The 59,090-nt window shown below is 40.9% G+C and overlaps 2 protein-coding genes across 2 annotated transcripts in view; both read left to right on the top strand.

Moving 5' to 3' along the window:
• LOC125438466 (autoimmune regulator-like) overlaps positions 1–11,026 on the top strand; it is a 19,396-nt gene extending 8,370 nt beyond the window's left edge. The window contains exons 5-11 of the mRNA XM_048506905.1: positions 1–104; positions 1,476–1,567; positions 4,922–5,012; positions 5,393–5,554; positions 6,229–6,350; positions 10,207–10,288; positions 10,967–11,026. The exon at positions 1–104 is cut by the window's left edge and continues 24 nt beyond it. Coding sequence (XP_048362862.1) covers positions 1–104; positions 1,476–1,567; positions 4,922–5,012; positions 5,393–5,554; positions 6,229–6,350; positions 10,207–10,288; positions 10,967–11,026 — 713 coding nt within the window. The remainder of the gene's footprint in view (positions 105–1,475; positions 1,568–4,921; positions 5,013–5,392; positions 5,555–6,228; positions 6,351–10,206; positions 10,289–10,966) is intronic.
• A 14,266-nt stretch (positions 11,027–25,292) lies between these two features.
• On the top strand, positions 25,293–58,637 carry EFHD1 (EF-hand domain family member D1). Its single transcript, XM_048506437.1, has 5 exons — positions 25,293–25,782; positions 47,710–47,857; positions 54,572–54,706; positions 56,995–57,384; positions 57,445–58,637. Exons 1-4 carry the CDS (start codon positions 25,442–25,444, stop codon positions 57,127–57,129), a joined length of 759 nt encoding a protein of 252 aa, XP_048362394.1. The 5' UTR covers positions 25,293–25,441; the 3' UTR covers positions 57,130–57,384; positions 57,445–58,637.
• The last annotated feature ends 453 nt before the right edge of the window (positions 58,638–59,090 follow it).

The following is a 59,090-nucleotide window of genomic DNA, read 5'->3' as shown; positions in this document are numbered from 1 at the left end:
TTGGTGGTGAGTTTTACAGCAAACTGGAGGAGCCTGGAGAGAGGAACAGAGCTCAAGAACAAAAGCCCAGTGTGAAAGCCAAGGAATCCCAAGCCCCTGAACATGTATGTACTATACTATGTTGCTACCTCCTTCAGACTTTCTCAAGTCAGTGGAGGCAGGTTTGGGTGCTGCAGTGGCTGGCCACCAAAGTAAGTCCCTCTGTGCCAGAAGCCATGCCACTTTGCACAGTGCTGGTGGCGCAAGCACTGGCGCAACCTTTCCCTCACTTCCAATGCAGCTTTGACCTCCTGTCCTTTGAATTGCTCATTAATGTCAGCTGGGCATGCTATTGGAGAAACAGGGCTAGCATTATTGTCTAATGTGAGTCTTTTTGGCTATATCAACTTACTGGGGCCAGAAGCATCTGCTATACACACCTATATTTCCCTAATATCTTTAATGTTATTTCTTTGTTGGAATCAAACTGTTGTAAGTTGCTTAGGCCAAAACGTGGGATATAAATATGATTAAAATATATCTGCCATGAGTAGGTGCTGCTGTTTATCGTCATGTGTATATCACCTGTTTAACTTTGCAGTTAGTTCCTCATGCCAGTGTTTCATGCCTTGAAACCCACAAAACACGCAAACAGAGTTGTCAGAAAGAGCTGTTTCCACAAGTCCAGAAGTTGTGTGCATCAGCCTTTAGGACTGCACTCAGTGGCCCTGAACCCTTTTCATTTGGCCTTCCGAGTTCACAACTCAACTTGGTTAATATCGGGGGGGGGGGGGGGCTAGGGTTTGCATACTTGTGCATTACTTTTTCTCATTCTTCCATAAAGAGTAACAATTAAAATTCTGTCACTGAACCTATAACCTTATTATCTGGATTTAATGTGCCTCTCACAAAGTCCTGGAGATGCCTGTTTCTTCCCCTATAATCAAAACTGCTGTTGAAAGACCAACAGAAAATACAATGTTAATTGAGGGTTTTCTTTTTTCAAATATTTTTATTAACATAAAATAATTTCATTTACATCAGATCAAAGAAAATATATTATTCCAAGAACATGCAAGTAAAGTACATCTCCTCATGAATTTATCTATAAACATACATCTTTCTATTGCTGTGCTGCAAGTTTACTTTGAAGAAACAATTTTCCTTCCTCCACCATTATGCCAGATGTTGGGAAAAGGGGGGGGAGGGTGAGCCTGGGAAGAGCAGTATGTTGATTTCTTTGTCAAGGTGCAAAAATATTGCAAGCCTGCATTGTGTCTTAAGTGGCCCATAGACAACATGCTCACTTGTACATCCTAACACTCAGGGCTGAAGCAAGGGGAAACTACGCCCGGGACAAGCGTGCGCCCTGCACCCCTGCCGCACCCTCGCCCGCTCCTGGAATGCCCCCGCACTGGTGCACGCCTGGTGCGTCGCCCCCTTCTCCCCCATTCCCTTGGCGCTACGCCATTGCTAACACTTCTCTTTGTCTTCAGAAGGAAGAACTGGAAGTAAGTTTACAGGGCAAGTGTCCGACCATCTCTTTCTATACTGTTGATCCAGCCTTCCAGCAGGTAATGGGCATACGGTAATAATTTTTTTTCTTCTACATTAGGATAATGTCTATTCCATCCCCTGTTTATGTTCTTCACATTTACTTTTGTTTTACCTCTTTACTGCTCTTTGTACAATTCATGTTCTTGTGAACACCTGAAGCTGACTTATACCAAGTCAGTCTGTTGGTCTTTTTGAAGCCAATACTGTCTACTCTGATTAACAGCAGCTCTGAAGAGCCTCAGGAAGAGGTGTTTTATATCCCCTATTCCTGATTTTAGCAGATGATGCTGCGGATTGAACCTGAGAACTTTAGTATGCAATGCAAGTGGTCTATATGTTCAATCTATCCAGGCCAGCCCATACAGGCTTTGCCCTCTTTGGACTGTGCAATATTCTAGCAGTCAATTGTTTTTAGTAATATAGGCAGTTAAAGAACTTTAAATACTTCCACTACTTTTTATTTTATCACTGTTATATCCAATCCTTTTTCCAAGGGGTTTTCTCATTTTATCTCATAACACTCCTGGTGAGGTAGGTTAGGATGAGATCATGCCTGAACCATCTGAAGCCAACATGGATGCCATAGAGAGTTTTTTGGTCTAAAAACTGCCTTTTCCCCATACAGTGGCTCAGAAGTCCACTGTGAAATTCTCCCATGAAGACCATAGCTTAGGGGCACATTTGAGAACCACTCCTGTGCTTACTGATATTTTGTCCAGCTCACGAACTTTCATTACTTCACCCAAGTCCACTATAAAGGTGAGGTTAGTTTGTTGTGCCCTGACAGTTCTACCTGACTTGGGAAGTCCCAGGTTTCCTGGGCTGTCCACCTGGATTTGTGCCAGAGTCTCTGAAGGGACTGGGTTTGGTCAGGATAAACATTTTTCCTTAGCAGATCTTGTCCTCCTTGTGCCAAGGTGGAATTCCCCAAAGATTTTAAAATTAAATCAACTGCATAGAACACCTTTGCTGTAGCTTACATCCAAGTCATTACCCACTGCCTTATCCAGCTCAGTTCTTTGTATTCATTTTCACTTCTGGCCAAATTAGTGATGCTTGCAAAGGCTCTGCTTCCAACCACTTTCTACACCACCTCAAAGTTGTCAGAGTCTATGCTGGTGAAGGAACTTCAGAGTAGAAGAAGTACCCGTTTCATATAGGAAATAGTACGTCATTATAGTGCTTAACTGTTGTTACAGAGATGATCAAAGTTCTTAAGGCAAAGAGTTTAAGAATTCCTATGTCTGTTATCAACATACCACCTTTGCTAGCACATTCAGAAAGATCCGTTCTTTGAAACTGGGATCGCTGTTTACATCAGCATTTCCAACCTATGTTGTCCACATATGCATGTCATGCTTTTGCCAACTCCCAGAAACTGAATAGGAAAGGGCACCTCAGAGGAGCAAAATGAAATAATCAAGACCCTCACATACAGGTGTGGACAGTCTCCCCTGTGAAAATTCCAGGTGTGGACCAATTACAGGCTATAGTATACGCTGGACTCAAGAGGAATTGATGCTTCTCATAAAGGTGTACACTGTGGCGGCATCCCAGTCTATCTTGAATCCTGCTGAATCTGGGCATTCAGATACATATCCATTGCCCCAGTCTTCAGCTAGCCACAGTACAGTTTCTCCTGAGCCCTCAGAACCATCTTCTATTTTTCAAGAAGCAAGACACTGATTAGACCAAGTTAAAATCAATCTTAGTAGACAGGGTGCTTCCTTGCAACATAGGCCTCACCTTTTTCCAAGTACTGCCCCATGTGAGAATTCTTGACTTAAGTATTGCTATGATTGGGCTCCATTAATGCACCAAGAAGGCTAGTGCTCCTGGAAAAACCCAAGACCTTCAACAACTGTCTGAACATTGCTGGTCAGTATCTTTCTTGCCTAGCTCTTTGATGCAAGTACACTGGACAGATTATTGGACAGCTCCCATTCTTTTTCCACAGTCTTGACTTAGAACTTTGCTTGAATGTTTTACTGCACTTTTTGGCATGCTGGACAGTTCCTCTGCCCTGTATGGAGGCCAGGAGCCTGATCATCGCAGCCTCAGTGTTGCTGGCAACAGGATACTGAGAAGCACACTGGTCCAGGCACTGACTTCAGCAGACTGGGCAGTCAGCATACAATTTTCTGAGCTGACTATAATGTTGATGCAGGGAGAAAAGTACTGGCTTTTCTCCATCTTGGAATTTAATTTCTTGGATGCTCTACACTGTGACTTTAGAAACCACTTTATCCTTTTGAATTTTCTCAGCATGGCATAGAGAGCAGGGAAATGGTTTTTCTTAGCTATAAGTGTCTTCTGAGTCATATTTTTATCACCATATTGGATCTTAATAATAAGTTCCAGGTACAGAAACACTTATACAGTGTCAGGGTGATGAAAAGTATCCATAGCAGTAGGATGGGCTTCGATATATGGCAGGATGACATAAAGTGCAACAGCCTGTATAGTGAAGAGTTTAAACTGTTCAACTAAGAATTTGGGTATAAGTTTCTACTCAGACATGAAGCTTAGAAGCTGACATCCAGTCACTTTCTCTTGGTCTAAACTACATCACAGGGTTATTGTGAGCACAAAACAGAAGAGGGAGGAACTGGGTTCACCACCCTGAGCTCTTTGGAGGAAGGGTGGGATAAAAATATGATAGATAAGGGGAAATGATGGTCTGGTTTGGTGGGTGAAAGCATTATGGGTACTATTACTGAGCTGTATGCAGAGGAACTAGCTGATAACAGTTTTCTCTTTGCCCTGATCCCGTTGTAACTTGTGGGGCTAGAAGAATGATGATGAATGTGCTGTCTGCAGAGATGGTGGGGAGCTGATTTGCTGTGATGGATGCCCCAAAGCCTTTCATCTGGCCTGCCTTCTGCCACCACTGACAGAAATTCCCAGGTAACCGCACTGAATATTTAAGCTACAGCAAACCTTTATGCATTCCCCTGGAATCAAGCACAGGTCTTCAGAGTGTGTTCTTTCCTTCTGGGAAAAGTATTTTTTGGGTAGTCACTACACTATTTCCTTAGCAGACTGCAGGAATTATATAATGTGTTCCTACTGACATCATTGATATGCCTAAAGCTATTGTTAGTGTAAAACCTAGTAAACATGGGATCTGCCTTCCCATTTTCCACCCAAAGTAAGTCTCCTATATCTCATATACAGCACTCTGGTGGTACTGCAGCCTTTGTGTTGCAAGTCCTTATTAAATATGTATCTACTAGCAGTTGCAACAGGTCTGAAACTGGTGGGAGATGCACAGAAATGCCATTTGCAAAAAGGGAAATTTCTGTTTACATTTATTTAACCTTTTCATTGTTTTCCTTGTGATTCATGATCACATTTCTGTCTTTTCACTTTGGGATACCGGCAGTGGAACATGGAGGTGTAACTCCTGCTGTCCAGGGAAGGTGAAACAGGACATGCACACTGAAGAAGACAGCAGCAGACAGCAACTCTCTCTGGTATAACTCTGATCCATAATTTTCCAGTTCCTGCCAACTCCATATCTCTTTATGCTGCTTTTCTGTGTAGAGCACTATTATACATGAAGCAGCCCTGATGGGTTGCCCTTATTTCCATGGCTTTTTGTAACCACAGGCAGTGCTCCTCATGCTCCTTTATCACAGCCCAGTTTGAATTTTTGTTCAATTATGCCCCAGACTTTTGAAACACAGTCATCCTCAACTTGAATGTAGTTGTACCATCCTTCTCAATTCATTTCAAGATTTATACAGGGTAGTGGGACAGTTGAAATTCGTACAAAATTCCCCACTGCCTTCCTATGGTTGCCTTTATTGCTATAGAATTATAGACTGACGTGATATTTTTCATTTGCGCATAGGATACTCTTATTCTGTATGGCCAGAAGACAACTGAAGATCGGAAGAGAGTTCTCTTGAAAGATCCTGCTGGGGGTCCCTACAGGCAGCCTCTGCCTCCTGCATCCTCAGTGTCTGTGGCAGTACTACCATCAGTACAGAGTGTGGGAGCAGAGACCCAGCTGGTCTGTAGCTCACTTTGTTGTGGAACTTTTCACTTGTTTCAATTATCTTTGACAATTTCCAATGCTTTGTGTAAGAACAAGAGACTGTCAAAGTATTTTGTTGCTGTAGTGGTACTTTCCTCCTTCTCTTTTCTAGAAGGCTTTTGTGACACATTAAAGATTAAAAGGGTTATGGCAGAGTTCTGGAAAAAACTGCGGAAAGGTTGTTTGAGATACGCAAAACATGTCTCATCTATCATTTAATGCACAATAACTCCACTGGTATCTCCAAGAACTTGGGCAATAAAATAGCTGGTTCTTGTTCACCTTGGTTTGCATTTAAATTGCAGTTTAGCTGTGCTGACTGTATTAAGCTTAATTTCCTGTTCAACTTCTGTAATAAGAATAGCAAGATTCAAGTCTTAGCAGCACCTTAAAGAACAAAATTCCCAGGGCATTAATTTTCAAAAATCAAAGTTACCTTTATAAGAATCTTCCTCTTCCACTACAAACCAATGTGGCTATTCACCTAAAGCTGTCCTGGTTAGAAATTACAGATATAGAGTTAGAAATTACAGATATAGAGTGGCAACAAAGCATCAAGTGAAAAAGACGATTCCCATGCAGCAGCCAGCTGGAAAGACAGTTGTGAAGAGAGATGCTACAAACTGACTCCTCATTTGTTTGTTTTGCAGAAACTGACCATTGGCGAAAAATGTGGGGTGTGCAGGAAAGGAGGCGACATGATCTGCTGCAGCAAATGCTTCAGGTCTTTCCACTGGCACTGCCATTTTCCAGCCCATGCAGATCAAATCAGGTGCAGATTACCTTCAACCGCAAACCTATTACTGCTTTTCTGAATCTCCTGGCTCCTAGTCCAGATATTATGCTGTAACTAGGTTGTGCTTCGATTCAAAACAGAGTTGCACCTTTCTGAGCCAACTGACTTCAGTGGACTTGCAAGGATGCAACTCTGCTTAGCATTCCACTGTTAGTGACTATAACGACCATCATCAGCCTTGCTTTACCTCAGATTCAGTTTCTTACACAGATGAAAATGGCACTTGACGTTTCTTGGGTAGATTTTATTTAAATAAGAAAATGAAAGATGAGGGAAAATCAGGATTTGGAAATTCTTGAGGTAAAATGATCCAGTACACGCATAGTACAGAGTTCAATAATACAAGCTCATGAAAAGTTTTGGAACTGTTGACAGAATTATTTAGGATAACTAAATTGTAAGGTTTTCAAACCTGCGTTTTTTTCCAAAATACTCTACTGTAAGTTCAGGAAGTGTTCCCTGACTCCCTCAGGTTTCACAAGAGGCTGGTACCCTCCTTTCAGTACTCTAACCCCTTGTCTAGGAACTCTCTTTCTAGTCCCTAGTTCTCAACTGACCTTTTAGAAACTTTAAAGGGCAGTACTTTAACTAAACCAGTCCAGGGACCTCCGTTCACATCAGAGTTCTATCCCTGCTAACTGGATAGCAACTGTTTCAACCAAAAGCCTTCAGTTCAGTTTAATTAAAAAACCTCTAGTTGATAGACTTTCCCTCTCAGCACTTCTGATATTAACCAGTTTCTTGCGTGGAGCAGCCTGTCACTCAAAGCTCTCTGTTGCTTAAGAAAAATTGCCCAAGCCCTGTCTGCACAGCCATCCAAACAGTACAGCCATCCAAACAGTGACTTATTGCTAAAGTGGAAATGACAAAAAAATATGGTGCCACATCATGCACTGCGAATGTATGATAAATGTCTGCTGCGGTACTTGCAGAAGAATATACAATAACAAGAAATAAGTATAGTTCAAAGCTTGCAATGTCTACAGAATATCAAACCACTCCAAATTGCAAAGGCGGGAATCCATATGTAGTCCTGTTTCAAGGGATTCTTCTTTATAGAAATAAGTCAACAGATATGTTTGTTTGACCTTTTATGAGGATGAATGTATTCATTATAATAACTAACAAAGGTCATTAAAGATAAAAATTGTTTCTGATTTTTTTCAAATAATGAAATCTCTACAGAGTTTTATTGAGCACAGCTGCAGTTTAAAGCATTTCTTTGTCATTTGCTAACTCTTTAATGTTAAAACAAAATGAAAAGTTCCTTGTTTACATGCAGGCTGAAGGGAGTTTCAAAAATTCACTAAACTGAAGTTTCAAAGAGCCTCACCTGTCTTTTATAGAGACAGGAGACAACAAATGTCACTGAAACATATTCTGGCATCTCTGAAGCATAGTGAAATGTATATTATGTTCTATAGTCACAATTAAAACTTATACTAAAACATTAACGTTCATTAAATGTTAAAACATAATACCTGCATAATACCCAGCATGGAAATTTCCATCAGTAGCTGGTAAAATAAGACTCTCACTTCACACTGGAAAGTGTAAAATGAATGAACAATAGACTTAAGTCTTACCCACTATCAAGCCTCAGTTTCAGTATGGATTTAAAATGTTTTTATGAACCATTTAAGTTAACTAGATTCCTAGATGAGAAATATAGCACAATACCAACTTTACAATAGTTTTTTCCCCTTATGCAACCTTGATTTTCTGTATGTATAATTTTGTCTGTATGCATTGATTGGTAGCAGCCCTTTTTTCTTTGAAAAAATACACACACAAACACACCTTTCAGTGGATTGGCCCCTGTGAATTAATATGTATCCCATTACAGTCTAATTCAGTAAGCCTATTTGCATAGTTTTGCATAGTTGCATAGTGGGTTATGTCAATTATTACATCTCCCAGTTTGTTATCATGTCTCATTCTCCCTTTATATTCTGTAACAAGAGGTGCTTTTACAGCTATGGTTTGAAGGAGAGGGCCATGTTCCTCTATGAGTTTTGACAGAGTGGATACTCAGATCCACATGTATTAAGCCACAGGGGCATATGCTAACTTATTGACATGTTCAGTATTACAATTAAAGAAGTGGTACAACCCAGACTTGCAGTGGTCCTCTCGATGTTTGCTACACTTTATCTCACAAGAAAGAGAAACAGACAGAACATCCTCCACATTAATCAGGACTTAAGCCCTGTTCTCTTTTTCTTGTCATATGATTGAGCTCAGAATGAATGAAAGCTTCCCTAAAATTTTTAATTCTCAGTTCAATAAAGGAGAAGTAATTACAGCCAGGTGTATGTTTAACCATATGCCAGTATTTATGTAGTATTCTTTGGCCAGAATAAGACAAATGTGAATATTGAAAAGCACAGGAAATGTGATTCGTAACCGGTTTAGTTTAATCTAGAAGAAATTTACAACTGGGTATTTGTTCAGCTGTAATATTAGTGTCCTGAACACTACATGGATAAATGCTATCTAACAGTTGTTTACCTAATCTCCTTGAGTGTGATAATCATGTAGTATTGAGGAATTCCTGTTAAGCCTCAGATACTGGGCCTATGGATGATTGTTGTGTAATCTAGCAGAGTGAAAAGAAGTCTAATGTAACAAAGAAGAGCATCCTTTTCATATTAACATATAAATTCAAATAGGGACAGGTACTGCAAGAACAAAGTACCAGAAAGCAGAGCAGTTGGATGTAACTGTTGCTCTTTGGACCTGTTCTACTCACCTACAGAATGGACTTGCAGATTCAGCATGGGAGCTACACATTTATTTTTGGTTTGGGGATGTCAGGTGTTTTGAATACTTTCACCTTTGTCTGGAACCGCCCAAGTACCACCTGATTTAGTGTGCTAGTATTTTGCTTCAGCAACAAGGGTGTTTACAAAACTACAAAACTCATAGTTTTTACCATATGTATGTTAGATTAGATATAACAGGTTGCCTTGTATCCTCTTCTGGCCTTTATCAAGCTGTTTCACCTGACAAGAAGCTGGCCATGTTTGCACAATCATTTTAATACCTCACAAAGCTGATGTCTGATCATTCCATAATGTAGCTGTTCAGTGCACCCAAGACTAATTTTCAACCACATCACACAGTCTTAGTATTACCATGTAGCTTGTCTGCCCATCTTAAACCTGGTTGTTGCCAACAGAAGGTGATGATATTGTCTGGGCCATACTAGTTGAGACTGGAGCAAGGGCTTGGATCAGTGTTTTGGCACAGGAGGAAAATAACCGCGAATACAAAACTAAGCATCAGACAGAAAGGTTCTATCTTAGCTTTCACCCTAACTTCTGTTTTTTATGAGGAGAGGATTTTTTTTTTGCAGAGTATGGCAAAGCATTCAGGGACAGACTATTAAGTTGAAATGGACCTGGAGCAAGCCATGTTGACCAGTTCATCTGCAGCACTATAAGAAAGAGTTGCAGGGCCACTCAGTTCAGCCGTGCCAACAGTGCATATTAGCCTGTCTATTGCTTCCCATCCCACAAACTGGTGATTGTACAGGAGAAGACAATTGATGGGCTGAAACTGATTATCATTTTCCCTGGAAGATTGAAGCCATGTGGCTCCTGATGATCTGGCAGAGCTATTGAGGGTTGGCTGTGCTTGCTCCTGGCCACCAATGACCCTCTAGGGTAGCAGCTCACCAGGAAATTTTTGTTTATGTTAAATGGCTGGTCCATCCATGGAGGTATTCCATGATGTGAGCCCCCATTGATTCAGCAAAAGCACAGTACATCTGCTGTTTTTTTAGCATTAGGCCTCTAACTTTAAGATCTTAATTATTCTTCTCTTCCAGTGGAATCTTGATCTGCAAGTCGTGCTCTGGCAGCCATGCTACTATCACCATGGAGGGAGGGCCAGCACTAAGAGCAATAAAGGTGAGTATTTTCAAATCTTTTTAGCCTTTTGGATAATGATGAAAGCAACAGAGAGAACTTGCTGGGAAAGAACTGCACCTTCACTGGCACATCTAAAGATGATACCGTTTATTTCTCTCTCAGATAAAGATGTTAGCACAGTCAGTTAAGGTGCAGGGGGTGAGATAACTGTATGCTTCCACATTAGAACATAGTTCCGAATGAATATAAGAATTTGGGAATTATCATGCTAGGACCCAGGCGAAGCATTCTGCAACAAAGAAGGTCCAGCATGTTGAGTTCTGTGACAGAGAAATATACTATCTCCTAACATCTTTTTTGTGAGACATAGTGTACATGGTTTCTTGTTGGAAGATATCTAGGAACCTGAATGAGAAAACCTTGTTGTATTACAGCAGTTCTCCATTTTGCAAATGGTGAAACTTGGCAGTTTCCAAGTTTTATTTTTTTTCACATTTCATAAATATCTTATTAAATACTTTATTTTCTGTTAAATAAACCTGTGTTCATCTCCATCTGTGCCTTGTCTGTCAATTCAGACACCTAAGAAAATGTGATCTCTATTTACCTCCAGATAAGTACAGCCTTGGTCTGGCAGGTTTCCAAGTAAGGGACTTCTAGGAAGCATATAGCTTAAATGCTACTAATCTTTGATTTAAAGCTTGTGTCCCCCTGCAGCAGGAAGGGGAAGTGACAAAATATGGTTCTATTAGTGAGGATTCGCTGACTATACCATGAATCCCTTGATTGTGTTGCCCAGCATTTATATGTTAGATTGATTAAATTACCAAGATTTTATTTTGAATCATAGGTGGTGGAAGAACCTGCTCGGGCTGAACCAGTTCTGAATAAAGATGAGCTGGACTCTCTGTTAGGGGAGGTAATGCACACTATCTTTTTGTGCTTTTACTTACCTGTTTTCATCAGTCTCTCCTGATATTACTTTGCCAATAATTGCATCACTTGGCATCCTGGTTGTTGTAAAGGGAGCAACTTCCCATTTCATTTAGCAGAATTATTATTATTATTTTCTTGAATTTGTAGACCGCCCCATCCCCGAGGATGGGGCGGTCTAACAACTGCAGGTTGTTAGAAAAGATGCCCAATCAAAGTCACATGATTTGTGAAATTATCTGTAGACACAGTCAGCAAACTCAGCTCTTCAAAGCACAAGAATGACTCTAGCAGTATGGCCTATAGTCTGTCCTGTTTGATAAGCTGCTTTTGGATTTAAACATTTATTAATGAAAACAGAGCAAGGCAAGTAAATTAGTCAGAAGCAAAACACAAGGAGGGGGTAGCCACTCCCCAATATAAACTTGCCAAAAACTCAAGGAAGTATTGTGTAAGAATGCTCTATTTGTAGTACTCAGTACTTAATACCCATACACATATAATACAATCTTCAGCAACATATAATACAATAATCAGCAATTCTTACACATTCTTACACAATACTTCCTTGAGTTTTTGGCAAGTTTATATTGGGGAGTGGCTACCCCCTCCTTGTGTTTTGCTTTAAACATTTATTACCAGCTAGACGGACAAAGTATCTCTGTTTTTTATTATCTTCCAGAATACCTTTGATGGGATCCTGCATTGGGCATTCCAGAGCATGTCTCGCCCAGCACCAGACACCCAAGGATTTTTTCCCTAGAATTTTGGATATGGCACTATTTTGTTCTAACATCAGGCTTGTCTTCATCTGTCTGTGGCAGAAATTTTGGCACACAAACTTGTTCTAATGTAATCTCTCTTATTTTGCTGATAATTCTCTAAAATTGGTGTTTTCTGTACTTATTTCTAGTTGAGAGAATGGGTTTTTTTTCCAGCCTGTACCTCAACCAGGATCATCATCCTCAAATAATCATAGAAGGGTGTATGAATTATAAGGAATTAGAAGGGGTTTTTTTCCATAGGATTGTTTGCTAGGAGCTTTAGAAACAGCACGCTTTTTTCAAGTATTTATGTTGCATATGTTCATTCACATTGCATGCTGCTATCCAAATCTGACCACATCGTTTCTTTAAATTACTCTCCAAATGATCTTTGTGCTCTTAGGCATCATACCAGACAGAGATTGGGAAGATTTTTAATGATTTGATTATTTCCTGAGTATGTCAAGAAGAAACAGTGCAACAAGAAGGGGCAAAGCAGAAAGACAAAGGAAGCCTAAAGGGGCATTGTGGAAGATTTCAGACCTGTTAGCTCTGTGGAAGTCTCCATTAGGAAAGGATGAAAAGGTTACGTAGGCAATAAAGGAATGTGCTCTGTTGAAGCAATAACACAGTGGTATGCCAGAAATAACTGGTTTGAAGCAGCCTGTAAGCCAGCTACTGAGAAAATCAGCAAAAAGTCTGTCAGGAGTGGGAAATGGTACTTTTAAATTGTGCATGCTTATCTAGGGGACTATAAATAAACTTGGGAGAGGTAACCCTCCCATCCCCCCTGCCCATCCCTAGATTCTGCTTTGCTGTCTCCTGCATTCATACAATAAAGAATTCCACAGTTATGGGAATTATTTTAGTGTCCTTGATAGCATACTGGGGAAAATGCACACAAACAGTTGTGTCATATGCAATCGTTACATAATCTTCTGCAGCCTCAGTATCTCAGAGTTTCTGTTTTTGAAGAACCCATTCTGGGCTATTCAGCTATAGCTAAAACATGACCCATTGAATTGAGAAATCAGAGGTGATAAGCACTTAGAGTTTGTGTCCTATGATATCTTTCTGCAAAGCTGGATCCTCTGAATTCCTTCTACCAGACCACTGGGGAAAATCATATCCTATTAATCATTGGGTCTTTTGTGGCCTTTAATACAGGTGATGATGAGGTGTCGCTAAAGTAATTATTGGATGTTGTAGATCTTTGTGGACAGCTCCTGAGTTTTTTCTGCCTTTTTATTTTGCTATGCTCCTTTGTAGCCAGTAATACTTCTAAGTTCAAACAGCAGAGAGGGCATAGAAAGACATTCTTAATGGTTGCCCTGGAGTAGCCGAATTCCCTCCAATGGAGACTCACCAAAAGTCAACCTATATCAACTTTTGGAAGTGTTAAAACATGAATTGTGTAAGCTGACAAAAGAGTTTTAATGTACTTTAGCACTTGAATGTTATTGTCATTTTATTCGTTTTTATGTTTTTTTTAATTTATTGGTTGCCTAACCTGAGTTATAGTTATTAGAAATTTAAATTAACAAATCATTGTGCTTTGAGTGACTTTAAAAATGAGAAAGCCTATCTTTCAAAGCTGGTTTGAACCAACAAACTAAGGAGTGTGATATACTACATGACTAACTTGTTCAGAGGTAAGAAAGCATGTAGCTTTAAAATATGTCTGAATATGAGGAGAACTGTTTTTATGTTTATTCAAAAAGTCACTCTAATAGAACATCTTTAGATTGGCTTAATAGGCAACAAAATGGGTGGAGTTGTAGTTCAGTGGTAGAGCATCTGTTTTGTTGAAGGTTCCATGTTCAGTCTGTGGCATCTGCAGGTAAAAGGACCAGGAAGTAGGTGATGTGTTATAGCTTCACTTGAGAGCCACCACCAGTCACAGTAGGTAACACAAACCTTGATAGACCAATGGTATGATTCAATATAAGGCAGCTTCATGTGTTCAGTCAAAATAAATAAATTAAAATTATATTCATTGAGACAATGATGGTTACTGCTAGTTTTAATGTTTTCAATTGAAAGCTTCTTCCAGAAGACTAAAACTGTTACTTAGTATATCTCCATTCTGAGCAAGACCTAACCTATTCAAGTCTGCCTAGCATAGGGTGACATCCTAAGAACATTTTCCTTCGAGTAAATTCCACTGCATAGATTTGAATAGGACTCGGAATAGATTGAAGAAGAGTTGGATTTATATCTCCCCTTTCTCTCCTGTATGGAGACTCAAAGGGGCTTACAAACTCCTTTCCCTCCCCCCACAACAAAACCCTGTGAGGTAGGTGGGGCTGAGAGAGCTCTGAAGAACTATGACTAGCCCAAGGTCACCAGATAAGCTTCCACAGCTCAAGTGGCAGAGCAGGGAATCAAACCCAGTTCTCCAGATTAGAGTGCACCTGCTCTTAACCATTAGACCTCACTGGCTGTAGCAGAGGTTTCCAACCTTTGTTCACACGTGTTCCCCTTGGCAACCCATTTCCGTACAATTGTACTTCCATATTAGCAAACCCATTACATAATTTTTTTGCATACCCCAAAAAGCTCTGGCGTGTTCCCCAAGTTGGGAACTACTGCTACATAGAAATACTTAGGCTTGCCCCCAGGGAGAGCCATGTTGAAATTCCCACTCAGCTGTGAAACTCACTGAGTTACCTTGGGTCAGTCACTATCTCTCAACATAAGAGGAATGTTCATCAGAATGTGTTATCTTCATGCTTCACAGGGCACATTTCTTAAATAATGCTTTTTGAGCCAAGAAGACAACAAAATTGGTTGACAGAGGAAGCAAACATAGCTAAGAACAGAGCATGCTAGATGATGCCTTCGATTGGCAGCAAAAAGAGAACTAAGGGAAAATGGCACCTCTCCCTCATGGTGTGTGACTGTTTTGGCAAAAAAAAAAAAACTTGCTGCACACAAAGGAGAAGGGCTCCCTTTCAATTCCTTCTCCACAGCTATACTACACAGTCCCAATGTGGGACTGCACAGAAGAATGAAGATGAATGTTGTATTTCCTTCTTTCTTTTTCACTAAGACTCTGTGTGTAAAGTGCCATCAAACTGAAACCAACTAATGGCAACTCATGGAGTTTTCAAGATAAAGGGCAAAGGGAGGTTTTTTGCCTTTCCCTGCATCTTGGACTTCTTTGATGGTTTCCCATTGAAGTGCTAACCAGGGTTGACCCTGCTTAGATTCTGAGATTTGATAAGATGGGCTGGGGGAGGGGGCAAACCTGAGTCTGGGCTCATCAGGACTCAATATTAAATTATTGTGTTGCAAATAAAAGGATTTACCTCAGATGTTTCAATGCTAATTTTGCATGTATATCCTACAGTTTGTAGGGTAAAAAGATAGTTTAAATACTTTGTTACTTTGCCTTCAATTCTAGTAGCTTAATTGGAAGCATATTCAAAATCTTCAATTAAACTAATTTGAAATCTAGCACCTTGGGAATGGTAAATTCAGACCACTTCATTTTACAATTTGTTTTTGTGGAACCCTTCTGTCAAACAATTTCTTCTCCTTTCTGTACACTGGAAAACCACAACTGTAAATGAGAAAGGAAACTACTTGGATTGAATTATTGCTTTTATGTGAAAGTGCATCTGGCATAGCAATTAGTATATTTTAAAAAATATAGTACTTAAGGAGGAGCTCTACCCATCCTTTAGTATTCTTACAAAGTTGTAAATAGCACATACAGATCACATCCAGCAGAGGGCAATCCTAGCTTGCTTCAACTGTAGAGGGAATCTAAAAAATGGAATCCTTATCTTGCAGCAAACACTTGAGTGAAGTAATTATTTTCTGTAGCAGAAGACTTTGTAAAAACTGAGGCTGAACTGAGGCACAAAGACAAGGCCCACATTTTGGATTTCATTTTAAAACTCTGTTACTCTTTCATCACTGACAGCTGTATTTACATTTCCAGTCAACATTCCTTTTGAGATTTAGCATTGGCTCTTGTTCTACTTTTCATATTCACAAGAAATATGAGCAAATATGACCAAGTGTTTCCCACAGGAAAAAAAAACTTGAACTTTCAGAGGCTGTTCCATTAACATGTGTTCGATTGGTCTGTTAATTACACTTTGCTTCCTGTTATTTAATCAATTTTAGTCCATAAGAAAACCCGTCCACTTATCTCATGACTGCTATGTTTACTTCAGAGACTTTGATGAGGTACCTTTTCAGAAGCCTGTTGAAAGTCCACATATATCCAAATCCAAATCCAAAACCTTTATTAGGCATAAAACCAGTGCCAAGAATTTCAAATACAATAAAAAGATCATTATTGCTCAACTTGCAGTACACAGAGTAAAAATCTAGCAACAGCTTCTGAGATTTCAACATTAGAATTATTTAGAAGCTTAGCCATTTTTATTTTATCAGAAAGGAGCATAAATCCTGTTGGTAACACAGTTCTCAAATCGGTTCTGATGTTGTTGTATTTTGAACAATGAAGCAGAACATGAGAAAGTGTATCAGTTGTATCAGGACAAAATCGACAGCAACGCTCATTTTGTGGAATACCAGAGAAGTGACCTTGAAGATGTACTGACGGAAAAGAGTTACACCTTGCTCTAGTCATGACCCATCTGCAATTGTAGTTAATAAGTTGTTGCAGGTATATAGCAGGGCTAGATTTCTGAGGGATAATCCCAAAGAATATTGGAGAGCAAGAGCTTTGCGTTTTGCTCAGGAGAAATTGGTATTCTTGATCAAATAATCTAGTCTTTAAGCGATGGTAAATCTCCGGAGCGGTGAGCATTTGTAGGGCCGCCCAAGAGAAGCCAAGGAAAAGATCTTTTTTTCAATATGTAGCCACCATTTTGAAAGCTGAAGCTCTCTCATTTCTAACTGGGACAAACTGTTAGGGTCAGTGCAGAAACAAAGACGCAGCCAAAACTTAAAAGTTACAACCCATGCCCTTGTTTCTAATAAATGTTGCCCTGATTCCAAACAAAGAGCACCATAGGGGACACAATGTGGGGTGCCAAAGATCTTATATAGGAAATTGGATTGGATGCGTTCCAATTTCTGGTGCCATGCTTGGATCCAGATGGGGATTCCATACAAAAGGTGCTGGGCCACCTTAGCGTTAAACACCTTCAATGCTGCTGGTATGAATCTACCACCATTGATATTAAAGAATTTCAGTACTGCAGCGGATAAATTTTTGCAGGCTTTAAGGGTGTTATCTCTGTGTGTGGTCCAGGTTGACTTATGATGGAATATTATCCCAAGGTATTTGAACAATTTAACTTGCTCGATGTCAGCACCTTGGATAGACCATCTTGAAGGTCTAAAAACATTGGAGAAAACCACAATTTTAGACTTAATTGGGTTAATGACCAACCTGTTGTTTGAACAGTATTCATCACACTTAGTCAGCATGTTTCTGAGACCAGATCTTGTTCTTGATAATAAAACTGCATCATCGGCATAAAGGAGAATAGACAGAGGCACACCGTTCAGATAGGGGCAATGAAAGTTGAAACTATTCAATGTGGGGGCAAGATCATGCAAAAAAAGATTAAATAGCATGGGTGCTAATACACACCCTTGTTTTACCCCCTGAGAAACTGGTATTTGGGGTGTTAAAGATCCTGATGGTGTACACCTTATCTGGCAGGTGGGATTCCTGTAAAGAGATCTAATTAATAGGAGAAGCCTAGGTTCAACATCGAGCTTCTGCAGTTTAAGCCATAGCAGCGATCTGTCAATAGAGTCAAAAGCCCCCTTAAAGTCAATAAAGGCTGCAAAAAGATTGGATTTTCCTCTTTAGAGGTATTTGGACACAAGTGCTTCCAACGTCATACAGTGGTCCAGGGTGGTCTTTCCTTTCGTAAAGCCAATCTGCTCTATTCCGATTGGTTTATTAGTTGAAATCCAATTCAAAAGATGTCCACATATATAATGTCTATTGGTTCTCGGTTGTTTACATGCTTGTTTTCTCAGAAGTGAGGCAGAATTTTTCTTTGCAGAAGCCAACTTAATTTTCCTTCAACAGGCTTTTTCCCTCTGTGAGCCTAATAATTCTACCTTTGATGGCAGATTCTACTAATTTGACTGGACCAGACATTAGGATGATTGACCTGTAATTTCCTGGTAACCCTATAGACCCCCTTTTAAAAATGGTGTAATGTTTGCTACTTTCCTAATGGCTGAATTCAGTGATTAGTTACTATACAGATGGGAATTTCTGACCCACCATGTGTTTGTAAAGATGTCTTGATTCCCCTGTCCTCAAGCTTAGAACCCTGCCATAAATATCTTTCTGATAGGTTCATAAATTCTGACGTATGCTGTAGAACACACTAGTAAAAGCAAAAACCTTTGCTGGAAAGATTAAAGATCTAACACAGGTAAAGAATGTGCAAGGTTTGATAAAACAACATATCTATCTTCCTAGCAGATTCTTATTTGAAAGCATGCCACTTACAATATTTTCAAATCAACATAAGTAACATAGAAGCAGGCAAGAGATGCAGCAAGGTAGCCCCGGGCACATCACAGGTCCTGATATTATTATTGGGCCTTGTATGGCAAATTTGTGCCAGATGGTTATAGGCTAACTTATAGGAATTCCCTGATCGCTTTAAACCAATCAAAAACATAATTCAAAAGATGATTCTCAAAGAGGAGCAAGATTCCGCCCCACCCTGACATCACTGAGAGTACTTAACAGTATAATACTGGTGTGTGTGTATGTGTGTGTAATTGCTGTTCATCCAGAATTGTCACAGCTGCATTAATTCCTAAGAGGTTTATTGTATTGTGGCCAGCAAGCCAAAAGTGATGGCCCCCTAATCTCTTTGAAATCCCCCAATGCATCACAATGGGTTGGACTAACCTTTTTGCTGGCATTGGTGTTTGCCAGCGAATGGGGGTGTTCCAAACCAAAAATGCTTGGGAAGTCAACTAAAGACAGTGTAAGCATGCGGGAACACCCCTTTCATGCCAGTGCTGGCTTCTGTGCCAGAGGAGTGCTGGCACTGCAGCTGCATTGACATCTGGGCATCACACTGTCACATGGCTCTCTACCAGGCATAAATGCCCTTTATGCTGGAGTAAGTGGCATTTATACTACCCCCAGGGTCACAAAGCCTCCTCAGCAGTTTCACCCCCTCCCATTATAGTGTAGGTCAGGTTGCTTTGAAATTCAAAAGTGTGATGTCAGGCATTTCATCTTAGCTTGGGAATTGTGGAAGAGTAGTAACTGTTTGATATGGAACACTCCCCATGCCACTTGGATGACATATCAGGAAACAGGCAATTACTTTAAATTTATGACATGACAAAATACTGATGTTTAAAGTATCAGCTGATTGATTCAGAGATGACCATGGGGTTTCCAGTTCTGGCACTTCAAATGTTCATGGACTACAACTCCCATCAGCCAATTGGCCATGCCAGCAGGGGCTTGTAGTCCATTGGGAATTGTACTCCATGGACATCTGAAGCACCAGAGTTGGACACCTCTGTGTGTGTGTGTGAAGAGAGAGAGAGAGATTAGCAGATCCCTAAGAACTCTCAGGTGTAAGCCATCAGCACCTGGAAACGTAATGCTTTTTACTTTTCCTAATAAGGAAACTGGAACTTAATTTCTCTGTAGCGGCAAAAGCCCCAGCTGCTGTCAGTAATGTCACAAAGCACTCTGGGTTTGGCCAGAGAATTCACAGCACATAAAAAGCAATGTAGAGCTTTATTGAGAAATTTAGAAAGATGGTTAAAAGCAAACAAAATTACAGCTTGGCAATAACACGAACACAGAAAATAACAAATATTATTCTCTACATACTCACTAAATACATAGTATAGTTGGTCTTCAAGGTTCAGGTTGCAAAGCATAAGAAAAGTTATGCCACAGAGAGAAACATATCTTACCCTAACATGCCTCTGAAGTAGTTTGATTTTCTTCAGTGATCTTGTGTGACCTCTACATAGGACTACATAGGACTACAAAGAATCAAGGAAAAAAATCTGTCCTGAGATCTAGTGATGAATATGTGCTTATTTTTAAGGCTATTTATGGAGTAAGGAAATCCATATCAAAACATGAATTACACACAAATTTATGCAGCCTGTAGAGGAAAATCAAACGAGAGTTCAAAGAAGGCTTTTGATGAACATGGAACCAAATCAAAATATTCACAATCACATTCAGGAAGCAGGACTGTACATGCAGATTGACCAAACAAATTTGGGCCATAGACTGCTACAAGCCGAATGATGATGCATTATAGAAGGTGCTTACAAAGCAGTTAATTTAAGATTAATTGTGCAAATGAGAAGCAGGAATAAAACAGGAACCATGCTAATGATAGATTTAGCTTCGAGCTGTCTAGAAACCACATCACCTGATATCATTGTCTCGCTCTTTAGTGGGGGTCATATAGTTACAATTTGGTAAATTAAATGCATTTTCGTATATTAAGAGGCAGCCACTTTTATTATTGATTTACATGAATATTGCACTGAAAAGTTGTGAACCCTACACGAATGCTTGATCAGAATGCTTGCTCACAGCAGAAGAATGCTACTGTGATCCATCTTTCATACCGTGTTTCTCCAAAAATAAGACAGTGTCTTATATTAATTTTTGCTCCCAAAGATGCGCTATGTCTTATTTTCAGGGGATGTCTTATTTTTCTGCTCCACAGCTGCATGCTCTGGTGTTCTGTTCGACGGGCATGCTTCCAAACAAAAACTTTGCTACGTCTTACTTTTGGGGGATGTTTTATATTTAGCACTTCAGCAAAACCTCTACTACGTCTTATTCTCAGGGGATGTCTCATTTTCGGAGAAACAGGGTATATTGTGACTCTTCAAGGGCCATTCACACACATTCCATACAGCAGATATGACATACAAATAAAATACAAATAAAACTGGCAACCTCAGAAACATATGCCTCCCCCCATTGTACGGGGAATGTAACCTGTGCATTTACACACAGAACCTTTTGCACAACCCATCCATCCATCATGAACAACAACTACCGGTAGATTGGCTCCCAGTCCATTTCTGAGTTCAATTCGAGGTACAGGTAATAATCTTTAATCTGAGGCCCGCAAATTTGAAGAACCATCTCCTTTCATATGTTCCAACTACAAACGCCAGGTGTTCATCTGTTAGTTATCCCAGTAATTAGGTTGTCTAGTCTAGTATTGACCTGTTCCATTGTGGCTTCCTGCAGAAGGTGACATGACTAGAAGCAATGGCCCCTTCCGCACACGCAAAATAATGCGTTTTTAAACCACTTTCACAACTGCTTGCAAGTGGATTTTGCTATTCCGCACAGCTTCAAAGAGCACTGAAAGCAGTTTGAAAGTGCATTATTCTGCATGTGCGGAATGAGCCAATGTGTGGGAGAGAAGATCCTAGGACTATATAGACTGGAGTTAGAAACAAAGGCTGATTCCGCATGGGCCAAAAACAGCAGTGTGAAAACAGTGTGAAAATGGTATAAAAAGGTTTAAAATGGTATTAAAGTGTTTATACTGTTTTCACACCGTTTTCACACCGCGGCTTTTGGCCCATGCGGAATCAGCCAAAGAAAATAAGTAAGTTGGAATTGGAAGGGAAGATGTTCAACAGATTATGATGATAATGAGAGAACCCTTTCTAGCGGGTCTCTGAAGAAGTGCAATATACATTTTCTAAATAAATAAACAAATTACTGCAGGTGTAGTAATAGTGGTGGTCTGAAAGCTCAGTTGCCACATTGGGGTGGGGTTTTTTTTATTTGCAGCTTTTATATTTAGCGATTTCTAAATTCTGTGAAAAGTTAATCTGCCTAGGGAGGATTTTGGCAACTGCTGGACAAAGTTTCTTCATTGCAGAGAAAAAAAATCAGGCATTTAACAGGCTTTTAAATAAAAACACTGACTCTTGATGAAGTCGTTGGGGTGCTCCTGTTTTGTCACAATGCAGTTGAGGAAAGAAACGCATTACTTCACCCAGATGTCTCGTGGGAAAGGGTTGGAGAAAACATAAATAAGACACAATGCCACACCCATGCTGAAAGAACCTCTTTCAATTCCTTCTGGAAAACAAAGCATCAAAGAACACTGGTGAACTTGGGACTTTGCTCTAGTCTATGTTAAACCCCAGGAGACCGTGAGATGAGGCAAATCTCACTATTTTTAAGGAGGCCTTTCTCTTCTGTTATGGGCAGATTAAGTCTTTGCACTGATGAGAGTGAGGACAGTCAATAGCTTTGCTCCTACGCCCCAAATCTGATTATGATCAGGCACTTTCTTCAGCACAGTGGGTGTGGCCATAGGGAGGGGTACAGAGAATAGAATATTGGCTGTGGCTGAGGTTTCTCTGCTAACTCCCCTATGCAAGATCAGATAATTTTATTCTGGGTTACATAACATGGATTAATTGCTCTCATGCCTCTTTACAAGCATAGCCTAAATCACAACCATAATTTCATGCATTAAGACACCCTAGCAGTCTGAGGAAAAAACACTGTCTTAAAACATCCTATTAGGATAAGTGAAAGGACTGTTAAGAAAGTACAGTTATCCCTTCCACATGTCTAGGGGGTTAGGGGCATGGTGCCCCCTCAATGGAAATCCATGTAACAAGGGTGATGCAAGGTAGGGCTCTTGCCCAGGGTGCTAGTTGACTGGGGCTCCCTGGCCGCTGCCCTTCCTGCCGCCCTCCACTGCCAAAAAGTAAAGCCTGTGGTTGCTTTAAAATTAAGCTTAATTTACTTCTAGACGAGCAGCACTGCAACCAGGAGGCCTGGGGCAAGGCAAGGCCAGGCCAGGGAGGATGCTCCTTCCCTGGCCTGTCCCTGCCCTCAGCCTCCTCCCAACCACAGTGCCACTTGCTTGGAAATAAATTAAGCTTAATTTTAAAGCAACCATAGGCTTTTTTTTGTGGCAGTGGCAGGAGCAGCAGTGGGGGCAAACATGGGCCACACCTCCCCTGCCCCCTCACACTGCTGAAGCTCTCTTCTCCCTTTTCTCTCCCTTTCCCCTTTCTCTCTCCTCTCTTCTCTCTTTCCCCTTTCTATCTCTTGCCCCCTTTCTCTCTTCCACTTTTCTCTCCTTTCCTACCTTTCTCTCCCCTTCTCTCTCTTCCCTCTTTCTCTTCACCCCTTTCTTGCCCTGTTCCCCTTTCTCTCCCCTTTTTCCACTTCTCTCGATGGAGGATACACTACTGAGTATTAGTGTAAGAATAAGATCTTGGGGTACCAGTAAACAGTAAGTTAAATATCAGCAGCCAGTGTGATGAAGCGACAAAAAAGACTAATATGATGTTGGAGTGTATTAATAGGGGCATAACATACAGATCATAAAAGGATGGGGGAAGGCAGTTTGAGAGCTTGTTCTGGGAGCCATTTTCTGTAGATAGCCCCTGCTTCTGACTGCTGGGTCATACAACCTATAAAGTAAATTAGGAGGGAGAGTTTGGCCACACTGGAAGTGTGGACTTGACTCTTCCAGGAAGATTGTTGTTATGCAAACTGCCAACCCATTGTGGCAGGAGAGATCCCAATGTGCAAGGCATCAGACTGAAGGCGCAAAGTGATAACTCAGAGTTCTTGTCCCCCTACCAAGGGTGCCCTGTGCTCAGAGTAAGACCGCATGTCTGGTAGCTGTCGGGCAGAATCCCAGGCTGCATGCCATACTGACTGGGAGGTGAGAATATCTGGAAAGGTGTTAATGAGGAGGCCACTGCTCAGGAAGCTGGGGTGGCTTCTGCCCCATTGTCAAACTGCTCGGTCAGCTTCCAGAGCTGACTGTGGCCATGGAAGCAGGGCTGCGCAGATGGGGGCATCTTTTTAACAGTCTGATAATACAACTCTATGGGCTGCACCCATGGGCTGGGGTAATTTTGCGTCAAAAACAGTGGGTGTTCCCAACCCCAAAAGGTTTCCAGGAAGTCAACTAAGGTCAGCCCTGCTCCTAAGAACATCTCCTTTAAAGTCAGCATGAACACTAGCACTGGAAGTGCACCATTGCACTGACACCCCTGCTTCACACACACTCCCACACTGTTCCCCAGTGCTGGTGTATGCACCCCATAGTTGTTGTAAATGCCCCTAATGCTGGCATAATGCTACCTCCACAGCACTTTGGATTGTGCTGTTAGACTAAGCCCATTCCTACAGATTCATAAACTAAGCTGCTGTCCACACATCCCGGATACCACCTACCACTGGTCTTCAGTGATGTAATTCACTAGAGGGTACTCCTTATACCATCCTTTCCACCACCCAGGGATGATGAATTCAACAGAGCATATGATAAGAAATATGGGTAAAAGATACCTATAATTTAGTAGTCTGGGAATGCAAAACAACAGCAGAATTGCAATAGAGGTAACAAATGGGTGCCACTGGTCAAACCTGGAGGAATGAATGAGATAGTACACAAAAAACATTTTCAGCCCAATCCTACACATGTTTATTCAGAAGTTCAATCAATTCAATGGGACTTGTGCACATAACTTCATTTAAATGCAAACTCATGCATTGTGTTTTATCTAATCACAAAGAATTTACAGAAAGGTTCTGGGCTTAGATTTCCCAGATACAACCTCTTCAGTCAGTTTTTTAGGAATGCAACCCTTCCCTCAAATAAATGTAAATGGCTGTAATTAGAAGTGAGAGTTCCATGTATGCATAAGCCCCACTGAACTAAATCACATACAGCTTTTGAACAGCTCAACAATAACTTTAAAAAACCCAATTTAATCTACAAGATGTCTAAAATGGGCTTCAAGAAGGGTAACAGTACATTTGTTTTCTTCTGGGGTAAAATCCAAAACAGAGGTGGGGAAAAGGTGTGGTGGGGAAGGGGGTGGGGTGTAATAGCCCCTTTTCAGTATTCAGATACCTAACTATGCCTCAGGGGGGCCTCACCTCAATGCTCTCTGAACAGCAAGCTCGATAGCATTAGATATCAGGGCCAAACAAAGCACCTGCTTGCCTGCACAATATTGCTACGGTCAGAAGAATTTTTAAAATGTGTATAACCTTAAATAAATTATCTTCAAATACAACTACCACTTTCAAATTTAATTTGGATATGTTTTGTATACGGGCTTCTGAACGTACTAGAAATCTTCTCTGCGCCAACAAAATCTGTAGTGGCCAAGGAATATTAATGTCTGTTCATTTTAAACAATAAAAAAGTCAACCAGAAACGGAGCGTGCACGAAAAATGAAACGGTCACTATTACTACAGGGAGGTGGTGGTGAGCGCTCAGCCAACCTAGTTTAGGGAATCTCTAGAGAAAACCGCCTCCAAGGCCCGCCCTGCAGGGTGAATTCCCCGGAGCCTCCTTAAGTCTCGGCCCAGCCTCCGGCGCCTCTCCGCCCTCCGGGCCCTCCTTCCCAGCCAAAGTCTTAGAATAAGTTTGGGGCCAGCGGGGCGGTCGGTCGGCGGTTCCTGGAGCGAAGGGGCTGCTCGTGGCGGCTCCGCTGAGGTTGTCCGCAGCACCCCTGACCATGGCGTCGGCCGAGCTGGCCCAGAAGTTGCAGCGCCGGTTGCTGCGGGACGGGAGTTACTCGGAGTCGGAGCCCCCTCCCGAGAAGGACGAAAATGAAGCGGGAGTCGCCCTGGGAGATGCTGCGGCGATGGGCTCCGAGGCCAGCAATGGAGACTCGGACCAAGACCGGAGCGCGGTGAGCGCCGCTGCTGACCCGGAGCTAAGTGCGAAGTTGAGCCGCCGGCAAGACATCAACGCGGGCACAGCTCGGCCCCGCTTCGCCCAGATCTTCAATCCCTACACCGAGTTTAAGGAGTTCACCCGCCGGCAGATCAAAGACATGGAGCGCCTGTTCCGACTGTAAGTACCGCCCCGTCCCTCTCGCACACGCTCTCGATCCGCTGTAGGGTTTCCTTGGATTTCAAAGGGATCTGCAGCCGAGCCTGCTTGCATCCCTAGGCAGAGTGCATCACGCCTAACTGCAAATCGGATCGGGTGGCACGGGGGTTTTAAGGCTGCGGCATCCTTTCGGCGCACTTCTAAACACATGCACTCCAAAATGCATCCCATTGTCAGTTTAAAACTGCAGGCATTCAGCCGGTCCCGGTGTATGTTTTTACTCAGATGTCAGTCCTTATGCTTCAGTGGGTTTTACTCCCCGGACAGTGTGTGGGGCCGCAGGGTGGGGTTCTTGGAGCAGCAAGTTTGGCTTTATGACAGGCATTGCTAGCACGTGCTCAGCCCTCTCAGGTTCTTGAAGGCTTCAAGCCACCAACGGCCTTTGATTTTAAAAAAATTGAAAAATCTTTCCTTTACGCGTGACCTGCTGCCTACGGCCACGGAGAGAAACTGGCTGGGCAATATAGAGAGAGCTAAAAAGTGCAGACTTTCACGGAATAGGCCTAAACAGAGTTACACCCTTTGAAGCTCGTTGACTTCAATAGAGTTTGAAGGGTGTGACTCTACTTAATAGGAGAGAGCCTAAAATCTGAGGCGCTGGAGTTCTGTCACTCTTTTATAACACAAATTGTCTCAGGTTGCAGCACTTTCTGGAGAGGGGAGTTCGCGGTTTGTTCTCTCGTCCTAAAATAACAGGGTGGGAGGTTCTTCCAGCAAAGTTTTCTTTCACAATGCGTTTTTCTGCAAAACTGAGCAGTCAAGTACTCTGATGGAAGTGTGTAGTGGCGTATAGATGCCTGCATCTCTTTCCTCTGGTATTGTTGGTGCATGCATTCTTTAAAAAGGCAAAGGGAAATAATAATGCATTGCAGTTTACATTCACTGGTTGAGTGAGCCACCTAAAAATAGAGTAGGTTTTCACCTTGCAGACCTGTGGTCTAGGTTTGAAGCAGTGCGTGCTTGAGAGTTATGCTTTTAAAAACTCCCTTTGCACCAGAAAGCTTGACCTTTCCCAGCTCTGCAGAATCAACTACAGTTATATTTAGCATGCTCCTTTCCATGCCATGAAGAGACTTTTTGTCACATATTCCAATGCTGCTAAAAAGCCCATTGAAAAAGGCTTACAATGAATATGAAAGGTTATTTTTTATCAAACTGATGCTGCATTGTTACTGCCTGAGAACTGGCTCCACTGAATTCAGTAAGACTTACTTCCAAATAAATATACATTGGATGGTGACTGTTCTCCTTGAATTTGACTATCCCAAAGAACAGTATCCTGTCTTGATAGTTTGTGCTGATACCTTTAGGTGGCACTGCAGGTGAATTACTTAATGGGCTCTAAAAATGCAACTTGAACTTCTCTATTCACTTACAACAGAAGCAAAACTAAGCAGGATAAAAGCAAAAAAAGTTAGCTGTTGTTTTACATGTCAACTGAGTAGATCACATACATATGGGCCCCAGGGAATATTTGGCATGCAACTGTAGACTTCCTATGCTGGGTGACTTTTAGCTAGTCACAGTTCTCTCAGAACTTTCATCCTTTCCTACCACACAAGGTGTCTGCTGCGGGGTGGGGAAGGCAAGATGATTGTAAGCTGCTTTGAAACTCCTTAAAGGTAGAGAAAAAATGAGGTATCAAAAACAACTCTTCCTCAACTCCTTGTCATTTGTGAGGATAATGCAGTCTCCCCTCCTCTTTATGTAGCTCAATTTGTCACTGTATCCATACCACAAATTATGGGTTGGATTCTGTGAAAGTTCTCATTAATGGAAGGAGATAAATTTTTGCTAATTCTCCTCTAATCTGTACCTTGGCATCTCCTGCCCCTCAGGAACTACATTTTGGCTATAATGGAAAGGGGAGGTAAAGAAGTCTCATTCTGCTTATGAAATTTTTTTCTGTAAGCAGAGATTTACATCACGAGCCTATGGTTTGTTCTTTTCTCTATGAACTAAGGTTTATAATTACAACATACTCTGGAATCCTAATTTGTAGAGAACAGAGAAAATTGTAATAGGTGGTTTGGATTGCTGCAAAAGTCTTAGTTGTGGACAAAAAGAGTAAAGAATGCTCAATAATCTTCCCTGACTTGGTCAGGAACATGAGAAACTATGGTTTGGTATGTCTGAAAAATGCCATAGTATTTTTTAAAAGAATGTAATCTCTTCAAGGTTTTGTGTTGACACTACCTGTTTATTTTATAGTCTGCCTGACAGTGGTCCCAGCAACTTTACTTATGGAATAATTGTGTTTCCTGAGAGGATGAGGTGTAGCACCTGTAGAAGGTCTACCACTATGATCCTTTAGCAATTTTTTCTCCTTAATATCTCATACTGGAGGTAAAGCCAAGATTAGATGCTAAATACAGAATTCCACATTTTGAGATTGACATTTGAGGCACCAAGTATGTTCCAAATTTAGGGAAGGGAGATTGTTCATCCTGTGACAGTTTGAGAAGACTAAAAAGCCAAATTGTTTTCTGTTCCTCTTCCCTAGAGACAAGGAACTAAAATAGATTCCCTTTCCCAAGCCATCAGACAGCTGTTCATAACCACATTCAAAAAGTAAATCCCTGATTTTGGATGGGAGTGAGGAATAATGTGAACAGATCTCAACTGAATGGCAATAGGGAGTAGCTCAGAGATGGTATCTGTGATCAACCCTCCCTAGTTCACACTCTTTTAAAAGACAGTTTCTTTCCCCAAGGAACTGACTGGTAATCATTTGTTACTTCACTCAAGCTCGAATATATTTGTCTACACGAATGTGGGGAGCAGGAACTGTTTCTTGCCTACAAAGAAGGGAAGCTTTTGTAAAATGAGAGTTGACTTTTTTTTTAAAAGAAAAGGATGTTAATGAGCTGCAAATGTTAAACGTTATTGGCTCATAACTTGTTGGCTCATAACTTGTTAAACTATTTGCTAATCAACTGTGCCCAAATTTGTATTAAATATCCTGAGGAATAGAGGAAAAGACATGAAGAAACTTTTAGCAGTATTGTTCAAACAGTTCTTCATCCCAGAACCCACTCTCTGCTGCGAGGTTCTATACATCACCTGTAAAGTTGATTCTGATCTAGTTTTCTGCTTCTTTTCTAGATAGCTCTGACTAATCTATCGAAATTTGTTAAGGTACCAATTAAACAGAGCTCATCCTGTTGGTACTCCGTGATATAGCCTTTCTTGAGGTTGAGGAGGAGGCTGCCTTTTTTTGCCAGTGCCTCAGAGGGCTTAGCACAGGGGTCAGCAACCTTTACCACCCAAAGAGCCATTTGGATCCGTTTTCCATGGCCCCAAAGATCTACTGAGCCGAAGAGGTGGCTCCGCACAGAGCCACCTCCGGTTCGGCCCCTCCACTCACCTTTCCTTCCAGCGCTGCTCTGGAGGGCTGGAGGGACATGCCCACGCTACCCTCCGACCTCCGGGCCATGTGGAGCCGCAGTATAAGGCTGAAAGAGCTGCATGCGGCTCCAGAGCCACGGATTGCAGACCCCTGGCTTAGCACAACTGTAGTACTCTGAATAAGTCCAGATCCAACAGCAGTGATTACTGCAAATATATTTATTTATTTATCTTGTTCATCAACTGAAAGATTCTTGAGGTGATTTACAGGTATGATCAAATTCTGATTATTGAATCAATAAAATAATAGGACATCATTGTCAGCAGCACCAAAAAAAAGCAGTAAGCAGAAGAGGTACCAAAATCAAAATAAGCTTACAAGGAAGAGCTGTTAAGAGTTAATAAAAGTGGCATGAAATACAAATGGAGCAAGGGTTGTCTGATGAAGATCTTGCAACTCCTGACTTTAAAGACTTTAAAACTATGTACAAGAGGAGGAAGAACAAAATACAGTTAATAGAAGGCTCATTAATGTCTAATAATGTTGTTGCTCTGATTGTGGAAGGCAAAGCTAGGCTGTCCTTTGTATCACCACCCTCTACAATTGCAGCAGCAGCTCTGCTTTCCTAAAAGCTAAGGGTGTGACCAAATACTGCCTACCAACCTAATTTCTCATATTCTACTCTCTTGTCTCCTGCAGTTGTGTGCTGTTATGATTTTTAGGTCCTCATTGGACCTCTATACCTCTTATACCTGCATAGATGGAAGACTTTTAGTATGGTAAATGTTGTTTTTCTTGGCATAAATACTGCAGTGATGTGAAAACTTGTACCTTGCAGAATATTTTTTCCAGAGCCCCTGAAGGAAAAGGAGCCACTCAAACTATTCTCCCTCGATCTTTGCTCACTGCAATTCAACTTCCCTTACATGTCCTCTTCCTCCTGGTTAGATACTCATTGTTTCTGCTGTTCTGTGTCATGTTATACACTCTTTTGGTAGCGTGGGAGGGGTGGGCTTCTTCCTGACAGGGTTTAACCTGAACCAGACTCTAAATACCTCACATTCTTTTCAGGATTCTTCCATCAGCATTTATTTTTGGGCTCTGAACTCTGTACCTCCTTTCACACTATATCTGGGATAATTTTCCACAGGAGAAGCAATTATGTTCTAATATGTTCCAAGCATCACTAAAGAAGAGTTAGTACCTATGTTTCCTGTCTTTGGGTGGCCTTAAGTTGGGAGGTGAGGGTCTGGAGAATGCAAAGATATAGAACTTGCGAGCCTTGCTGACTTCTGGAACGCCACAGCATGTAAGTTCAGAAATCTGCAGACTTAAAACTTTGCTGGACGTGAATGGGGGAGTAAATCTACCCTTGGTGTTGAGTAAACAATAATAGCCAACACTGAGCAGCTAGTATTGATCTAGCTCTCTGACTTCCAAGCCAGGCTTTGTTGATATAACCTTTCCCCTATTCTGTCACTATGATTTTCAGTCCAGAAGTGAGCACTTATAACCTTAATACCATATCAAACCACCGCTGACATATAAAATGAAGCAGTTCCAAACTTAAGCAGTAAAACGCTATACTATATGTGGGAAAGCTCCAATAAAGAACATCCTTAGAGAGTTAGAACTAAACTCAATGAATTTGTTTATTTACACATCTATTGCCTTCATGAATATAAAATGGGGTACATGTGGGACTGCCACTTTTACATCTAGTTTGGCCCTTACTTCAAAATTTAGAAGCTAGTCAGTTGAGTTTTGGGTTCCTCTTGTGCTCATGAAGTTTATATGAAGCTCCTTTGAGATGCATTAGGGAGGTCTTCCATGTAGACTACGGCTGATGCAATTTTCTTTGTTTGGCCTTAATTCACCCTTTGTTCACAGTTGCCATTACTTAGAATAAAACAGTTTTTAAATCGAACATGATGCCTTTGCCAATTGCACTAAATCATTCTGATGTGGGGGCAGGTGGTCTGGGGAAAACAGAGGCAAATCCAGGAGGAAAAGAGTAGTAATGAGTTTCTTCCAGCTCAAATAACACATAGCAAAACAAAGCAATTATTATTTGGCATGGGGATTCTGCTGAAGGGCCTTCGTCAATATTCCAGGAAAACTTAACTAATGCACACAACTGGAATTTTGGCTAAAACACTTACCTAGTTTTTAAATCCAGCAAACTCTCCCCTATGATATTTGTTTAATTTTTTTGCTACTTAAAATAATATATAGACAGTTTTATAGCTTTATAGGATGAATACAGTTGAGCCCAGTATCTTCTGCTGTAGGCATGGCTTCACAAATCCCAGGCACCAGGCTGCTGTGGCATCTAGACATTTTATTGTGGCACCTTGCATTGTCAGCAGTTTTTTTATTGTAGCTTCTCTCCACAATTTTAAGAGGAAGAACAAAGCTTCTTTATTTTACATGAGAGTGGTGTGCTGTATGATATAAAAATAAAAGTGCATGAATAAATAAAAGTGCATGAAGCTATTGCTTGTTTAGGTGTAAACTTAACTTTATACCATTTAGGGGTGGTGGATGAATCCATTTCTTAACCAGATGCTTAACCATACTTACTTAATATTCATTTACATGGATCTTCTAAAACAGTAATAGAATTATGAAAAACTGTGGAGAAGCTGATTAGAGTTAGAGCTTTTTGTTGTGATTCCAAGCAGGGTTACACTGTATTGTGTAGCAAACACTGCACAATACTGAATATAGATCAGGCAACCAGCATTCTGGAGCCATGTGCAGATGGGAATTTTTCTGCAAACCTCAGAGAATCCCGAGGTTTGCAGAAAAATCTGACAAGATTTTAAATGTTCCTGACCCCTCCCCCTCAAAAAAAAAACTTAAGAGAAGTAAAGTCTGGCTTACTCAGATCTCACAACTCTTTAACAAAGAAATGCTGACCAAAATCTCACAAGGGTCAGGAAGTTAAGTTGGGCTGTATCAGCAGTAGCAAGCAGAAGAGAATCAAAACATGCAATAATACTTTTATTGTTATTTCTTGAGTTATTCAGAGTCTTGCACATGTACGTTTCTGGGTCATGGCACATGAATGTAAAAATATGCATAAACCCATTTTCTGCATTCATCACATCACTGAACTATATTAGCAGACCCCCAAGAATATATTTAAATGCATTAAAAAGTTTGTAGTTTCAGTGAATACATTCCAGTGCTAAGAAAAATAGGATTTTGTTTTGCTTTTTGTAAAGTATCTTCTGACACAGAGAGCTGTTGTGAGAGATAGTGTGATAAAGTAGTTAGAGTGTTGGCCTATGACAGAGGAGACACAAGGTCAAATCCCCACTCAGCCATTCACCTCATTTAGGGACTTTGAGCCAGCAATGTTCTTTCAACCTGACCTACCTTCAATCTGACCTATCCTCACAACAATAAGGGTCATGTATAGCACCCTAAACTCTTTGCAGAATGGGTCAAGGGGTGCATAACATGAAATCATAGAAGTGTGCATAGATTAGTTCTCAGGGCATCATGTCCATCTTGAAATTTTCATCTCTCTTTTTTCTCTGCCCATGTAATTCTGTGATATTTAGTAAACTTATGCAGATTTATTTACAGTAAATGGTTCCTGTATCCAATTTTTGTTTTTCTTAGCCCAGAACCTGAATGGTTTAAAAAATGGAATTCTGAGAGCATGTTTTAGAGTGATTCATACTAGTGTCAAAGAAGGCATGAAGAAATGGTGGGACGGATAAGAATTTCTCCAGAGGCCAGTGAGCTGTTTAATATCCACTTGTTACCTGTTCTGTTTCTCCTCAAGTTTGACAACAGCTTAACAGGCTGAATGATTGGCATTGTGAATGGCAGAGCCTCCAGACTTCCATGGAAAGTGGTTTAGAAAGGCAGAGACGAATAATAGGAAAGGACAAACTAGACATCACGGTTGGAAGGTTTATGAGGAAAGGAGTTCTCTCTCTCCTTTCTCTTCTTTCTCTCTTTGCATCTTTCTTTCCTTTCTCTGTTTTCTTTCTCTCATCTATCTCCATCTTTTTTTTCTTTCTCCCTTTCCTTTCTGGAACTTCAGATCCTATCTTTCCCAGAACATTAATAACAGCATAGTTAGATCTCAAGAGTGCAAAAGAAAGTTCTTCCCCCACCCGCTATGTTAGCCCTCCCAGGCTTTTCTTTTTCAATAAGGGGGAAGAATGATGAGAACTAGGGTTTTTTGGAGGCAGGGGAAAAGAACAATTATGACAGGGAAATGATCCATAAATGATCCACAAAAAATGCAGGTTTGTTTGTGGGTTTTTGTATTTTTAGTGTTTTTTCCGTTTTTTGGCAGGTTTTAGACTAAGAGCACCAAAATTTCAGGAATTTTTCGGGAGACTCCTGATGATACCACCCAGGTTTGGTGAAGTTTGGTCCAGGGGGTCCAAAGTTATGGACTCCCAAAAGTGGTGCCCCCCTCCCCATTGTTTCCAATGGGAGCTAATAGAAGATGGGGGCTACACATTTGAGGGTCCTTAACTTTGGACCCCCTGAACCAAACTTCACCAAACCTGGGTGGTATCATCAGGAGAGTCTCCTGAAGATACTCTGAAATTTTGGTGCTGCTAGCTTAATAATTGCACCTTGACAGCAGGCCTGATAATTGCACCCCTGACAATAATTGCACCCCCCAAATTTTCCCAGATTCTCCTTTTAAATCCACCCCCTTCAGCATAGATTTAAAAGGAGACTCTGAGGTCCCCAGTTTAACATTGAAAGTGATGCTGTTTTAGGGTGGGGGAGAATCCACTCCAAAACAGCATCACTTTCAATGTTGTTTAAACTGTGGACTCCAGATTCTCCCTTTCAGGTGGATTTAAAAGGAGAATCTGGGCTCCCTAGTTTAAGCACTATTGAAAGTGATGCTGTTTGGGGATGGATTCCAGCATCACTTGTTTAAACTAGGGAGCCCAGATTCTCCTTTTAAATCCACCTTAAAGGGAGAATCTGGGGTCCCCAGTTTAAACAACATTGAAAGTGATGCTGTTTAACATCTTTTCACAGCAGTAATAAAACATTTTGAAAGCATTTTGAAAACGTTTTTTTTTAAATTAATTTTTGCTGTGTGGCATGGCCCATTGCTGTGTTCAGATTTGTGAGTTGGGGCATGTTCTATAATGTGATGGTGACTTTGAAATGACCTGGTGTAAAAAATAATTGTTTGGTCACAGTGAGGGAGGGCGGCCGTCCATGGGAGGCCGGGGGGGGGGGGGGGGGTAAAATTTAGATTTTGTCCCTGGACTCCAATTTCCTTAGATATGCCTCTGGGCCTGGGGACTTGGTAATCAGTAAACTTTAGGAGCAAGAGACAGAAAATAACACCACTGGCATGAGGCCACTCAGGTATTGTGCAGAGCAACATCCATTCCTTATGGAGGATACAGCATTGCTTAGAAAGAATGATATTGTCCATTCATTTGTCTAATTAAGAAAAGAGGTATAAATATTTTTAGCAGAAGCAGCTTGCAATCATAACCATAAGATCAGAAAAACATACTTAAAAAAACCATAAAAAACACAGAACTCCCAAGTTGTATTAATAGCCTGACAAACCACTTGAGGCCTGTGTAAAACAAGGTTCCCTCATGAGAAAACTCTTAATCAGAGGATTATCTTACAGGCACTATGGCAGACCATTAGAGTTGGGACCTTGCAAACAGACTCTGAAAGACCATTCCCTAACAGGTAGCAATTGAAGAAGCCCAGGATTAGACAGGTAAAGGAATTGATTTATGGATGGATATTCATGCAGATAACTGGACATCCATATATTAATAGCCAATCTGAAATTTTAAAAAATGGATTGGGTTTTTTAAACCCAGAATTATAAAAGGAGCGCCTGTAGCTTTAACAAATGGATTTCCTCAGTGGCAGTTGCTAGGAAACCATAGTATTCAAAGGCTTGGTTGAGTCAGTGAAAGGCTGGGGGAACGGGCCGGGGTGTTTCTAGGCCTATTTTAGTCTTTGTGGCAGGACTTCTTGAGCCATGCCTGGCTAGGGTTGCCAGGTCCAAGTTGGGAAGTCCCAGTAGATTTTGTGGTAGAGTCTGAGACGGGCAGGGTTTGGAGAGGGGAGTGGCCACAGCAGCATACAATGCCACAGAGACTATCTTCCACAGCAGCCATTTCTCCAAGGGGGCAGATCTCTCATCTGGAGTTCAGTTGTAATTTTGGGAAATCTCCAGGGCCCACCTAAAAGTTGGCAAATCTAGGCTTTGAGACAACCTTTGTAATTTGATGTCACCCGACTGGCATGACTCAACTTGGTCCGACAGCTTGCTGGTGTTCAACAGGAGCCATCCTAAGAAAGCCTTCATGGTATAGCAGTTAGACCTTCAGAATAAGGTTTGTGAGACCTAGGCTTGAATCCACATATTGTTATGGAAGTTAATTGGGTGACTTTGGACCAGTCACATAATTTCAGCCTAACTTCACAGGGTTGTTGTATGGATAAAGAGGCAAAGGAGAGGAGAATAATGTAAGCTGCTTTGGTCCTTACAGTGGAGAACAGTGGGGTAAAAATAAAATAAATAAATAATAAATATTGCTGAAGATGGGAGGTAGATAAAAGATAGATTGGTGGATAGCTGAGAAGGAGTGAATGAGTCACCAGAAGGAAACGCCGGACTGGTATGTCATTATGCCCAGGTGAGGTCACTTCCCTCCCCGAACCTTACCTCCTAAGGCTATATCCTCAATCTCCAGGAATGTAACAACCTGTTGCTAGCAACCCTAAGGAGAAATTGAATGGGGGCTATGGGGGCTTTCATCAACGGGAAAAGGAAATAATGGGGGGGGGGGGTAAGATGTCTTCGTTAAGGGTTCCTACTTGTCACACATTTCAATAGAGACATTTCCATAGAACCTGCTGAAAATACCAGAGAGTTAAGTAAGTGATACGAGAGGTCAAGTGATGTTTGAGACATCAAGTACATGTATGTTTATGTATGAATCAGTTTTGAGTCTAATATACATTAGAAAAAGCCCACAAAATATAACGTGCAAACAGCTTCACAAGTACCTACAGGATTTCTGGTACATGTACAAGGAACCTAATTATTTGTTACTTTTTGTATTATTAACATGTGAAACACAACCCCGTGGTCATCATTTGGAAATTTAAACTCAGAGAATCCCAGTGAGATCAGTCACCTTGTAATTTACAAATGCAAATCATGATAACAATGTCAGCATAGATAATCTGATTCATTTCAATCTTCTTGCTAATGAAATTGAGTCTCTTGTGGGAGTTTCCAGATTTGAAACATTCCTTCTGTTTGCAGTGAAGATAAAGAAAACAGGAAGGAAATTACTGTGTATCACAGCAACACAGGCATCTTATCCAAGATTAGGTAGAAATAAAGACTGCCAGTTGAGATAGGATTTGAGCTGTAAGTATAGCAGGGAAATCTGAAGGGCATTCAGGATTTAATTGCAGTAACCAACTATGACTGTGGCAACCAACTATGGGCAGGAGTGCCCATTTACCACTGTCTGGCATGTAACCAACAAATTTGCGTTCTTTGGGGTTATATGAAGAAGAAGAGTTGGTTTTTATACCTCACTTTTCTCTACCTTTAAGGAGTCTCAAAGCGGCTTACAAACTCCTTCCCTTCCCCTCCCCACAACAGACACCTTATGAGGTAGGTGGGGCTGAAAGAACTGTGACTAACCCAAGTTCACCCAGCAGGCTTCTTGTGTAGGAGTGGGGAAACAAACTTGGTTCACTCTTAATTATTACACCATGCTGGATACTTTGAAATGGGTTTCTTCCCATAGTTTTAATATGTATTTTTGAAGCCTTGCCTAGCTTTCTGAGCCCCCCAGCTGCTGTCAAGTCTCTTGTGCTGCAACTTATCTATGTCACTATCCAGTCTGTATAGTGTAAATTTATTTATTGCTGTCTTAATTTGGCAAGAAACATTAAAAACGACCAAGGAAAAGGAAATGTTGCTTCTTTAAAATGTTGCCCATTATTCTTTGTCCACAAACAACAGATAGTTTATGAGTAGTTGGAAGGGATTTGTTTGATCAGGGGTCTTCTGCTAGGGAATGTAGGCTAGGCCAACATTGTGTGAAGAGCCCAAGGTAATCCAGCTGACACTTTTCCATGGCAGAGTAGGAATTTGATCCTGGGTCTCCCAGATCTTACTCCAACTACTGCACCACAAATCTTTAAGACATTTATTTTAATAGTACTAGTCTATGAAAATAATCTGGGGCACTATAGATGTGAGGTTGGATCCAGACTCAGTTTTCTGCTAATGGCAGTCATTTCCATTAGTACAACTGAACTTTTCTACTTCCCCTCTCCCACTCCATCCCATTGAACTACCCAAAATAATCTGGAGGGGGGGCGGGAAGCATTATAAATGGCATAAGGAGCAAATATGGGGTCTGTAGAAGGAAGGAGGAATTGGCAGAAATTACGTCTTCTCTTATATTAGCATAAAAATTTAGTCTGGATCCAGGCCATGGCTTTATTTCTTTTTATTTTTGGAGAATGTATGTGTGTTTTTGAGACAAAAAGCAGTTTGTGTAATTCACCTAAAGAATGGAGCAAGAATTTCTGTTACTACTCATGCCTAATTTTTCTGCCTTTATTAAAAACAGTCTTATTTAATTATATAAGGAATGTGCCAGATTTACGGAATCAAAGCCTGAATCATTTCATTATCAATGCATGCTGGGAAGAGAGCAATCATATGACACTGGAATCAGTCATCACCCTGTTGGAGAGGAAGAAGTTGTAGCTGAGTCTTCAAAGAACTTCCACATGTTTGTCAGCACTGAAGTAGTCAAAGAAGTTACCCGCTGAAGTTATCCAAAGTAGTCAAAGAAGTTACCCGCTGAAAGTTAGAAATTGAATACTGAGGAACTCTGAAGGCACCTAAGATTACAGTAATCTCTTACCTGCCTTTTCAGTACAGGAAGTAATTATTTGTGAGTTACACTATATTTCTTGTTCTGTTAATTAACCACCCCTTGTCTGGAGTGGGTCACTTCTACCCTGCTTGGATCTTGAATTTATTTGTATGCTCCATGAAAATGGGACACATATCTAATGTGATCCTTTGGCCTCATAGTGTAACACAGGTTGTCTATTTTTATGTATCCTATGAAGACTTTGAGTTGTATTTAGTCCCCCTTCTTCAATGAACTGTTTCCTTTTGGATGTGTGTTTTGAAATGTATGTTTGTTTAAACATTTAAACTTTTCTCCCCACAGGCAATGCAAAGTGGCTTACCAAAAAGAGGAAAAACAATTTAGACACTTTTAAAAAAAATGTATACTGCACCATTTAAAACTGGTTTTTGCTAGTTTCAGTGGGCTGGCAACTCAGGATCACAAACTGCAAGCTAAGGGCCAAGAACCCTTTGCCTGCCCAGGCAAAATACCTGCAACAGAGGAGGAACATAAATCTTACCTCGATCTCCTATAGCTGGCACAAATATGTTCACAAACTTCCTGTCTTGCCACTTAAAACAGAGTGACTGAAGGTTGAGCAACTTCTGCTTGCGTACTACCTAAAGGCTGCATCCACACACATAATTGGCAATTGTGCTATCATTGTGCTATAGCAGTCATTCACAAACTGCGTTTTCTGTTTGGACAAGGTGGCGCTGCTTCAGATGATTTCTGTATTGCATCATTTGACAGTGTGTGGATGCAGCCAATATTCTACCTTGGTCTTTTGAGAAGAATTGATCAGTTAGGTTTAATCCACTTAGATCTTTTTTAATGGTTTAAGTCAGAGAAGTATTGCAATGTACCACTGAATATAAGAACAGAAAGCAAGCTCCTGACCACATCAACTTAACAGGCTCAATATGATACAGGCAAGTTGTTCAGGTAGGAAGGGGGAAATGCTGTCTTTCCTTCTGGAAAACATCCTTAGACCAAGGGGAGCTTCTTTACAAAGAACAAGAGAGCTCAAAGCTACCCATGCCACCTACTCAAGGACCTCCCTGAGAGACCTCCAGAACCCTGATTCCTCTCTAAGAAGACCTTCCTCCAGTGCAGTACTAGAGCAATAACAAACTAACTTATAACTAACCTGGTAGCATCTGTGCAGTCTGGCACATGGGGAAGAGATCAAAAGAAATGTCCCAGAGAAATAGATTGTAGTCAGTGAAGACCCCCTCCCCAAAGTCCTATAAAAAGGTTTATTGTAAAAGAGAAAAAGAGAAAGGGTGGTTGGATTCAAAATGTGAAAGGGGAAGGCAAAACAATACAGAGGAAAGACACAGCAACAACAGCGCAAAGGTATTCAAATGACAAGCAATAAAGTTGCACTAATCAAAACAAATTACCTATGCTGTAGCTGGTTCCTCAGAGCTTGAGCAGAGTTCCTTGTGGTAACAAGAAGTTGAAGGAGTCCTTAACCCCTACCCAGCTTTCTGTGGACCCAGTTGCCACTGAATATTAGAGACATTTTTCTTATTGAGCTGCTTGGCTCCTATTTCCCCACAGAGCTTGGCAAGTTGCACAACTGTAGCTTTCCTGCGTAAATTGCATGGTTGTCACTTCCCAGTGCGGCCTATGTGGGAGAGGGAGCATGGTTAAATGGTACAGCATCTACTTGGCAAGCAGAAGGTCTCAAGTTTGACCTTCACATTCTCCATTTTAAAAGAACAGGTAGTTGGTGATATGGAAGACCTCTGCATAAGACTTGCTTGATAAACCTGTTACGGGTTTATTGTATTTGTTATGGATAAATTTGATTACAAACTTTAGGGATGGCTCCTAGATTCATAGAAAATCTGTCAAGGCCTGTTTTATACCCTTCAGTAGGATAAACATGATGTTTGGGGTTTCACTTTTTAAATGATTGATATCCTGATTTGTCCAGTTCAGGCAAGAAAAAACAAGCAATTAATGATTACAATAAAGCAATATCAAATGAGTTCTGAATCTTGTGGTTGTGAAAGAAGCTTTTTTCATGCCACAATGACAGTTATTCTTTACAGTACTGTCTATGAAAAGGCTATGGGAAAATTCCTGTTCATCACACCAACCATTTTCTAAAGCTGTGGGAAGGGCAAAAAACTATTCGAACAGTAAACATAGACATAAGCACTCATTTTTGGTTCACCTTTTGTGTTCCAGAACAGGTACCAAGTGGCTAAATTGTTCAATTCATTTAACGTGTGCACGCACGCACGCACGCACACACAAAATTGCAGATTTCAGTTTGTTCAAGTTGGTTCACTTGTGTACCTTCATGACTTTTAATGTCTCTGGGAAAGGAATTGGAGATGGGTTTCTAAACAATCTTTAACTTAACATAGTTGCAAATTAACATAATGAATATTCATTATTATAATCAAGTTAATTGTTAATAGATTCTGTACTGGAAGATTTGTATTACATTATCAAATACTGTATTGCAGTCTTTGCAGCCTTAGTTCTATTTAATAGGTTATTCACAGGCATCAATTTTGTGTACACGTGGTGATATTTAAGTAATGTTTCAAGCTGTGATGTAAGCCTCTAATTGTAAATCTCTTCTGTGGTTTGGAACTGCAGTTAAGCTATCTAGTTAAGCATTGGTGGGGACAGGGCTTACAGTATGTAGCTTTGCTGTTTGTATGAAGTTAACGGAATACATAGAGTGTAACAGAGATGGATATTTGTGAATGTTTAGGGTGACAACTCAATATAGCTGGTATTAAATAAAATGTGTGTGTACAAATGACCAGTCAGTCAATTTTCAATTACAACAAAAACAAAACAAAATATCACAAAATAATGAGTGCAAGCCCTCGAAATCCCCAGAGCTCTTCATCAGGTTGGATGGTTTAAAAAGTGTGTTGGGTCATTCAGTTGATGATGGAAGAATCTCAGTCTGCAGTTGGTAGCTTTCTTTTAAAACGAATAGAATGGTGGTGGGTCCAAGGCCCCTTCCGCACACGCAAAATAATGTGTTTTCAAACCACTTTCACAACTGTTTGCAAGTGGATTTTGCTATTCCGCACAGCTTCAAAGAGCACTGAAAGCAGTTTGAAAATGCGTTATTCTGCATGTGCGGAAGGAGCCCAAGATACATTATAGTCTCCTAGAATGAAGAAGCAGAAAATTGAGTCTCTTCCTTTGAAAATATAAAAAGCAACAATTAGTCCAAAAGCTGTCAGGAACACCCAGGTCCTTGTAAGGCCAAGAGCAGCAGAAAAGCAGGTTAGTCTTGGAAGAAGAGCATCTCTTAATTGGTGTTTGTTTATGGGGATTAGAGTCCTTCAACTATTAGGTAATGCTATCCAGTTTGGCTTCTATTAATTTACCACTTGTTGATTTATCCAAAATTATTTTTTAGATTTGTGTATGTAAGGCCTGTCACATTAGCACCTTACAATTTCATACTATTGTCACTGATATTTTTCATGGTTTTTAGCTCTGTTTTCAACAAGAAAGATGTAATCAAATCCCCTAGAAGAAGCTTGAACAAGAATGGTAGATTAAAAAAAATATATTTCACATAAATAATTCATTTTATTCTTCAGGAGCAAAGGAGGCACTAACAAAGAGACAGTGTGTTCCTTGTATTATGACTGTTTTCCTCTTTAACACTGCTTGTAACATTGAGAGGTACTTGCATTTCTTTCTGTAATTTCACACCTTCTTGACAAAGAGGTAGCATCAGTTGATATAGGTCTGGAATGGCTATATATGGGGCATTAAAACATCTTCTCCATTTGCAAAGAATGTTGTAGTCCAGCTATATTATGCAAGCTTCACTCTATGCAGGAATCTGCACCAATCTCTTTTTGGTCTGGAAAAACAAGTTTGCTTTTCTCATTCCACACCCACAGACTGGATTTAAAAAAAATATCTCAGCTCTACTTCTCAGGACTTTGTAAAGACAAGACCTTATCTTCTTTTGTGCTATTCAGCTGTTTCATCTGCTGCCTGAGTCCTGCTGAATTGAGAACAGACTGAGTATTCTGTAGCCACTTAGTTTATAGAGGCTGAACAGTTTTGGAAAACTGCTTTGAAGGCTGGCTTGGGTACAGTGCACTGAATACCTATTGTCCCGCAAGGGCAGTGCCTTGCTTTGCCATCTCAGCCCACTGCTGGCAAGACCCACTTTCTCACAATCCCTGCTTTGTACTGCTTGTGTGCTAGAACGACAGATACGTGAGACTTGTTATGATGGATGTGGATCCCAAGTACAGTTAGTTAACCCCTGTGGGGCTACCATTTTTCTTGCAAAATGTCCTTGTTTGACAGAAGTACCCTAAATGTCATCCAAAGTGACAGATGGTATTCCTTTCTTGGCTAGTGCCAAAGTAAAATCCACTTTCACAAACACAGCCTAAGTGGCAAGAGAATTGGATTTCCAGAGATGTATTTATTTCCAAAATTTGTACCCTGCCTTTCAACCCCACCTGGGCCACCAAAAAGGGTAACAGTAAAATAGACATCATTAAAAATTTAAAACCAAAATGAATATACATATGAAAAATTCAGAAAAACAATAATTTAAAAGGGCAAGAAGAAAGGATTACAGAGGGAATGTCTGACATGCCCCCCCTTCCCCACAGTTTTCACTTGATTACAGAAGAGAGTGGCAAAAGGGGCAGAAAAATATCCTTAAGGAGAGAGTTTCATAATTTTGGTGTCATGACTGAGAAGGCCTTCTCTTGAATTTCCATCCACCTAATCTCAGGAGAACTTGAAAAACAGCCTTGGAAGGTATCAGTGGTGGTTTATATGGGAGTAAGCAATCTTTGTATATTGGTCCCAAGCTGTATAGAGCTTTAAAGGTTAACATCAGCACTTTGAATGGGAACCAGAAACAAATTGGGAACCAGTGCAGATGGACCAAGATAGGACATAGTCCCTATGACCTAGTCCAGTCAACATTGTGGTTGCAGCATTTGTTACTAGTTGAAATGTCTGAACATTTTTCTAGGGTAGCCCTATTTAGAGTGCATTGCAGTAGACAAATCTAGATGTTACAAGGGCATGCATCACAGTGGCCAGATGTTTTCTGCCTAGGAAAGGCCACAGTTGACTAACTAGTCAGCCTGGTAAAAGACACTCCTGGTCACAGCTGCTACCTACTAATCCATTATTAGGTCCCAAGTGCCTTCAAGGAAAGTGCAGCCCTATCCAAAACAGGTGGTGACTCCTTAAATCCTAGGTCATATCTTCTGTCTAGGAGTAGCACCTCTGTCAAGTTGGGATTAACCTTCAGTTTACTAGGCCACACCCATCCTAAAACTGCCTCTAGGCACCAGTGCAGAGTTTCCACAGCCTCCCTGGCATCCTGTGGAATTGAGAGATAGAATTGTGTACCATCCATGTATTGGTGCCAACCCAGGACAGATCTTTAGATCACCTTATCCAGTGGTTTCATGTGAATTCTGAATGCATGAAGGACAAGAGAGAGCCTTGTAGGACTTCATATGCCTAAATCCAAGGGGCTGTTCAACAGTTCCCCAGCAACACCTTATGAAACCTGCCTTCCAGGGTAGGACTTCAACAGAGGTGGGATCCAGCAGGCTCTCACAGGTTCCCAAGAGTAGGTTACTAATTATTTGTGTGTGCCGAGAGGGGGTTACTAATTGGAGATTTTGTCACGTGATTTTTGCCTTAGTTACACCCCTCCTCTACTCCTCAGCAGTAGCGCACAGAACTTGAAGCAGTCTAGCAGGAGGTAAGCCGGCGTGCGTGGCAGCCGGCGTGCATTCATTTCCTGCCCAAGGACCGGCGCAGCGGCTGCATCCTTGCCACAGCCCCGCTCAGCAATGCCCCGCCCCCGGATTGCCCCACCCAGCCCCATTGGCGCTACGCCACTGTTTGAATCCCACCACCATGGGAACCTGTTACTAAAATTTTTGGATCCCACCACTGGACTTCAACCACTGCAAAATAGTGCCCGACCTAAAAGTCTGTCCAGAAGCATACCATAATTGATGATATTGAAGGCCATTGAGAGTTCTAGGAGAATCAGCGAAGGTGCTGTCTTCTGTTCATCTCCTTGTACAAGCTGTTCACCTGGGTGACTAAGACTTCATTGGTCCCAAAACCACACTTGTAACTAGATTGGAAGTGATCCAAATAATCTACGTTATCCAGGAATCCTTGAAGTTGTCCAGCCAGTGCAGCCTCTCCTCGAACATGGCAATCTTGATTCATTTCTCATATCACCAGAGGCACAATGTTATATTATATTAGGATGTGTCAAGAAAGCACTCAATTTAAGAGAAACTTAAATTCTAGAGTTCTAGAGTTTAACTAGCTGCAAGTTCAGCCAGGTGCAGAATGTTTTTTTGTAATTGCTTATCTTCCAGGACATGTTCTTAGGTCAACTCTGAGAACATTGGATGCAGCTGAGAATCTTCTAGCTGGGATGGGTGAACTATTCATTTGTGTTGGGAGGAAGCAAGTTGCTCCAAACCTGGAAGATTTGGTCAGGGCAGCCCGAGTACTGGTTGAAAGGAGTCTCCAGCATTTCCCACAGAGTCTTTTGAGTAACAGCGATTCTTCTTAACACTTGTTGCCAGAGAGAATTTTGCTTAAGCTTTGAACCTTAAGGTCTAAAGAACAACTACGCTATGTAGGACTTCAGTGAGTGTGTAGAGAGTGATCTATGTTATTTTCTGTGTACTTTTCATTTCCAAGCTGTAATTCTGCTTGATTTTAAACATCTTTCTAATTTTCTCAGTAAAGCTCTAGTTTGCTTTTTAGACAATATGAGCATATTAACCAAACCCTAAGTGCTTGGTTATGTTACTGACCGTGGCTGGACTTTTGCTGCTACAGAATTAAATGTTTTAAATGCTATTTTTCTACGTCTGGTCCAAGCATTGGTTGTTGTTTTGGGGTTTCTAATGGGGAAATGGATATATGTTAAAGAGTTAGTGGCATATATTTGGGTCTGTCTCGTGTGTGCGCTATGTGCTGTCAAGTAATTTCCAACTTAATACAGCCCTATGAATTAATGACCTCTGAAGTATCCTATTGTTGACAGCCTTGCTCAGGTCTTGCAAACTGAAGACTATGGCTTCCTTAACTGAGTCAATCCATCCCATGTTCAGTCATCCTTTTTTCCTACTGTCTTCAGTTACCTGCCTTATGGCGTTTTTAATAATAAAAAGCTGTGGCAAATAACATTTGACCCTCACTGTTCACCATGGAACATGTTCTGCAATGTAGATATAATGAAAACTTTCCTGTGTTCTTTCTGATGGTTCTTCAAACATTCCTCATTTAGAACAGTTCTTTCCAAATATCTGGTTGTACCCAGATATCAAAAGTCTCATGAGCATCTCCATATTGAATGAAGTATCTATAAATTTGAACACCATTGAAAAGATATCTTACAGCCCTTTTGAAAGGAACAGTTCTGCCTTGAAGATTGAAGTTGGAGTTTTGACTAGGATCTCCCCCCTTTCCAAAAAACACCCCCAAATACCGGAGAACTGCATTATACATTCAGATGGGTAGTCTGTCAGAGCAAAATAAATCAGGAGCCTGGTGGCATCTTGAAGACTAACAAAATTTATTCCGGAGTAAGCTTTTTTGTGAGTCAGAGCTCGTTTCCTCAAATGCATGAAGTATTTATTATTATGACTTCATTAGGCAAAAGTATGTATGCTCAAAGCTGCAGGGAACAGAGAGGTGAAAGTTGGTGTGATACAATTAAGAGAAGCCTTTAAAACAATATCCAATCAAAAGAGTAATCAGTCTACTTTTGAATAGATGAGAACCGCTCCCATCTGTTGTTAGGCATATGAAGTAGATTTAACAATAAAATAGGTGTAGTCCTGGGTGAACCCTGCCATAAAGATGCATGATCCAATTAGAAAAGTATGCTGGTGTTGCTGAATTTATTAATAATTGTAAAAGGTGGGTGTGCAATGATATTAGCACCTATTGCAGGTAAGAAATAGGCCCTTATTAAAATTTAGTGGGATAGTATTAAATGTCTTAATGAATGCTAATTCAACTATTTCTCATTGAATTCTATAGGAGAATAGTAATTGTCGGGTCAGCAGCAAAATGCCCTGGAAAACTAAAATATTCAATCACTGGTTACAAAATATTGTCATTTTAAGCATCAGCTTTCTGCCCATTTATTTTATGCAAGGAGTGAACTGTTCATCCAGTCTAGACAAGAATATTGTTGACACATTAGAGGGGTGAGCAAGTAAATGAGCTTGAGATGATCTATCTGATTTTAGTAGATCCTGTTATAGTTATTCTGTTATAGGACAGAATTGACATCTAGGTTTGTTGGAGCGCTAGGTTCCTCAGTTTGTATTTCTTTTAGGTGATACACTGTTGTGAGAATTTTTTGATCAGAGGCTATCTGTGAGCAAGGAAAAATCTGCCACCCTAGTCTTGTTGAAGTTAAATTCTGCAGTATCCGAAGAAGATGCTTATTATCTTAGGTGCTGTGTAACAGAGGCGGGATAATGTTGCTGCAGTTGTCTCATTTGTGGGCCTCCTGGAGGCACCCTGTTGACCACTGTGTTGCTGGACTTGATGGGCCTTGGTCTGATCCAGCATGGCCTTTCTTCTGTTCTTAGGTTCTTATTGAAGCCTGGGCTGCGGCTTGTTAATAATGGGTTGGACAATTTGAACTATGAGCTGCAAATGATAACCAGTAGTGTTCTGTAGTTATCTCCATTGTAATTGTCCTCTATCAAGCTGTTTCTGGCTTTGAGTGGATATTGCAATACGAATGTTTACCTGTTTGTAATGCTAGATTGTGTACAAGGTATTGCTTGGTGTGTTAACAGGTGATAGTTGGAAGCCACTGGACTCCTGCTTTATTTTATGTTGTCCTTTATTTTTCAGGTTGTATAGAACACTTGATATTATGTCCCTTTCCACCAAAAGAACGCAGAAGATGTTTCTGCCATATTTTCCTGGATCTCCTTTGTGGTGGAATGCTCCACCAGGATGCTAGTGCTTGCCTCCCCCTCCAGTTTTGTTCTCTCGCAGCGTGTAACCCCTTCATCATCATCATTATTCCTTGCACTATTAAATGTGGTACTTGGGGGGGGGGGGGACAGCTATTAGCAAGACTTACCTTTTTCCTATAGTTGGGCCTACCATTTTTTCCCCATTCAGTAGGCTCTTCGCTGCTGCAGGAAACAAAATGGGGGGTGCAACTATAGAAAAAGGTAAGTTTTGCTCATAGCCATTTGGGGCAGTATGAATGTTCTTTTTGAAAGTACGACGTTTAATAGTGCAGGGAATAATGATTTTGACAAAGGCAACACTTAAATAAGATTGTTAGACACTGCACAAGAATCTGCACTACTTCGAAATGCAGAGGCATGCTGCTGCAACTTCCAGCACAGCACACATGACCGCATTTGGTTCTTTTAGAGGAAAAGGGTATAATTCACATGAATTTCCAAGCATCTTAAATAGACGTGCCTGCTCTGGAAGTAACTAGATTGACCTATGTTATATGTAGAGAGGAACCTATTGCCCTTACAACCTGTTGGTCAGCCTTTTATTTATGTCTTATGGCATCTCTTCTTTTCCCTTTAGGTATGACTCGGGGAAGGATGGTTACATTGACCTTATGGAGTTGAAGCTGATGATGGAGAAGCTTGGTGCTCCTCAGACTCATTTGGGCTTGAAGACCATGATCAAAGAAGTAGATGAAGATTTTGATGGCAAACTCAGTTTCCGTGAGGTAAAATCCAGCACAACAGAAATACAATGCAAAAATGTTTCTGGAGTAAGAATACAAAAGTTTGCTGTCATACAGTGCTCTGTCCCTGGCATAAATTTGGGTTTCTTTAACCTCCCTCATTGAGTCAGATTGAAATAAAAGGTTGGTGGGGCAAGTGCACGTCCCTGTGGTGGGGTGGCTGCCTGTATAAAGTAGCCATTAGTTCTTAATTAGCAAGCCAGACCAACACCCACCTGGGCTATGGACCAGTTGTATGCTAACTAAGCACTTCTGTAGTTACTTTGCAAAGAGCTGTCTGCACACTGTGTCATCAGCTTTTACCACTCGCATTATGTTTTAAATCAGGTCTAATCTGTTTAATGAAGTGGTTCCATTTTTGTTTCTGTAGGGAACTTGAGTTTGTGGAACACCTTTAGGTATTAATGCAGCTAGATAGAACACTTAAGTCTGAGGCTTATGATCAATTTTTTATCCATACCAGAGGGTCTTCAACACAACTCTGCAACTTCACTGCCAGACTATGTAAGAGCCCTGTTTTAAAGGTGCTAAAAAGCCCTAATTCAAGATAAGAGCTTTGCTGTAATTATTGCAAGTGAATACTATCATGAATATCTGTCTTCGTGACAAATGGGGCTGTCGTCATCTGGACCTGGATGGGGCTATTGCAGTAAATAGAGCAGTGGTTCTCAACCTTCCTAATGCTGCGACCCTTTAATACAGTTCCTCATGACCCCCAACCCTAACATTTATCCATTTTACAGATGGAGAACACTGATGCAGAGAGTCTTAGGTGACCCCTGTGAAAGGGTCGTTCGACCCCCAAAGGGGTCGCGACCCACAGGTTGAGAACTGCTGAAATAGAGCAAGGGATTGGTGCAACAAAATGATGCAGCTTAAAATTACCCATGAACATTTTCATAATCAAAATATGTATTTTGGAAAGAATTTTATGAAAACTTACCTTAGATGGGATAGAAGTGTTGGAAATGTAGATGAAATTTGGCCATTCTCTCAAACAAATATAGTACAAAGTTAAGACCTTGATGCAATTTAGATTCACTTTCACTTTCCCTACTGAAATCCTCTTTATATAATCAGGCTGATAATTGATTCCATGGTGAAATTTGAATGTTTCATGCAGTTCCTTTATTCAGTCCTATCAACAGGGGCCAGTTTAGACGTTAGCTTCTTAATAAAAAGAAACAGGTAAAGACCATTTTTGTTTCAGTTAGCATTCTTGGAGTAATCCCTCCTACCCCGCTTTGATTGTTGTTTTAATGTATTGCATATGCTTTAGTTCCTGTTTTTCATATAGTCCACCATTATTTGTATTAGCTTGTTTGTAATCTGTACAGACCAATCTAACAGAGGAATCTGCTATTGATATAAGACGAGAGAAGATGTTCATCCTTTCACCTTCCCTATTGTCACTTCTCCCTCAGAAATTCTCATGAATCAGACTTCCACATTTGATGCACAACATTCATAGAGGGAAAACTGGTAGAGCCACGAGGTATCAGAGTAGAGGAGGAGGGGCAGCTAATTTAGGTCTTCGTAAGGTTTCCAGATTTGTGATCCTACTACTAGATAGTTAAACTTTAGCTTCTTCCCCCCTCCCCCCAATGATTACAGATAGAACCTGCTCTGGGATCTTGTTTGTCTTTAATCCAGTTTCTTACAGCAAAAAAAAGTGTTCTCAAAAGTCATTTAGGTTTTATTTTTATTTTTTAGTTGGAGGAAATCTAAGCAAGGGGAATCTGAACAGAACCTACTTTTGACAATGAATAGTTAAATGCTTCATTGGGCTTGGCATGTTGCATGAGCAAAAAACCAAAAACCCAGTCTTGTGATTGTTGTGCCCTGGCCAGGGGCTGGGAAAGGACTGTGTCATAGAAATAGAGCACCCTGCTTTGCATGTTGGAGGTCCCAGTTCCAGTACCTGCCATCTCCAATTAAACCAGCGCTTGCTGCAAGTTAGGATAAATATTGAGTTCAGTGGACCAATAGTCTGACTGTGTTGAAGGCACCTTCCTATATATGGGCAGAGCAAAACACAAGAGCATCTTTCTGTCTATCTTGATCTCATGTATCTATGAAAGGAGATGATTGATCTGACATTAAACATAAAAGAAGTTAAAACTGCTAATCTTGACATTTTAAAAATAAGCCTCAGGAAGTAGATGAACTATGTGATTTAATGCTACTCAAAGGAGCTCCACATAGAAATACATGGGCAGCATACAGATAGAACTTTTCTAGTGGTGGTGACTCTTATTATCTTTATGCACCAGGCCAAGGCTTTTGACGCAAGGATTCCATCTTTTCAAGCTGTTTTTAATGCTCTACTTCTAGGCCGAGGACTGGTTTTTTTAACATCATTTTAGGGTGCTGAATCATTTGGTGCTGTTTTTAAATCTCTGTCTTGTTGTTCATAATTTCTTGTAGTGTTATTCTTATGATTTTGTTGTATTGTTTTGTTTTGTGAGCTGCCCTGAACCGGTGTCTGGAGAGGCAGCATATACATTTTCTAAATAAATGAACAGAGTAGCATGGTAGATATTTCCAGTGTAGTCTCACATAATGCTTAAAGGCATGTTCACTGGAATAGTGTGGAACAACTGATGACATGTTGAGGGACTCTTGACAAATGGCAGAGGTCAAAATTAACTTTTTAAAAGCAACCATTGCAAAGGCAAGTTTGAATAACTAAACACTGAAACTGGAACAAGGATGTGAAATAATACCTTGGGGGAATTTCCATTCCTTCTGTTTCTCTCTAAGAGAGTGCAAAACTTTTGGAATCAGTGTAAAAAATCAAGTACCTGTAAGAGATGATTGCCAGCAACGTCCTATAAGAATAAAACAGAGCAGGTAGTGGAAAACAAGCAAGTTTCACAATGAACAGGACCTCCTAGCTCTTTTCGTATATCACAAACACATTTTGTTCATGATGAGAACCAGCCCTGTTTATATTTGGGTGGCCATTCATCCTCCATATCATGCATAGAGCCAAGATGGAAGATTCCTGGTTTAGGAGGAGCGCAGTCGAACCGTGGTTTGGTGTGATGTCTAAATTGGAGTGTTTTAACAAGCTGCAATTTGTTTTTTGCGAACAAAGCCCTTTGTAGAGTATGAACCATGAAAGTATTCAGATGTCACAACCAATTGTGATGAGACACCCTAAATCAAGGGTCTACCTCTAAATCTCAAGTGCACAGTGAAGGAAAGGAGGAGGCGGGAACAAAGGAACATATGATAAATCAAGCGGAGTATCTGGTTGCTGCCCACCACACTTTTGCTAGCAGGGGCACATAGAGTACGACTTGAGATGAAAATCTTTGCTGGAGGGCTGTATAGTACAAGAGGAGGTGGTCCTTTAAGCACCCCAGCCTTAAGCTGTTTAGGGCCTTAAAAGAAAGAACTGATTTTTGATTGGGAACAGACATGCAGCTGGTTGGCTTAGCTACTCGCATTGGAGTGGCATGAAGTTTCTTTGCTCTCTTTCCAAAGAGCACAGAGTGGCTGTAGAGTTGGAGAAGCCCTGATTCAACGCATTATGTTTGTGGAGTATATTCTGAAACCTATAATTCCACAAACCATGTGCTGAAATTATTTGTCATTTGTATAGAGCTCAGTCCCTGTGCCTAGATGATGGACTTGGCAGTTTGCATGTATGATCTGTTCCCAGCTGTTTAATGAGTCATTCCCACATGCTGACAGTGGACTGTGTCAGCTGGTACAACAGCATATTTTCCTGTTCTGTCAGCCAAACAGGGGAACCTGCCCAGATCTGAGGACTTTGTCTCGTTCCCCCACAGTGGTCTAATGTTCTCTGTATTGGAATGGTATTAGATCTCAGAGCTGCATCCAGGTGGTAATAGGCATGTTGGGAAGCTTACTTGTAAGTGTGGTATAGGACAAGAAGCAAGGATTATTTGACTACTGTTGATCCAAACCAAGGTCCTGAAAGTCTCAGATCTTCAGGGGGCTGCACTGGATTGATTGCACTTATACCGGGAATGTTTATCCAGCTAGTTGACTTCTTGATTGGAATGTTTATCCAGCTAGTTGAACTTCTTATTTAAATCAATCTAAAGCTTTTTGGCAGCTGCATTTACCTTCCAAAGAGAGACCCAGTGTAGGGAAGTGGATCGACCTAAGAACCTGAAATCAAATCCCATTCAGCCGTGAAACTCACCTGGGTAACCTTGAACCAGTTACACTCTCTAAGTCTTAACTCCTGAGTGATTTTGAAAATAAATGGAGGAAGGGGGAGAACACTGCCCTCCTTGGAGGATGAGAAACATAAAGATGTTGGTTGTATTATTAGTAGTTTTCAGTCATGAAGTACATTTTTACACAAGCTTATCATTAAAAGATTGCCAGACTTCTTACTTGCACCAGGCTTCTTTCATCAGTATGACAAGGCATCAGTAGAACTTGGTAGGGAAAATACCTATGTGGCAGAGCATATGATTCCTATGCAGAAGGTCCCAGGTTCAGTTCTCTTTGTCTCTAGTTAAAGGGCAGCTGGCCCGAGAGAGCTATGCCTGAGACCCTGGAGAGCCACTGCTAGTCATAAACAGCATTAGGCTTTATGGATTAACGGTCCGACTCCGCTTCATATTCTTTAAGTTTTCAAAGGAAACTTCAGTCAGTTTCTCCCAGCATGAGGAATGAAACGAGTATCTTGGAGAGAAATACAGGGGTAGGGTGTGATCGCCAAGTCAGAGAGCCATTCCCTCCACTGCCACCCCCTTTTTGGCCTCTGTGATGAGTAATGGCTATGTCAGGGCAATTGTCTCAGCTCAGATTCAGCTCAAGGGCCTGTCAAACTCTGTTGCTGAAAAATCAGTTGGGTGAATACACACATTTTACATTTGGAGCTTGAAAACAGCCAGAAGTTTGTAATCTTCCCCACCCACCCTCAGGAGACTTGGAGTTTTTCGAAACTTCTCTTTGAAAAACTACATTGCTAAGCGGGCGGGGGGCGGGGGGGGGGTGCGCTTGGGAACAAAGAGTTCTGCCAGATGCCTCACTTCCTCATGAAAGGAACTGGATGTGGTTTCTGGCATCCTGTGACTTTGCTGTCCTCTAGCGAAAAAATGCAAGTTTGCACAAGATGAACAGTGAAATCAGTGCCAGCAACATGGTGGGTGGGAACTTTAAACTTGAATGTCCTAAATGTGTCCTTTTATAAGATCATTGCTATAACCCTGTTCTGTATTCCATGCTTCAGATTATGATGTTATGCCACTTAGGATTTAAATTTACTTCAGAATATAATTTGGAACTGTATTGCAAACAGAAACGCATGATATAGAGCATTTGACTTGAGTTCCTATCTGCAGTGCTTCTGTGCTGTTCACCTAAAGAAGTATTTTGTGGCATACCTCAGGAAGATCTTATGACAGTGAATGTTAGCACACTTTGTGATCCCGTGGGCTATTATTCCACTATGTGACAATTTTTAAGTCCCTTGAATAAAGCTTGTTATAATGAGTCACAAAACAAAAGCGGTATCTTCTAACAATATGGTACAAGTTTGAAAACTGATGTCCTTGGATTTTCTACCAAGCTTTGGATGATCATGGCTTGGTCTCAGGCCCCTTCTGCACATGCCGAATAATGCAGTTTCAATCCACTTTCAATGCACTTTGCAGCTGTGCGGAATAGCAAAATCCACTTGCAAACAGTTGTGAAAGTGGATTGAAACTGCATTATTCTGTATGTGCGGAAGGGGCCTCAGCTGAGAAGTTGCACTCTAATTCTCTAGTGTGCTACAACACTTATGTTGAAACACCTTGAACTTCTTATGAACCTGTGGGGTTTCTGGTATTTGAGGTTGAACAACAGTGCTACGCACAGATGGCTAAAGGATATTGCAAAAACATAATTTCGAGTCAGTTAAGTTGTATTGACCAGGCCACTCTTCTTAATTGAATTCAGTTCTGCTTTGAACCCTGGCATTCTGCTGCTAATTTCAAAGCATTTTTGTACTTTTCCTCTTGAAACACTCAGCTCTATATCATATCCTGAGTTTGTACAGAGTCACCCATATATAACATAATTAATTTGATGCAGCCAGGCTCTAAGACCATGAAGTATGCAGGTTTAGGACTAGCTACCAGACATTAGCAGACAAAATTAATGCACTGTTGGAAGGAAATCCAGGTTCAAAGTGAAAATCTGTGAAAACAAAAAGGTGTAAAAAAATTGTTAGAGGAACAGAATAGTGGCCAGGAAAAAGGGCAGCAAGCTTTTCAGACCAACTGCATAAAACCTTTCACCTGCATTTACAAGGTCTTAGTACCTGGTTCTCTGGTTCAGGCAACTTTCCTTAAGTGCTGGAGGGTAATTTAGCAAAGAGAAATGGGTAGAGCCAACAGATCTTATGGCATTTGAGGAACTCGGCCTGAACTGGTATTAGCCAGGACAGTGCAAGCTGAGATAAAGGACTTAAAAAGCATATACTAGCTTCCCTATAAAATCAGGATGGAGGGCTGTGTTTATTGCTAAACATCCTGATTACCTGGAGCAATTGAAGTGTTCTTTAACTGTAGCCAAGTGATACTCTGAATAAGAATACAGTTTTGCCTGTGATTTTTTTCTAACACATTGCATGATCCAGTAATGAAAATTTAGGCTTGTATGTTGAACTCATCCAATTACATTTCCTAAGTGATTCTTTTTCACTCTTTCTTTCTTTTTTAGTTCCTTCTCATTTTTCACAAAGCTGCAGCTGGAGAGCTTGAAGAAGACAGTGGTTTGATGGCTTTAGCTAAACTCTCTGAGATTGATGTTGCCCTTGAGGGGGTAAAAGGAGCCAGAAACTTCTTTGAAGCAAAGGTAAAAAAACAAAATTAGAACTTTGGGAATGGAAGGAAACACAAGCTTACTGGAACTTCACAAGTTTTTTGCAGTGTAACCAGCTAGAACACAAGTTGGCCTTCATACTATGAAGCATTTCTTATGGAGGGATTCATAGGATTTTATGACAAGCCATGTTCTGTTTTGCACTGGCAATAGAACACTCAGCTACAGTGTTCCTGGCAGGGAGGTATCTCTTATTATCTTTATTCTTATTATCTTTGTTACTGCTCCAGTGATCTCTGTAGGAAGAAACATCAGGTGTATTTCCATCCTAGCATCACGTTCCTCCTGTATTGTACACATAACATGCTAGTTTGTGCACTCCTCTCATCTTTACTTTGGAACTAATTGGTCAAAAGTTGTCTTGGAGGGGATTTTGAATTTATGCCACCAATTCTTTCTGACCCCAGAAAAGAACTCCCCAACTAGAAAGAAATATGTTAATAGGGATCCAAAGGTGCGAGCCTTTTTCCAGTCTTTATCCTGTTTTTACCAAGATGTTGGATTGGGGAAGGGGCAGCTGTGTCCCATCTCTCAAGGTGAAGAGATGCTCATGTATTGTGAGTATATCTAGGTAGCAAATGTGTTTTGTTTTGTTTTATTTTATGGGGTTCAGGGGTCTCCATGACCATGCCTGCAATAGCTCTTTCTTTGTCCTGCTTGGGCTTACACAGCCTCAGAATTGAAGAGGGGAGTGGGTTTTGCAGCCCCTGGTTCTTCTTCCTCTCCACTGGGTCTCTTTTGTACAGCTTGGAAAGAGAACCCAGCTTCCACCTCACTGGCCTGCTTCTAAGTCCCTTATGAAGCAGTTGCAGTGGGCTGCACAGGCTCAGCCAATTCCTCTTGTGACAATGCACAGTCTCATGTGACCCCGGGAACATTAGGCCGCACCTCCAGCCTCTTTTCCCTGCCCATTGGCCCCGCTTAAACTTCCAGCTGCCGTTGGCAGTGTTTGAAGTGGGGCCTTACAAGGCCCATAATGCTGTTCTCCTGGCTGGCTTGGCAGCTGGTGGATGTGGTTAAGTTCTGGCTTTCAAGGGCCCATACTGGGTTATTGCTGTTGGTGCAGTTCTCCCTGTTGCCAGCACTGTGGGTTCCCTAGTGGGCATCCTATGACTCCCAGTGAAGCCTGGGGCTGGTTCTGGCAATGGGGGTGGGCCCACTCCTGGACACATTTGTTTAATATTCTCTGTGATTCTACCTGACTACAGATTGTTCCCAGATAGCATGTACACTCAGTAAATAAAATCTGATATTTGGTCCAAGAGGAAATTCTTGGAGTGATTCTCCCTTACAATGCAAAGGTGAGGGACAGGGAAGAGCGAGCCTCTTTTCTCTTAGGCATGTACCCATGCATGGCATATCCTAAATATGGAATATTTAGACTGACTTGGAATACTTTGTCCAGTATTGAGACTTTTCCAATCGTGATATGAAATACTGTAATTCTGTAAGTGGTGGACGCAAGAAGATAGGTTTAGGATCAAACGCTTAACATTGATGCACTGGACTCCATGCAGTGTGTGTGTGTATTGGTTGGTCATATAATGGCCAAGGTTAGGGGATTCATCACAATGTATACCTGCTGACTTTGACAACTTTGGTAGTAAATCTCCACATTGTGTGCTCAGCGGAAGATACAATTCTGAGTCAGGAGAAGTTGAGCTGAAATAGAAGATTGGATCAGTCAGGTTTACTGAATACATATTTGGATTCCTGTGCATGACTACAAAATAAGATTTGGCATGTATATGGAAGGTCATGCATTCTCTCAGTTTAAGGTACTGTGACAACTATTCTTCCCTTCCAGTGAACTATCCACCCAATTACACAGGTGACTAGCTCAGGCTAATAGAAATTGACAGACAGACAGATAATATATTCCTGGTGTCTGATCAATAAATGATTTCTGTATTTTTTTAAAAATAAAGCAAAGTGACCACAAGCTTTGACTGCACGTAACCATATTTGTGAAGATTTGGAACCAAAATAGCATCTACTTCACACCAAGATAGCTGGCTCCAGTCATCCCATTACAGACAATTGAGCACATTAGATGGACAGGGCTGGCTGTTTTTTTATGTCATTCTCTCATGTAGCATTAGGTAGAGAAATCCAACACAAGATATCTTTTAGCGGGGTTGGGTTGTTATGGATTTCCTCAAGAAATTATGCCATCAGGCCTGCGTAATAATTCACCATAGCTAAGTGGTCTTGGAGAAGTGACAGACTTCTTTCTTTATATTTCTACCACTGCATTACAGGTCCAAGCATTGTCTTCAGCCAGTAAGTTTGAAGCTGAGATCAAAGCAGAGCAGGATGAACGGAAGCGAGAGGAAGAGGAGAGGAAGCACCGCAGAGCAGCTTTCCGAGAGCTGAAGTCAGCCTTCAGTCAATAACCGAGGCAGTGTTTTGCCACCTACAACTGTTGTACATTCTTACAAGCTGTGCTGTAGACTGGACACCCACCTCAAGAGGACCTGTAATAGATGAAGCTCTTTTTTCAAAAAATGAACATCCAGCCAAGCTGCTTGAGGATATGCCACACAGCATAACATTTGTTTCATTCTGAATGCCAAAAATGGTTCAGGGGACCCCATCACTGTAATGGGCATGGCCTAGAACAGGGGTAGGGAACCTGCGGCTCTCCAGATGTTCAGGAACTACAATTCCCATCAGCCTCTGTCAGCATGGCCAATTGGCCATGCTGGTAGGGGCTGATAGAATTGTAGTTCCTGAACATCTGGAGAGCCGCAGGTTCCCTACCCCTGGCGTAGAAGAATTAAAATAGTCTAATGCTGAAGTCTGAGGGAAAATTGGAGCATCTAATAAGTAACAGTGGTACTAAACAAGTACATCTTGGTCAGAAAATACGTAGAAAATTTCAGCTTACTCTTTTTATTCTGAATGTTCCTGCCTTATAGTTGTATAACTTCGTTAGGGTTCCTTTCTGTGTATCTTTTAGCTCCTTAATTTCCCCAAACCATTTAATGCTTCCAAGGGACCAGGGGCTTCTTTTAGATGTAAACAGTATTTCTTTTGTGTGTCAGACCCGTGCCCTAGCAAGGAGGCTTCTAGAGCAGTCCCATTAGTGAGGGTAGGGGGAGTGCCTTTTTAAATAATTTTGCTCTGAAACAATTCTGTTCAAGGGTACAAGCAGCCACTGACACCTTTTCACACGTGCACATAAATGACTGCTCTAAGCAAAAAAAATTGTCCTATTAATAGATTGTCTGATTCTGCCTCTCTGGTCAAATTCCATTGCATCTTTGGTGTTGGGTACACAACCTCTTTCTGGTTTAAGTGGAAGTAACACATCTGTCAGTAAAGTGGATAAGTGACATGGCCCATCAATTGTCCAGCTCTGGAAAACTTCTACCCTCTTGTGGCCATGTGTGAAAAAGCAACTATTTAGCGTTTTAAATTGAAATTGCCAGTTCTTCTTGGCAGTATTTCTGCTTGGAAAGGGAAACAGCATTTAGTTTCCAAAACAAGGAATTGTCATGTTAATATTGTCCAACTAGCTTGAACTATATTCAGAACTGACGTGTATGTATGCGTGCATATATACAAGAGGAGGATGTCAATTTCTTCATCAGTTTTGTTTTCAGTTCATGTAACACATACCATAGTTAGTTTTTATTTTCACTTGAGTTTTTAGCTTCTTACACTGTGACACTAAACTGTGAGTGTAGAATAGTAAAAGGGAGTCCATCTTATATTAAACATTGAGTGGAAGAACTGCTAAACAATTAAAATTTTATTTGCAAGGCCATAGATTATATTTGATAAAAAAATCACACTTTTTAGCTTAAAATATATTTATAATAAAGGTTTTTACAAAGTTTGAATTATTTTTTTCTCTTCTGTTCCATAGTTATACAAATAAAACATTTCTAACTTGCCAGATGCTGGTTTGAAATCTTTTGTGCCATCTTGTCCTTCAGAATTTTTTTGTTGTAGTTCTAGATCTCGGTTCTGAGAAATGTGTCTGTACTTCATACTGAAGTCAATAGTTTTAAGTTCTAGTACTTAGTATTTTGACAGTACAAAATGATTTGTATGACTCACGATTTACTATTCTAATGCCTATGGGAGCCACAAATGCTGTTCCCTGAAAATGTTAAATAACCATATTAACTTTTACCAAGATTGGCCATAGTATGGATTGGACAATTTTCTGAGGGCCCTGCCTGGTTTCACTAGAGACTCAAGTTGCTGGGACAGTGCTTCTGATAGGCTTCTGTAAAATAATTGGGGGACGTGTGATTATAGGTGAATCAGTGTGTCTCAGCCTAGCCTAACTCTCTGGATTACTGTGAGGATAAAATGTAGTGTAGGAAGAGATTAGGTATGCCAT

Source organism: Sphaerodactylus townsendi, linkage group LG08, assembly GCF_021028975.2.
Source record: "Sphaerodactylus townsendi isolate TG3544 linkage group LG08, MPM_Stown_v2.3, whole genome shotgun sequence".
NCBI classification, from domain to species: domain Eukaryota; kingdom Metazoa; phylum Chordata; class Lepidosauria; order Squamata; family Sphaerodactylidae; genus Sphaerodactylus; species Sphaerodactylus townsendi.
Note: the sequence above shows the minus strand (reverse complement) of the source record. Positions and strands in the feature narration are given on the sequence as shown.

Bases quoted from the DNA above. Each gene is read 5' to 3' on its own strand.
- EFHD1 (XM_048506437.1), top strand. From the start codon at position 25,442: ATGGCGTCGGCCGAGCTGGCCCAGAAGTTGCAGCGCCGGTTGCTGCGG. The intron at 47,858-54,571 runs GTAAAATCCAGC...TTTCTTTTTTAG, and splicing joins GCAAACTCAGTTTCCGTGAG to TTCCTTCTCATTTTTCACAA. The intron at 54,707-56,994 runs GTAAAAAAACAA...ACTGCATTACAG, and splicing joins GAAACTTCTTTGAAGCAAAG to GTCCAAGCATTGTCTTCAGC.